Source organism: Furipterus horrens, unplaced genomic scaffold, assembly GCF_987537825.1.
Source record: "Furipterus horrens unplaced genomic scaffold, mFurHor1.1.pri manual_scaffold_11, whole genome shotgun sequence".
In the NCBI taxonomy this organism is placed as follows: Eukaryota; Metazoa; Chordata; class Mammalia; order Chiroptera; family Furipteridae; genus Furipterus; species Furipterus horrens.
This window is the reverse complement of record NW_028327181.1, coordinates 68,550,835-68,611,317: the sequence shown is the minus strand read 5'-3', so window position 1 is coordinate 68,611,317 and position 60,483 is coordinate 68,550,835. Positions and strand designations below refer to the sequence as shown.

The following is a 60,483-nucleotide window of genomic DNA, read 5'->3' as shown; positions in this document are numbered from 1 at the left end:
AGGAATTTATCCTACAGATATTACTCACATGTGTGCATGAAGGGCAAGCCTGTTGCTTGACACATTGTCTATAGGATCAAAAAAAGAAATAGCCTTCCATAGGACACTGGAAAATACATGATGCTACATGCATGCAATATATACTATTAGCTGTTAAAAAGGAAGACTATGTCAAAACCATATATGCTTTTGTGGAATGATTTCCAAGATATAGTAAGTGAAAAAGACAAGAAAGCAAGGTGCAAAACAATATGTCTGGTATTCTACAATTCGTGTAGAAAAGCTTTTTTATGTTAAATATGCACAGAACTTCTCTGAATACATAAGAAAATAATGACAATGATTCTTCTGGGGAGGATGACAGGTCAATAGTTGGAACACTGCCCTTCATTGTACACACTGCACTATTTGAATTTTTTTAAATCATGAGTATGTAGTTTCTTAAAAAAAAAAAAAAAAAAAAAAGCCAATAAACCCTGGCCAGGTGGCTCAGTGGGTTGGAACATCGTCCTGTGCAGCAAAAGGCTGCAGGTTCAATCCCCAGTCAGGGCACATACTGGAGGCAACCTATCTATGCTTCTCTCCTCCCCCTCCCCCAGTCTTCCTCTCGCTCTAAAATCAATAAACATATCCTCGGGTCAGGATTTTTTTTAAGCCAATAAAAATAAAACAAATGGGCTATAAAAAGGGTGTCTATATATCTTTACAGTTACATAGATAAATAACTATATTATACTCATAAGAATATATAACTTAAAAATTGCTCATATAGTATACTCGCAATTAAATAAAAGGAGAAAAATATCTAGGGGGGGAATGAAAAATACGCTCAAATGTTAACCTTGGGACTAAGCGTGATTTACCTTTCAACTTTTTCTGTAGTTTCCAAAATGTCTTTAATAATTATATTTTATTCATGTATAAAAATAAACTTTTATGTTAGAATAAAAATTAAAAATTAATTTAAATTAAAATACGTGCAGAAGGTAAAATCAAGGGAGACAAGAAGTTAATAGACCACTCAAGTTCTTTCCAGCTCCATGATTCTGCATTAATGAAATTTGTTATGGTTTCTTAACTCCTTTTTACTTTTTTCACTTGGCAACTGCTACCAGTAAAGACAAGGCCCAGTTCATAAATCCGCCAAAAGAAGACTGTATTTATAATACCCAATACCAAAGAATATGCAGTTGGATGAGCTTTATCAGGCATTATTGCGTTGCAAATTGATACCACCTTTTTGGAAAGCAACTTGGCAATATAAATCTGAAGCTATAAAAAGTGTTTATGCCCTATGACCCAGTTATTTGCCTCTGGAATCCTAAGGGAAAGACCTGAAATACTGGAGAACTTTCCGCATAAAAGTCTTAATTAAGACTGGTAGGCAGCCATAAGAAATTGCAATTACGAATAGCATGTAGCAACATGGGAAAATGTTTATGGTACAATGTTAAGTAAAGGAAAAGGAATACAGAGATGTGTGTATCCTAAAATGACAACCACTTAATAAAATGCTGTGAAAAAACCCTGGAAGGAAGTACACCACCATGTTCCAGGTGCAGTGTTCAGGTGGTGGGCTCTTAGGGCAGTTTGGGGTGTTTTTTTTTCTCCTTTTCTCTTTTCTAAAATATTTATGATGTATTCTTTTTGAAAATATGTTTTTAAATACTTGAAAATTTGAAGTCTGGGCTGTTTTATAAGACATAATCAGTCTCTATGTCACTCTGCCTTTATTTCCCTTTAGTGAAAGTAAATCCCCTCTATCTCATGTAATAATAGTCACTGATATTTATTGAACGACTCTTGTCTGCCAGGCTCTTTACTTATTTTACTTCGATGAATCCAATGAAGCAGAAATTCCTATTACCGTTGTGAAGATGGGGACAACTGAGGCTCAGACAGGCTAAGTGACGCAACTAAGAGGTGACAGCCTCAGGTCCTTCTAGCTTCAAACCCAGTTCTTCCCACCATATCACAGTAACTTCCCACAACAAGGAAAACCCAGGCACTCTGGGCCGGGGAGGGCGGACAGCACTTCTGGCACTGCCCTGTCAAAAAGGAGCATCTCTCAGGAGGACGAATGCAGTAGGAAGTGGGCTCCCAGACGGGCCTCGCCAGGGGGCCCAGCTCTGGGCGTCCTCACACACCTGAGGCCCTCGGCTAAATGAGCTGGCTGACTCTGTGCACAGAGATGTTCACTCAGCCTGGTCTGCAGCCAGCACAGATGTCACATGCTCCTGCCAGCACTGACAGTGCTGGCGCTAACCTGCCAAAAGGCCTTTATGAAAGCCTCTAAAGCTCTCTTTGCAGACTCCTGGTTCAGGGGGTGTGGGGAAACAACACTGTCCCCCTCTATGGTAGAAAATTCCAATGCCACCTGGCTTGGCAAGAGGAAGTGATGTCTAACCATCCTGATCCCCAGAGACACAGCGCACCCCTGGGACCCAAATCTGGAGCACTGTGCTGAGAGCTCCTAGAGGCTGAGCCAACAATACGAGCAAAGGCTCCAACTCTCGGGAAAGCAGGAAGTCCAGGTGGGCCTGGAGGTGACCAAGCCAGAGACACTCAGGCCAGAGGCCCAGGGAGACCTGGGTATAGCCAAGGGGCCTCTGAGACGTGGACACAGCTGAGTGGGAGACAAACCAACACCAAAGACAGCTTAGGACATGCTGTGTTGAGGACCCTCATATACTGTTGACAGGAGTGTCAATGGACTCAGGCCTTCAGAAAACACAGCAGCATTATCTGGGACACCCAGCAGTTCTACGCATCATAACCTGACCTAGAGAAACCCTCCCACCATGTGGGCCCCACATTGTTCATAACAGCATTGTTCATAAAAACAAAAACTACAAATAGTTTAAACACCCCATGGACATGAGAATGGATTAGAAAATATATAGTCATACAACAGAATACTATCTAGCCATGAAAAACAAATAAGCTATAATTTTCCAATGAATCCCATAAACACAATGTTGAATGAATAAAGCAAGTCACAATATAATAAATACAGTGCGATTTCATTTAATAAAAGTCCACCAACTCTCCAGACTAAACAACATATTGATTAGGAACATGTGCCTATGTGGTAAAGCTGTACAAGCAAAAGAATGAAAAACAGAATATTCAGGATGATGATTATTTGAAGCAGTGAGGCTGGGGTTTGAAGGAAGCACACGGGGAGGTTATAGAGTATTGAAAACACTGTCTTTGTTAAGTTAGGTTCTGGGTCCAAGGGTTTTATTTTTAATATGACTCTTTAAACTGATCTCATACACTCATGTGCATATATCAAATATTTCAAATTTTTTAAAAAACTTAAGAAAAATCTGAGTGAGGAGCTGCTGCTTGCTCAGTGAAGGTAGCCCAGCACCTGCCCAGCCCTGACCAGGCCCCACTAATTGCAAAGGCCTGCAGAAGAGCATCGGGGCACAGGCTCTGGCTGGCCTAGAGAAAGGGAGTGAGGAGGAAAAAGTGCAGTCTGAAGTCACAAGGAGAGTTTAGATCCCATTCTTGCCTTTAACCGACTGCATGACCCTGGGCAAGTAAATTAAAATTCTCTGAGATCAGGTGGTATCTGTAAAATGAGCATAAGTTGAGCCTCTAGACTTTAATCTTCGAGTCTTCAGCACTTGGCATCTTGTTTGGAATAGAATGATAGACATACATCGAAGACCAAATCTTATAAGAAAAACATCGGATATTCCAATAGTGGGCCAACCTACATACCTGACCAGTAAGTAACTCTTCTCCAAACTGCGAGGGTTAAAAAGGAAGGAAGGAAAGAAGGAAGGAAGGAAGGAAGGAAGGAAGGAAGGAAGGAAGGAAGGAAGGAAGGAAGGAAGGAAGGAAAGGAGGGAGGGAAGAAGAAAGGGAGGAAGGAAAGAAGGAAGGAAAGAAGGGAGGGAAGAAGAAAGGGAGGAAGGAAGGAAGGAAGGAAGGAAGGAAGGAAGGAAGGAAGAGAGGGAGGGAAGGAGGGAGGAAGGCAGGAAGGGAGGAAGGCAGGAAGGACACAAAAGGTCAAAGACTGCACAATGCCACTTACATGAGGTACCTAGAATAGTCACATTCATACAGAAAGTAGAACAGCGGTTAGCATAGAGCTGGGAGGAGGAGTAGTGGGGACTTGTTCTTTAATGGGTACAGAGTTTCAGTCTGGGTTGATACAAAAGTTCTGAAGGTGAACAGTGTGAATGCACTGAATGCCACTAAACTGTACACTAAAAATGGTTGAAATGGTAAATTTTATGTATGTTTTTACCGTGATTTTTTAATCAAAATCAATAAATAAATAAACAAGAAAAGTCTAAAAACTGCCACAGCAGTCAAGAGGAGCCTAAAAGGACACGACAATTAAATGTAATATGGTATCCTGGATGGGACCCTCGAACAGAAAAAGGCATTAAGTCTAGGGAGTCTGAATAAACTATAGACTTTAGTTCACCGTAATGTATCAACATTATTTCATTAATTATAACAAGTGTACCACACTCACGTAAGATGTTAATAATGGGGAAAACTAGGCGTGGGGCATATGGGGGCTCTCTGTACTATTGTCGGAATTTTCCTGAAAATCAAAAAAATAAAGCCTATTAATTAAAATAGTCTATAAATAACTTTACGTAAATACATAGAATTATATGTAAAATTACAAAATGTAAAATCATATGTGTATAGACATATATATAAAATGAAGGAGAGGAGGGGGAGGGAGCAGGGTGCTGACCAGGTCCTGAGCCTCTGTCTCCAGGACCTTCTTTTGCAAGGCCCCAAGGTATCAGCAGGATGGCAGATCCCTGCACCGAGGCAGCCTCGCCCACACACTGACCACCTACCTACCTAGAAACAGTGGCCCTTATCCAGTGTGTAATATCAGTCTCTTCCCTGCTCCCTTGCCACACACTCCCCCAGATCTTTTTTTTTTTCTTTTTTTGATTAATTGTTCTTTATCTCACATTTTTTGCCTCTGACATTCTACATTTGTCATCTCTTTCACAAACCAGGCCCAGGGCCTGGCAGATACTGAGAGAATACAGACAGCCCGCCTGAGCTGGGAGCTTTGCCTCTAACAGCCATGAGTTTCATCAAAACAGAAACAGTCTCACCCTGACTCAGTGGCTCAGTAGCTTGGAGCATCATCCTGTACACCAAAAGGCTGTGTGTTGCCCTGGCTGGTGTGGCTCAGTGGATTGAGCACCGGACTGTGAACCAAAGGGTCGCCGGTTTGATTCCTGGTCAGAGCACATGCCTGGGTTGCAGGCTAGGACTGCAGCTGGGGGCTCATGAGGGGCAACCACACACTGATGTTTCTCTACTCTTTATCCCTCCCTTCCCCTCTCTCTAAGAGTAAGTAAAATCTTTAAAAAAAAATTTTTTTTTTTAAGGCTGTGTGTTGGATTCTCAGTCAGGGCACATACCTAGGCTGTGGGTTCGATCCCTGGTCCGGGCATATACAAGAGGCAACCAATCAATGTGTCTCTCTTACATTGATGTTTCTCTCTCTTTCTTTCCCTTCCTCTCTCTCTAAAATCAATATATATATCCTTGGATGAGAATTAAAGAAAACAAAAACCAAAACCCAGAAACAGTCTCTCAGTAACATGGAATCACAGAATCTCTGAGGCCACAGACCCTATGCCCTTACTTTACCAGGTAAGAAGCTGAGGCCTAGAGGGTCCGTGGGACTTGTCTAAAATCCCAGCTAGTTGAAAGCAGGGCTGGGATTGGGACCAAGGATTCCTGAACCCCTGTGTTTTCTCCTATAATGGGCTGCATTCCTAAAGCTGATGTCTAATGGACTTCTGTTTCTGGCAATAAAGACTAGACACTCTGAACTACTTCCTACTGAAATATTTAAAATGCTGAATAAAATGTTTTCAATCATTTAAAGGCAATGAAGTGAGCTAGCAAAAAGGGTTTAAAAGGCCAAAGGAGAAGAAAAAGCAAGAACCAGGAGAGGATGTGGAAACTACCATTCTCCCTGAGGAAATGTGCCAAAGCCAAGCAATTGTGAACTTAGGCTTTCAAGGCCTGGTAGAGCACATGAAAGAGGAGACAAACCCAAGCCTGTTCAAGATGGAGAATCTAAAGAGGAACTTCCTGTGAAACTGGCCACGACTCCAGGACAAGAGTGGGCTAGAAATACTTAGAAATAAACTCAGGATCCCCACAGAAGAGCAAGGGAAATGGCCCATGTTAAACACTGAAAGAAGGTGGAAAGGAAAATAACATTTTTACCCTGAGAATTCTTTGACCAAAAGTCAGCTCTTCTATTTAAATTCATCAGCAGGGGTCAAAAACCCTCAAGCCAATTGAGCAAGACTTTCAAGAGGCAAGAGATTAGTCATCAGCATACCTGGGGCAGGCAGGGGCAACGGCCAACTCAGAGGCCCTACGGCAGCATCATGCCTGGCTTGTTCCAGGAACACAAGAAGACATAAGGGCCTGGAGTGGAGAGAACCAAGGAGAAGGAGACGTGGGAGATAAAGTGACAGAAGTCACAGGAGACAGGCTGGGCAAGGCTTGGTGTGCCATTGTAAAATGCTGGAGTCTTCCTCTGAAATGCAGAGCTATTGGAGGAATGAGGGTCGCTCCACAACGTGAATATTCTATTACCACTAAACTGTACACATACAAATGGTAAATTATATGTTATTTTATAACAATTAAAAAAAACAACGATTATCGCAGTTGCTGTGCTAAGAATGTGTGGCATGGAAGCAGGGATGCCCAGCAGGAAGGTATGCTAGTAAACTAGGTGAAAAATGATGGTGGCTCCAGCAAGGATGGGAGCAGATAAGGGATAAGGTCATATTTTGGGTGTGTTGGAAGGAAGAGCCAAATAGGTTCCTGACACTGAATGTAAGAAATCAAAAAAAAAAAAAAAAGAAAAAGAGAGAGAGAGAGAGAGAGAGAGAGAGAGAGAGAGAGAGAGATGACAAAGGTTTCTGGCCTGAGCACATTGGAAGGCCAAAGCTGCCATCGACTGAAGAGGGAACCGGTTGAGGAGGACACATGGAGTTAAGCTTGGGTCCTGCTGAGTTAGAGATGTCTATTAAACATTCAGGTGGAAATGTCACATGTCGGCGACGCTGTGGAGCAACTGGAACTTTCACACACTCCTGGGGACGTGAAAATTGGAATAGCCTAGGAAAACCCTTTGGCAGTATCTGTAAAGCTAAACATGTGCATCATCTGTGACCCTGACATTCCATTCCTAGGTATGTGTCTAACAGCAATCTGTGAGTGTGCTCACCAGAAGAAAGGAACAAGAACGTGTGGAGCAGCACTCCTCATAACCACCTCACACTGGATACAACCCGTCGACAACAGGCGAGATGAACGGTGGTCCATTCACACAGTGACATGCTGCCCAGTAAATGTAAGTGAGCAAGTTCCCGATGTGCAGTGCTGCAGCCGGATGGATCTCCCATTATAGAATAGGGCCTCCAGACAGACAGAAAAGCAGTATAAGTCATGTGGCCAACTTAAAGCTCAAAAACAGGCACAATGTTCCCTGGCTGGTGTGGCTCAGTGGACTGAGCACCAGCCTCTAAAACAGGGAGTCGCCAGTTTGATTCCCAGTCAGGGCGTGGGCCTGCGCTGCAGGCCAGGTCCCCAGGTGGGGGCGTGCAAGAGGCAACTGATCGAGGTATCTCTCTCACACATTTATGTTTCTCTCCCTCTCCTTCTCCCTCCCTTGCCCTCGCTCTAAAAATAAATAAATAAAATATAAAGAAGGAAAAAAAAAAAAAACAGGTAAAACACGTTCAAGCAAAACTTGAGCGTGATCGTTCACAGCAGCAATACTCACGATGGCCAAAATGTGGAGCCGACCCAAACGTCCATCAACTGCTGAATGGATAAAAAAAAATGTTGTACAGCCATACAATGGAAGGTTACTCAGCCATAAAAAAGAGCGAAGTTCTGATACCTGCTGCAACATGAATGAACCCTGAAAACATTATGCTGAGTAAGATGCCCGACACAAAAGGCGATATATCGTATGATTCCTTTCATCTGAAATACCCAGAATAGGCAAGTCCACAGAAACAAAAAGCAGGTTAATGGTGGCCAGGAACTGAGCAGAGTGGGAAATGGGGTCTGACTGCTAATGGGTTTGAGGTTTCCTTTTGAAGTGATGAGAACATTCTGAAACTAGGTGATGGTTAGGGTTAAAATGGTAACGTTCAATGATAAAATTAAAAATAGAAAACTAATCGATGTTAGGACAGTGATTTCCTTGGAGATAGAAAGGGGTAAGTGCCTGGGAGGAACTCAGAGTTTCTAGGGTGCTAGTAATATTCCTCTTTTTTTTAATCTGGATGGTAGTGTCATGAGTGTGTTCATTTTGTAAAGATTTGTTCAGCTCAAGTATAGACAATTCTTCCAAGTAGTTTGGCTGCACAGTGGAGCTGAGAATGTGGACAGGAGCTAGAGGGGGAAGTGAAATCAACAGAGGGCTGTTTTCAGGTGGGAGAAATGATAGTGGCTTTTGTGCCTATGACAATGATAGGGTAGAGAGGGGGACACAGAGATGCAGGAGAAGCAGGAGAGAATTGCTTATTGGGTCTTGAGTAAGGGAGAGATGAGATCGCATGCCTGGGTGGGGGATCTGCAGTTAGTCCGTTTATAGTAACAAGCAGGACGCTAATCACCTGGGCCAGTGCTGATGGGCAGGGAGGGGGTGGTTAATCTGTGGAAGTTCACTCCTGGTTTATTACCAGGTTTATTGTCCCCAATTTACCAACGAACAATCTGAGATTCAGGGAGAAAGAGGATTGCTCACAGTCACACAGCTGGAACCAGGAGCAGAACCCACGTCTTCCTGACCCCAGGTGCGCAACACCACGCGGCTCCAGTGCCTTGAGTTCGCCTCTGCACTGGGTAAAGGAGTATCTCCATTGTTTGCCCTCAAACCACTGCTCAAACTTTCAGGAGCAGCACCCTAGGCTTCTAAGGATTCTGGGATTTGATGAACAAGTCTGTCCCACCTTATCAATACACCTTTCACATAAAGGACTTCAATTACGTTCCTCCTCAGCCTCCATTTCTCCAGGCTGAAGAATCCTAAATGGGGAGCTTGCCCTCATGGTAAAAGCCCTTCATCACTCCATTGTCTGGCTCTTTCCCAATTCTATTACGTCTTTCTTGGAATGCAAAGGCCATAACAACACAAACCACAGCAGCTTCGATTTGAAGAGCTTTTTGCAGGGACAAGGGCTCCATTTACGTATTCAGACTGATGGTCAGCAAGGCTGTGGCTTGCCCAAGGTCACACAGAGCGACAACAATGGAGTCCAGCAGAGGAGAATTCCAATTGCTGTGATCTCTGCCCCACACCCAACGAACTGCCTGCATGCAGGACTCCAGATGGGCACATGTGTGAGGGTACACTCAGCAGAAGGCGACAGGAAAGGGCACGTCAGATTGGCTTAAACCAATAAGGAGGATTTATTGAATTACATAACTGAAGTCCTGAAGCAGGCAGGCTTCCAGGATGGCAGACAGGAGTTCAGCGATGTCATCACAGTCCCAAGTTCATTCTGTCTTGCCAGCCACAGAAGCAGTATGGGTTGAATGACAGCCTCAAAAAAGATAGTTTTCTCTCCTAAACCCTAAAACCTGCGAATGTGCTTATTTGGACAAAGGGTCTCTGTAGATGCAATTAAGTTAAGGCTCTTGAGAGGAGATCATCCTGAATTACCCGGGTGGGCCCTAAGTCCAATGGCAAGTATCCTTATAAGAGCCAGAAGACAGACACGGAGAGGAGAGCCTTGTGAAGACAAGGCAGTGATTAGGGTGAGCAGCCACAAGCCAAGGACTGCCAGTAGTGCCCAGAAGCTGAAAGAGTCAAGGAACAGACTCTTCCCAGAGCCTCTAGAGGGAGCACAGCCCTGCTGATAACTTGATTTTGAACATCTGGGCTCCAGAACTATGAGAAAATGATTGTGTTATTTTAGACCACCAAGTTTGTGGTAATTTGTTAGGCACAGCCAGGAGACTAATACAGAGGACAAGAAACACAATTATTCGGGTCAGTTTAGGCTTGAACCTCATGTTCTGCCCTTATGTCCAGGGTGGGGTTAGCTTGCCCCAAGGTCCACGAGATGCATGAGGAAGGGTTGGTCATCTAGAGGAGCGGATCACATGTAGGAGAGGCTACCAGAGTGTCCACTGCAGACACCTGTTCTAGAAGGATACCATAGCCTGCCCTGGCTGGTGTAGCTCAGTGGATTGAGTGCAGGCCTGCAAACTGAAGGGTTGCTGCTTTGATTCCTGGTCAGGGCATATGCCTGGGCTGTGGGCCAGGTCCCCTTTGGGGCCGTGTGAGAGGCAGCTGATTGTTTCTCTTGCACACTGATGTTTCTCTCCCTCTCTTTCTCCCTCCCTTCCCCTCTTTCTAAAAAATAAGTAAATAAAATCTTAAAAAACAAAAACAAAAAAGTACCATATCCTGAGCATCTGCTCTGAGAGAAGAGAGCAAATGAAAGACAAAGGGTACCCTAAAGGTGTGACTTTCACATGTTCACAAAGCCCAAGGGCAGCCTCCGAACTCTGAAAACAAAGTTGAGCATCTGGAACATGGAGCAGCTTCCTCTTGAAAAAGGTGTGAATGTGCTTATGAACTGTCAACATCATTCACACTTTGGAAACCATTCCATCCACCTGGTTGCCCAAGCCAGGACAGGCCTCAAAGTCATCCCAGACTCTTCCTTCCCCCTCACCCTTCCTTCACAGGCAATCTGTCCCCACTCCCATCAGCTCTACCTTCTACAGGTCGTTCCAGTCTGTCTGTCTCCCTCCATCTCCAGAGCAATGACCCTAGTTTAGACCTGGACCATCCTCTCCTACTAGGAGACAGTCCTGGGTGGCCTCTCTGGCTTAGCCTCAGCCTCCGCCCACCACCCCACCAGAAACTAGAAGGATCTTTCATTTTTAATTGAACTTATTGGGGTGACATTGGTTAATTAAATTATATAAGGAACTTTTAAAAATGTCACGTTTCTGCTGAAAACTCTTCAAGCCCCTTCATAGCTTTTGAAGCCCCTTGCTTACCTGACCTCATCCCTCACCTTGAACCTTACCAGTTCCCCAAATACACAGGTTCTCTCTCATGGGGTGGGGAGGGCTTTGCACCCCAGCTCCCTCTGCCTGGATGATCCTTCACTACGCCTTGCCTGTCCAAGTCCTCCAGGACTCAGCTTTGAGGCTCTCTCCTTTGGGGGATTTCCTTGACCTCCTAACCCTTCCTCAGGGTTCCCCTGCACCCTGGGCTTGTGGAGTTCTCTTGTGGTGCTTCATTTGTGGGCCGTCCCTTACCCCCTACACTCAAAGCTCCCCAAAAGCAAGAACCAGGTCTTACCCCTCTCCATCCTGAGTACATAGTATATACCAGAAATAAATCGATGAATAAAGATCAAATCTACACTGGATTCCCTTGTTTTTTCTGAAATAAAATTCATCCTAGACTTTTGCTAAATCTAGTGATCACCAGCCCCGGTAGAGCAGGCATATAAATCGTGGGTCACATCTTTATGAACTTTGGCCAATTATCTTATCTCCCTCGGCCTCAATTTCTCTTTCTATAAAATGAGAATTATAAGCCTTACTTCATCAGAAAAACCACCTAACACACCATCTGGCAGGGAGGTGGGACACAGTGCATTTCTCTTTCCTTTGCACACGTGCACACACGTTGGCTGACGTCAACAAGCACCTATTAAGCACTTACTCTGTGTCAGACTCTGGGATAGGAATTGAGTGGTAACAATGACAACCCTGACCCTAGATTTCACAGTATCCTTTTCTGAGAAGATTCATCTATAAAATCGGAAGTAAATCCTACTCATAAATTCACAGGTGAGTTTGCCAGCCAGCAGGAAGTCCTTGAGCCAGCTCTGCTTTTCCTCCAGGGCCCCTCACTCTCCTCTCCAGCTCGCAAGAGAGAGCCCAGTCAACGGGTCTTTACCGCCACCTGGTGGAAAAACAGAATAAGCCCACAGGCAGCGGCCCGAAATTCAGACGCCTGCCTGGAGCTGCCAAACACATGGCTCTAACTTATATCTGCCACATTTGTTCAACAGCCAATGAGAAGTTGTCAGAGGAAATTGCTTTTGAAATCAAATCACCTCACCAGAAAAAAAAAAAAAAAAAAAAAGGAAAACCAACTGCACCTTGTAATGGTCATAAAGTGGAAGCAGGCCTCCTGGGGAAATGAGCTCCAAGGCGAGGACCAGACAACCCCGTGAGGTGGGGAGAAATAGCACCTTCTGAAACCACGGTTGTGTCTTACGTCCCAGGCCACCATCAAGTACAAATCCTGGTGGAATTCTCCAAACCTTGGTGCCCTGAACCCAACTGAACTATACTCCAGCCCATAAACACCTGCAGAATCTCGCTCAGTACCAGAACAGCTCAGTAGAAACTGCCGGAAGCGGGGAGGCCATTCTTTCCAAAGGCCTTGGCTTTGCAGCCAGACTCGCTAAGTCAACAAAGCGGGAGCCAGCCCCGCCGCTTGCCTTCCTGTTACACCCTCCAACGTCTTCTCCCTGGCCTGCCACACTCACACGCAAGTTCTCTCCCTCTCCCCCGCCCACCCCCACCCCCTACCCCCCTGGATGCGCGCTCCAGCTCCAGCATCCTCAGTTATTTGGGTGGGGAATCTGTTCTGGGAGAACTGGGAGGCAGAATCCAGATGGGCTATAGCCAGAGTTTGGGGTTGTTTTTTTGTTTTTTGTTTTTTCCCCTCTTTTCTCCATATTCTAACCACTCGGTGAGAAGTTGGGCCCAAAAAAGCAGACTCGGGAACACCAGGGCTGCAGTGCCAAGACGTTTCCTTAGCCAACGAGTGGGTTTCTGCTTTCCTGGAAGACACGCTGTGATTTCCTCGGGGCAGTGGGGCTTTGCTGTGTCCAGCCAATTGCTTCTGGACATAAAGACAGTGGTCTCTGCAGCCTCTACAGCCAACACACCCAGCCACGCAAGTGTCTGAGAGCAAAGCTTGAGGAAGCACTGCCCACTATAACCTCCTGGGGTCCTCACCAAAAACACAGCACCAAACTAATTTAGGAGTGGGGTGAAAGAGTTTGCTCCCTCACAATTTTCCAAAGGGAAGAAAGTCATGACAGACAGAAATACACTGGAGCCATAAAAAATATACAAAATTACCTTTACCAATTGTGAATGGCAATTCTGCTTGTTCCGCTAATGCACAAAAATTGCAAGTTTTTCATCCAGATAGAAAATAAACAGAAAAAGTGATCAGCACTCTGGTATTAATCAACCCATGATGATACTGAATATATACCACCTCTACCTAGCTGACCATCTGCCCCCAGCCCCCAAATACTTGTTCTCATACAGGCTTGTGAACTTTGCATCTCTTTTATCTTGGGGGTTCAAGAAATAAAAGTGTGGTTCTCTCTGACCGTCCTACTTCCTGACCCCAAGATTCCATCCGGGCCTTCTGGGTCTCTCCTCACTTGCCCATGCAGTGCCAAAGCAAATGGGGGTGGGACAGTAGGTCATCCAATGTCCATCTTCAGAGGTCCTCCCTGTCCCACGGCCCCTCTGGATCCACCAGATTCTCTGTAGACTCAAGGCATGGGCACTTATTTTTATTTTTCAGTTGCAGTTGATATACAATGTTATATTAGTTCAGGAGTACACCCCAGTGAGTAGACATTATATAACTTACTAAGTGATCATCCCGATAATTCGCATACCCATCTGACACCATACATCATTATTATCGACTGTGTTCCCTCTGCTGCACTTGACATCCTCAAGGGCATAGGCATTTTTTGTAAGACGGTCCTGACTGCCTAGAAGCACCAACATCTATCACTCTCTGAGTACGTAACTCCCCAGGGACACACCAGGAAGCCAGGCTCCCAATTGTTCTGCTCTTAGCATCCTCAGATGTCTCTCTTATTCGAATCTTTCTTCTCACACCCTGGGTTTTCTGTTTGGGGCTGTGGGAGGCACTGACCTTGGGAAAATTCTTTCCCGCCAGATTTCTTCAGGACACATAATCTAAGTGGATAAAACGACTATGGGACATTTACACAATGGAATACTACTCAACCATAAAAAAGAACATTTTACCCTTTGTGACAGCATGGATGGACCTGGAGAACATTATGCTAAGTGAAATAAGCCAGTCAGAGGAAGACAAATGTCATTCGATTTTACTCATGTGCAGAATCTAATGAGCAAGCAAAGTAGAGACAAACTCATAGATAGAGAGCATGCTGACAGCTCCAGGTTGGGGTGGGGGGCATACTGGGTGGAGAGATCCAAGCAAAAAAGAAAAAGGACTCATGGACATGGACAATAGGGTGGTGATAGCAAGAGGAGGGGATATAAAGAGGATAAATGATAATGGAAAAAATACAATAAAAAAAATTTTAAAGACACATAATCTGTTGGCTTAAAACCCATTGCTTCCTTACCAAAAAAAAATTTTTTTTGTAAAACAAAAGCTAGAAAGATGTCTTGGCTGTTTCGACCCTGTCACATGCCTCCACTAAGGAAACGAGCAGAGGGCCAACTGCCGGCTTGCATGAGAGAAACAAGAGCAGATCTCATATGTCATCCAGCCACACTTGATAAACACAATTTCACTCTTTTTCAGTCACCCAAGATTTTGACTATGGTCGGTTGTGATTTCTTCCTTGGTAAATGATATGTTTGAAAGAAATGTCAGAATAAGTCTCTCTTTTTTTTTCCCTTAGTAGCTGTACTTCTCCAGCAGCCTCTGTCCACTTTCTTTTTTAAGTATACTTTATTGATTATGCTATTACAGTTGTCACAAATTTATTCCCTTTGCCCCCCTCCACTTGTTACCCTCCTTCCCTCCAGCAATTCCCCACTTAGTTCATGTCCATGGGTCATGCATATAAGTTCTTTGGTGTCTCCAGTTCCTTTACTATTCTTAACATCCCCCTGTCTATTCTGTACCTACTAGTTATGCTTCTTAATCTTTGTACCTTTTCCCCATTTCTCCCTCTTCCATCTCCCCACTGATAAACCTCCATATGATCTCCAAACATATGACTCTGTTCCTGTTCTAGTTGTTTGCTGAGTTTTTGTTTTTGAGATTCAGTTGTTGATAATTGTGAGTTTGTTGTCATTTTAATGTTCATAACTTTGATCTTCTTTTTCTTAAATGTGACCCTTTAACATTTCATTAATAAGGGCTGGGTGATAATGAAGTCCTCTAGCTTTACCTTGTCTGTCTAGCTTTACTTTATCTGCCCTTCCATTCTAAATGATAGCTTTGCTGGATAGAGTAGTCTTGGTTTTAAGTCCTTGCTTTTCATCACTTTGACTATTTCTTGCCAGTCCCTTCTTGCCTGCAAAGTTTCTTTTGAGAAATCAGCTGATAGTCTTATGGGAACCCCTTTGTAGGTAACTCTCTACTTTTCTCTTGCTGCTTTTAAGATTCTCTATTTATCTTGAACCTTTGGCATTTTAATTATGATGTGTCTCAATGTGGTCCTCTTTGGTTCCAACTTCTTTTGGACTCTCTGCTTCCAGGACTTGTATGTCTATTTCCTTCACCAAATTAGGGAAGTTTTCTTTCATTATTTTTTCAAATAAGTTTTCAATTTCTTGTTCTTTCTCTTCTCCTTCTGGCATCCCTATGAATCAGACATTGGCACTTCTAGAGATGTCCCAGTCTTCTCATTCTCTCCTCATTTTTTTTGAGCTCTTGCTTCTTCATTCTGTTCTGGTTGACTTTATTTCTTCCTTATGTTCCCATTCATCGATTTGACCTCATCTTCCTCCCCTTCACCATTGGTTCCCTGTGGATTTTTATTTCACTTAGCGTAGCCTTCATTTCTTCCCTTATGTGCTCGCCATACTCAGTCATTACTCTGAGCATCATTATCACCAGTGTTTTGAACTCTGTATCTGATAGGTTGGATATTTGTTTCACTTAACTCTTTTCCTGGAATTTTGATCTGTCCTTTCAGTTGGACCATATTTCTTTGTCTCCTCAATTTGGCAGCCTCCCTATGTTTGCTTCTGTGTATTAGGTAGAGCTGCTTTGACTCCCTGTTTTGGTGCACCTAATACATTGTAAGGGACAGAGCCTTAGGTATTAGTCTGTGCTGGGCAACCTGTTTCACTGCTTTGGGGTGCTGTACGTGGGGAACAATACCATTTGCTCAGCACTCACTCCTTTCCCAGTCACTTCACCCACTTCCCACATGCAACCGGCACCCCTCTAGTTGTTGCCCTGGTTGTGGTTCCCAGAGTGGGTGAGTTTGCCTACATTCTGGAACCATGTCTCTAGAACTAAGGGACAGGTAGTTTCTTCCCCTGCTCCAACCCCCACTGGTTTTCATGGGCAGAAGCTACAAGGCTTTATTTTCCCAGCACTTGAACACTGGGCTGCGCAGTCTGACCTGGGGCTGGGATCACTCCCCAAGTGTCCCTCCTAGTTTTTATTCACTACATGTGAGTGTGGACCTGTCCATTATATTGGTCGCCGCTGCCACACTGCATTCTCCTCTTCATCCTGGCTCCCCATCCCCACCCCTCCTACCCATCTGGGTGAGTATTTCTTCTTTAAATCCTTGGATGTCAGACTTTCATACAGTTCGATTTTCTGGTAGTTCTGGTTGTTTTTTGTTTTGAAGTTAGTTGTAATCCTTCTTTCAGTTGTGCAAGGAGGCAAAGCATGTCTACCTATGTCTCCATCTTGGCCAGAAGTCTCTGTCTACTTCTGTACCTCTCTCCATTCCCTACTTTTCTCTCCTATCTCTGCCACTTCCCAGCCTGGCTCACACATTCTGAGAAGCTGGCCAGAAGTCACCACTGCCCCCCAGTCGAGAGCAACAATAGTACTAAAGGCAACAGCTCAGGTGGCCACACACAACCCCCAAACATTTTAGCCTGCAACGTCCATGCACCCACCCCTGCACCTGGCCCATGTCATTACATTATGTGAACACTTTCTAATTCCCACACCCCAAAATACCCTTTTTAGCCTTCATCTTACCTGGCCTCTACATAAAAGACAGTCATTCCTTCTTCCTTAGAACTCTCTTCTTAGATTTGGCCTGAATGATGTTCACCTGGTTTCCCTCCCCTTCCACTGCCACAGGCTGCCCTTGGAAGCTGATCCTTCCATCTATCCTTTGATTGCTAATGCGCCCTAATTCCTGTCCTCACCCCCCTTTTCTTTCTACATACCCTCCATGAACAACTCAGCCTCTCTCAGTGTCATAACACCTACCCAAACCTCAAACATTCCCAAGACATTTCCTCTCCCTCCCTCCTCCTTCCTCCCCCTCTTCATCTCCCTTTCTGATTCCACACACATTCCTGTTGACTGTTTAGCCTAGAAAACAAAAGGCCAGAGAGAGAATAAATTGCTAATTCTCTGTATTTGAAAGTGTTAGGGTCACAGAGCAGACCCGGACCAAATGGGTAGATTTTACCTCAGTCCAGGGGAGAATGTTCTAACCAACAGCACTAGCCAGCAACAGATAGACTCCTTCTAAGGTAGTGAGCCCCCACGAGTGGAAGTGGGCAGAGAGGACTCCTGCATATAGCACAAAGCTGAACCAAGCAATATTCACATTCTCTCCCTCTTCTGAGACTGATACTTCTCAGCTCAGCATTCAGAAATTTGGATATATAGAAGGATTTTGGGTTTCTTCTTGTTATGTACATAAAATTACAATTCTTCATTTTAAAACAGTTTAGAAATTGTGATAGTTCTTTTTTCAATTTTTTTTTATAATCATGGTTTGTTGTTTATCAAATAATTTGTATTATAGATTCATTTGTCATACACACACTCTAGTATTTTTTTTTTTTAAGATTTTATTTATTTACTTTTAGAGGGGAAGGGAAGGAGAAAGAGAGGGAGAGAAACATCAGTGTGGGGTTGCCTCTTGTGCGCCCCAACTGGGGACCTGGCCTGCAGCCCAGGCATGTGCCCTGACTGGGAATCAAACTGGCAACCTTTTGATTTGTAGGCCTGCACTCAATCCACTGAGCCAAACCAGCCAGGGCCACACCCTAGTTTTTAAAGCACAATTTACTTGGTCATTGATTGAAGGCTTTCAATTAATGCATGGTTGCAAAGGTCACTGCTTCTAGGCATTTCTCTCTGCTCTATTTCCATACATTGTAAAAAATAATAAGTTGATAGAAAAGGAAACCTAAATAAATCCTAATCTGATGTAACACAGATTTTTTAAAAGTTCTTCAAATATTTTACTCATCAGCAGCCCAGATTCTTCATCACCAGCTTGGGATGTTCAATTGTAAATACAGAGGTGGGCAAAAATAGGTTTACAGTTGTGCATATGGAAACTAATCCAATAATTAATAAATAATAATAAAAGAATACATTATGTTTTGAGTACTCACATCCGTGAACTTACTTTTGCCGCACCCCTATACAGCCAAGGCAAATCGTACACCATTACTGAATTGAATTTGTGCCAGTATTTACTGAACAATTCCATGCTGGGCTCCACGCATGCTATGAAACAGGGGTGCTGAGGACTAAGACATAGTCCTACATGCAAAGAGTTCCGCCCTCAAGACGGAGGCAGACCCTCAAACCCTCACTGCAGCAGAGAGAGAAGGCAGGTGCTCTGATGTTTGTCAGAGAGCAGGAAAGACCAGGCAGAGGAGGCAACTCTGCCATGTCTTTATTTTAAATACCTCATTGCAAAACCTGTATTAAAATAACAAAACTAGAAAAGCGAATTGCCTACACCTCCACAATGTAATCTAATTGTTTCCATGTGTCTATATTCGCAACATTATCCGACTAGTTTTTCAGTCACTTATTTCCACTTATGTCATTAGTTTTCCATTTCACTACCTTTTTTCCTTACTCCCCTCTCACCCCCTTGAAATAACCAGTGTTCACAGCCGGGGAAGTTATCGTTCAACATCTTTCTCTAGGCTTGATTCGCCTATGGGGGGCACTAGAACAATATGTAAATCAGAACAATTGACGAGCAACCCCCTTCTTGTTCTCCTGACACACCCAACATTCAGCCATAAAAGCCCTGCTGTTTTTCTTTTTAACTCTTAAGTTTTCTAGGTCCTTGCTTCAGTAGACCCCACTTCCCTCACACCCGCTTTGCTGAAAATAACTAGGAGAAACTGATTAACGTCTAAAAAGCAGGAGTCCTAGATCCACAGCTGCTCCGTGGGTCACAGCAGAGTCTTGTGAGCATCCTCTGCTGTCCCTTATGCGCGGGGGCTTCTCATACTGTTTTTCTTCCCTCCCTTGGACACGTACGTACTCTCCCCACCTCAAGACTCCTCCTTTTACTGTTTCAGCTCACACAGGTGCCAAAGTCACCCATCAATAACACAGCCTTCCCATTCAGCAATTCTGCTATTCTCCTCAAGCCCCCCAACAGGTCATGGTTCAGTTTCTCAAGTTCACCTTATCATGCCAGACATACTCATTTTCAGCTATGGCTTTGAGAGGAGGAAAGAGCAGTGTGGCGAAAGGGTCTACGACTGTCCCTTCAGCAAGGACAGTGGAAGGAACATTTTGTCTTCCTAGGACAACCTTGGCCATGAGGCCCCTCAAGTCAAAACCACTGCCTTTCCGCATTAAGGGTCTTCCCTGTTCACCTTTGTGGCACCTCTGAAAAAGTAGTTTAAAAGGTTAAATGTTCATTGAATTGCCACGGAGTTGGCTCAGACTTCAGATCTGAAACTTCTTGATTCAGCTTCAATAAGAAGGCAGGGAGGTAAGAAGCAATCCCTCAGCCTGCCAAAAAGAGGAAGCTGACAGTCTGATGCATCACAGACCTGCCAAGGCAGAGCCCCGATCTCACCTCTGGGCCCTCACACACACAGGGCCAACCAACAGAACAGGCTTCACGTCACCCGTGGGGTTAGGTCCCAGCTCTGCCATTTCCTACTTGTGATCTTGAACAGGTCAACATTGTCAGTCTTACTTTCCTCATCTCTCAAATGAGGTAATTTTTCAAAAATTTAAAAAACAGTGACTTCATATAAGTAATTGTAAGTCTTAAAACATTAAATGGAAAATAATTTTAAAATTCTTTCATTCCAATTGAGGGTTATATAATTGCTGGTATAATCGATTTGCCATTTAGTGTTCTAGCCCACAGAAAGTCCTTGTTAAGTAAGTGAATGATCAATTTTCCATCAATAGGAAAAGAAATCAGCCACAAAGTCACCAATGTTTCTTGGATTCCAATCCCTGACCAATGGTGCCAGATCTACAGACGCAAAACTAAAGAAGTATTTTCTTTCACAAAGTAGTTTGAAGTCTCCAGGTCCTCCAATCCTGAAAATGTAAGTCAGGGGCTTTCAATGAAGGACTAAGGCTTTGTTCGGAGGAATCTAATTAAAGGGGATGGTAGGGTAGTAGACAAAGACACAGATGGTTTTTGCTATTTTATTTATAAAGAACACAACTACTCTTGACACAGAAACAAACACACCCAAGGAGGAGTTCGTAAAAACAACAACAAAAGAACTATGGGACAGTGGGACCTTGTTTTAACACCAGTCTGTGTGCCTGACTCAGGGATCACTGGGAATATTTCCACACATATGATATCTCACTTCAAAGAAAGGAAGAGACACCTTGATCTTGAGGGTCCACCTATCCGCCAGGTAAAAGCTACACACTCAGTCTTCAGCATCATCAAACTGTCCAGTTTCAAAGACCATCTTGGAATAATGGGGTATCAGTGGAGGTGGATGGTGCCAGCTGGGGTCATAGAGCATGTCTCCTTGTGGGGCACAGCACACCCAAGGCTTGACCTCTTGAGAAATGCAGCCCTGGATGTCGTCAGCATCTGCAGGCCATTTTAAAAGACAAGATTAAAGGAAGGAGTGAAGGTGAAAACAAATAGCCACACACACACTCTCCTCTTTTCCCAAAGAATTATACACACAAACACACACATACACACACACACTCACACACTCACTCCTCCTTTCCCAAAGAATTGCAAGCATATTGTTTCTGAGGCAACCCACAGCTGTGCTTCTCAGCCAAGGGTTCTTGGCAGTGCAGAGGAAGCAACTGGATAACAAGACACTTCTGTCTGCAGCTGCTCAGTTCACACAAAAGATATTAGGAGAGAGTAACATTGTTCCAATGTTCAAACTAACTGATACATTATGAAGTCAAATGTAAAAATTTGCACGTACTTTTTGTTTCAAAAAGAAGCTGTTACAGAAATTGCAAATCTGTAACAGATATCAGGCTAAGCTTGCAGATGTGGGTCCCTCTTCTAACCCTATCTGCCTTTAGGGGTAACCTGGTAGGAGGGTCTGAAACCCTGCTTAGGACCCCAGAAACTCCACACCTACCATATGGATTCCCTTGATCTGCTTTCAACTCCGAGTCCCAGTCCTCACTGAAAAGTTCAGCAGGCTGTTCCTTGGGCGGACAGCTGGACATCCTTTCTGGCAGCTCCCAGGAATTCAGTTCCCCATCATAATCTTCACCGCCCACAGCAAAGCCTTCCTCTTCAGAATGGGTGCCCTCACCACCCGCAGGACTATCGTTAGGGATGCTCTGTGCTCCCCTCGTTAAGAAATCAACAAAAGGAAGGAGGTCTTAAAACAACTGGAAAAGGAAGACAGGCTTCTTCAAGCCCAGGACACCAGAGCTTTTGTTCCTGTAGCCATCAGAGGTTCCAAATTCAAAATTCCACATAAGTATTCCCATCAGGCTCACACAAGTTTAAGCTTAGCTCAGAGTTCTCCTCAACCATGGGTCTCTTAAACGATAAAGCAGGAAGTCTTCCTAAAAACCTGCCACAGGGCACATCTCTCCTCAATAACCCAGAATGTTATCTTTTTGAGAAAGTATGTAACTCTGAAGCGAATTGTCTGTGGCAATGGGAACCTTTGAGGTATGGGAAAATATGCTATTTATGTTAAGGTGTGCTGTGAAAAAATAGTCATAAAGAAAATACATCGCTGTAGCCTAATTCCAATTTCTTTCCTGACCACTCGTCAGTGGGAAGTGTGGGTTTTATCCCCTCGCAGCTCAAAAATTCTGTGATTTCTCAGTGATACGAGCAAAGCAGAATGCATATGTTCAGGGGCCTGAACAGGATTTTGAACTTATGGTGAAGATTGTCCCCTCCACCTGCCTTTGAAAAGACTGTCTTACCGTCTTATGGTTCAGAAATCCAATTTCCCACCGTTTCGGGTTAGATGCAGGTGTTCAGGGTGTGTCTGGCGCTGGACTGACAGTTCCTGCAGGTGTCCCATCTGTAGCAGCCTTCCTTTTCCCTGTTTAGTTTGCTGATCCCTAACTTGGGGAAAGAAGACTGAGGGTCAGTTTTCCTTTGGCGCGCGCATCAGAGCAGCAGGCTTCTGGGGTCCTCCCACCCAGAGGTCTCGGTAGTATGAGTACAATGTCATAAAGTCACCAGCTTTGCCAAGCATTGTGTAACACGGAGAGTTTCTTATAAGAACCTGAGTTTCACTATAGTTAGGAAGGCAGCACAGGAAGAAAAAAGGTTTCCCGGGCGCCATGCCCACTGTGTATCAGCACTGTCCTAAGTGCTGGGGGTATAAGGAAGAATTGGGCAGGGACTTTATCCCCAAGAAACTTTGATACTGGAAGGAGGAAGACGGATGTTGTTGGGAAGAACATAGGAGACCCACGCCAGCATCTCTGCAGCAGGGTAACGGGAGAGGAGGGAGACTAAGTGGGAAGTGGGGGGTGGGTTAGAAGAGATTCGTCATCCAGGAGGCACCAGCCTGCAGTTCTTCAGTTTCTGGGTTCATCTTAAACGACAAGAAAAGGTGTTAGAAATAAAAATACTCCTGTGATTTGCATAGAGCTGTACTGCTAGAACTAATTCACAGTTATTTTCAAAAGCTTGTTGCAATGCCATCAGTGTGTTCTGGAGGCTGGGCTCCTTTGTTTGGGGCCAAATCTTTGTTAGGGACAAGGCTAATTTGCTTCAGGAAACATCTGCCACAATAAGGTGTAAACTAAATTGCATCTTTTTCCAAAGGCAACTTGCACAGGGAAGATGCCACCCCTCAAGTTGAGTCATTTGATCGTCTATACAATGTATTACTGGTGTTTTTATACGTTGAAACGATACTTTTCTCTGCATTAAACAAGTTTGTGACAAGTTTGAGGTAGACTTATCTTGAACTGAATGAAACTTAAGCTTCAGAGCTCTTCACTTGCATGGGTGCCTTTCAAAGTTTTAGGAGGCGCACTAACAATTTTCATATTTCTAGTTTGGCATGTTTGTATTTGGATTTCCCAGAACAAATGATGCTCAAGCTCCACAAAATCTTGATTCACCCCTGGGGTTCAGGTAATTATAATTCAGTAAGTTTCTTGAATGAAGTCTTTTTTATTTTTAAGTATATTTTATTGATTATGTTGTTACCGTAGTCCCAATTTTTTTCCCTTTTGCTCCCCTCTGCCCGGTACCTCGCTTGCCCCAGTAATCCCACCCCCTTAGTTCATGTCCATGGATCTTGCATATAAGATCTTTGGTTTCACCATTTCCTATATTATTCTAAACTTCGCCCTGTCTATTTTGTACCAACCAATTATACTTCTTAATCCCTGCACCATTTCCCCATTTCTACTACTTCCCCATCCCAGCTGATAACCCTCCAAATTATCCCCGTACCTATGATTCTGTTCCTATTCTGGTTTGCTTAGTTGAATTTTGTTTTTATTGTTTAGATTCAGTTGTTGATAGTTGTGAGTTTGTTGTCATTTTAATGTTCATAGTTTTGATCTTCTTTTTCTTAAATAAGTCCCTTTAACATTTCATATCATAATGGCTTGGTGATGATGAACTCCTTTAGCTTTATCTTTTCTGGGGAGCACTTTATCTGCCCTTCCATTCTAAGTGATAGCTTCGCTGGATAGAGGAATCTAGGTTGTAGGTCCTTACCTTTCATCACATTGAATACTTCTTGCCAGTCCCTTCCTGCCTGCCAAGTTTCTTTTGAGAAATCAACAGATAGTCTTTAGGCACCCCTTTGTAGATAATTACTTTTCTCTTGCTGCTCTTTAGTTTCTCTCTTTATCTTTCACCTTTGGCATTTTGATTATGATGTGTCTCGGTGTGGTCCTCTTTGGGTCTAGCTTGTTTGGGACTGTTTGTGCTTCCTGGACTTGTATGTCTATTTCCTTTGCCAAACTTGGGAAGTTTTCCTTCATTATATTTTCACATAAGCTTTCAATTTCTTGCTCTTGCTCTTCTGGCACCCCTATGGTTCAGATGTTGGCACGTTTAAAATTGTCCCAGAGGTTCCTCAGCCTCTCCTCATTTTTTTCAATTCTTGTTTCCTCATTCTGTACTGGTTGACTGATGTTTCTTCCCTGTGTTCCAAATCATTGATTTGAACCCTGATTTCCTTCCCTTCCGTATTGGTTTTGTGTGGATTTTCCTTCATTTCACTTAGCATAGCCTTCACTTCTTCCCTTATGCGTTTGCCGTACACAAGAATGTCTGTCAAGCCTGTGAGCATCTTTATTACCAGCGTTTTGAACTCTGCATCTGCTAGGTTGGCTATCTCCTCATCTCGTGGGTTGGCTATCTCCTCATCGCTTATTTCTTCCACTGGAGCCTTGATCTGTTCCCCCTTTTGAGCCATACTTCTCTGTCTCCTCATCTTGACAGGCTCCTGTGTTTGTTTGCCTCTGTGTCTTAGATAGAGCTGTTGCTCCTGTTTGTTGCAAGGGGTGGAGCCTGAGGTATTCATCAGTACAGGGAGACCCGTTTCACCACGTTGTGATGCTGTATGTGGGGGAGGGGACAGAGAGGGAACAATGCCGCTTGCTCAGCACCTGCCCCTTTTCCAGGCACTTCTCCCACTTCTGTATGGGACTGGCGCCTCTCTAGCTGTTGCCCTGCCTATTGTGCCCTCAGTGAGTGGGCCTGCAGTCATTCTAGGACAGTGGGGGCCCTTTAAACAAGCAGGCTCTGCTGAGAGACCAGCAGTTTCTTCCTCCACTCCAACCCCCACCGGTTTGCACAGTCAGAAGCAATGAGGTTTGATTTTCCCTGGTGCCGGGACCCTGAGCTGTGCAGTCTGGCCGGGAGCGCTCCCCAGGTGTCCCTCCCTGCTTTTTGAAATGTGTGACTGCGCTTTCTGCCGGCCTGCTGCTGCCACTGCTGTTGCTGCTGCTGCTGCCACCACCACACTGCGTCCTCTCCGCCCCAGCTCCACCCCTCCTACCTGTCTGGATGAGTATTTCTTCTTTATATCTTTGTTTGTTGGACTTCCATGCAGCTTGATTTTCTGCAACATCTGGTTGTCTCTAGTTTTGAGGTAGTTGTAGTCCTTCTTAGTTGTGGAGAGAGATGCAGGGTGTCTGTCTAGGACTCCATCTTGGCCGGAAGTCATTGAATGAAGTCATAATATTACTGTTAAACACTCAATGCACTGAGCCACACCAACCATGGCTGATGGCTTGTTTTAAAAAATTCTTTTAGCCCTGGCTGGTGTGGCTCAGTGCACTGAGCGCCGGCTTGTGAACCAAAGTGTTGCCGGTTCGAATCCCTGTCAGGGCACAAACTTGGGTTGCAGGCCAAGTCCCCAGTAAGGGGCACACAAGAGGCAACCACACAGTGATGTTTCTCTCCCCCTCATTCTCCCTCCCTTCCCTTCTCTTTAAAAGTAAAATAAAATACTTTTTAAAATGCTTTTATCTCACTTCAGTGATTCTAACGATACGAGCTCCATGATTTTAGAAAACAAAGGACTCTATAATGCAGAAAGGCTGTACCTGATCCAGGTAGAGCGCATTCACATTCTGGCTTGTCCGTGGTACATCCATATTGTGCCAAGATCATAGGCACTGAGAGGATCTGAGAGGAAAATCCAAGCCTTATCCCTGTTGAATTATTGACCCCACTCTTGAGAATATCAGTGAGGTAAGTCAGGCCACACGCTGAAGGCAAATTGAGCATTGATCACAGAGACACCCTAATGCTCCCCTTGTCTACTAACCTTGATTGGGTTCCTTTAGATAGCTGTGGGCAACTAAAGGATGCCCTTTTTGGTATGGACTGGAATCTTGGCAGCTTATTCTTGGGTTCTGAAAGGCATAAACAAGACACTAAAAATAGCAGTGAGGAATCTGTCCTTTAGGATCATCCAGGGGGGGGTCGTTTTATTTGTAATAGTACAAAGGTTTTGAGATTGTCAAACCCAGCAGCTTACGATGATACTTCTCTTTTTCCAACTGCATCTTAGTCTTCTCATTTATAAGAAGGTATTTTCTTTCTCTCAAAAGCATAGTAATTCATCCTCTGCCCCATGTTTCTTTAACACTTACATTTATTAGGTGCTTATTATGTTTCAGGCAGTATACTTGGTACTTTTAATTATGATACAAGTAAGATATCGTGACTAAAGTTCTTAGAATAGTGCTTTCCACACAGTAAATGCTCATCACGTGTTACCTCAGGCTGTATCTCATTTTCCCAACAACTCTTGTGATGCAGGTATCATTATTCCCATTGGAACTCAGAGATGTTAAACAACTTACCTAGGCTTACACTGTTAATAAGTGGTAGAGCCACTTATGAGCTTTGCAAGGAATTTGCTATTCCTTCTGGCCATTATGAATAATTCTACTATGACAGTCCCATACCTAGGAATGTGTTTCTGTGGACATGTTTTTAATTCTCTTGGGTGCATACCTGGGAGTGAATTGCTGAGTCATATAGCAATTATACGTTTACCTTTTTTGAGGAAGTGCCAAACTGTTGTACACAGTGTCTTCACCATTTTGTATTCCCACCAACAGTGTGTGAGGATTTCAACTTCTCCACATCCTTGCCAGCGTTTGTTACTGTCTGTCTGTCTGGTTATAGCCATCTGAGTGAATGTAAGGTAGTATCTCACGGTATTTTTGATTTGTATTTGCCTGCTGACTTCAGACATTAAGCATCTTTTCATGTGCTTATTGGCCATTTGTATATCGTTTTTGGAGAAATGTCTCTTTAAATCTTTTGTCCATCTTAAAATTTGGTTATTATCTTTTTAATGAGTTGTAAGAGATCTTTACATATTCTGGATATTCTAAATATGAGCCTTTATCAAAGATACGAGTTGCAAATATTTTCTCCCATTCTTTGAGTGGTGTTTTCAGTTTTTTTAATATGTTTTATTGATTTTACTGTTACAGTTCTCCCAATTACTTTTCCTCTGCTTCCCTCCACCCTGTGAACCCCTCCCTCCAGTTGTACCCCCCACTTAGTCCATGCCCATTAGTTGTGAATATAGTTCTTCTCAACATCTTCCTGTCTACTCCACTCCCTCCTACTATGCGTCTTAATTCCTGCATCATCTCCCTCCCTTTCCCCCTTCCCCCCTTCCCCCTTTCCGCTGACCTCCCCCCATAATGTTCCCCATACCTATCATTCTTTTCCCGCTCTCATTGCCTACTTAGTTTGCCTTTGTTTTGATTCCCTAGCTTCTGTTGTTGGTTGTTGTGATACAATTTTCATTTTAATGTTCATAGTTTTGATCCTCCTTCTCCTAAACAAGTCCCTTTAGCATCTCATATAACAGTGGTTTGGATCTCATGAACTCCTTCAGTTTTACTTTGTCCTGGAAGCACTTTCTCTGCCCTTTCATTCTGAATGAGAGCTTCACTGAATAGAGTAATCTTGGTTGTAGGATTTTGCTTTTCATTTCTTTGAATATTTCTTGCCAGTCCCTTCTCGCCCTCAGAGTTCCTTTTGAGAAATCAGCTGATAGTCTAATTGGGACCCCTTTGTACATAATTCTCTTCTTCTCTCTTGCTGCTTTTAAGACTCTCTCTTTATCTTTAATTTTTGACATTTTGATTATAATGTGTCTTGGTGTGGTTCTTCCAGAGTCCAGTTTTTTTGGAACTCTCTGTGCTTCCTGGACCTGTAAGTCTGTTTCCTTCCCCAAGTTAGGGAAGTTCTGCTTCATTATTTTTTCACATAATTTTTCAATTTCTAGTTCTTCTTCACCTTCTGGCAATCCTATAATTCAGATGTTTGCTCTCTTATAGCTGTCCCAGAGGTTTCTGAGCTCCTCCTCATTTTCCTCACTTTTTGTTTCCTCTTTCTGCATTTGTAGACTGTTTGTTCTGATTTGTTGATTTGATCCCTGGTTTTCCTTCCCTCGCCACTTGTTTCATATGTGTCTTCATTCATTTCAGCAGGACTAGCCTTCATTGCTTCCCCATCTTGATTAAGTCCCGCTGTTATTTCTGTAAGCTGTCTTATAACTATAGCTCTGAACTGAGCCTCAGAAATGTGATCTATCAGTTCGTCCGTTAATTCATGTATTTGCTTTCTAGTCAGCTGCATGATTGAGATCTCTATCATTAACCCTGCCATCTTGGCAGGTTTTTGCTCCCTGGGCGGGGCTGTCACACCTTCTATGCTATAGGGGGTGGAGCCCCGTGCATTTGTCACTACCAGGCAACCTTTCTCACCACACTGTGGTGCTTTGCATGGGGGCAGGGGTGCAAGATGGATTCCTGCCGTTCTCTCTCCACTGAGAGACCGGGAGCCTCCTCCTCCGTCCCCACGCCCTCTGGGCCTCACAGTCCGAGGCAATGGGGTCTGCCTTCCCTGGCGTTGGAATCATGAGCTGATGGGTTTGGTCTGCAGCCAGGGGTGCTCCCAGGTGCTTCTTGCCTCCCCTTAAATAGGGGGTGTCTGTGCTTACTGCAGTCCCTCCGCCCATTGCTGTAGCTGCTGCCACTAGCACGGCTTGACCTCTCCGCCCAGGCTTCGCCTCTCCTACCTCTTCAGTCGAGCACCATTTGTTTATAACTTCATACCTTGGACTTCCATGTAGCTTTATTTTCTGGAACTTCTGGTTATTTCTGGTTTTGTGGTAGTTATAGTCCTTCTTAGTTGTGGAGGGAGATGGAGCATATCAGTCTAGGCCTCCATCTTGGCGGGAAGTCTGTGTTTTCATTTTCTTGATAGTGTCCTTTGAGGCACAAAATTTTTTTCATTTTTATAAAGTCTAATTTATCTATTTTTCCTTTGGTTGTGCTTTTAGTATCATATCTAAGAAACTGTTGGTCTAATCAAGGTCATAGACATTTATCCCTTGTTTTCTCCTAAGGATGTTACAACTTTAGCTCTTACATTAAGGTATTTGATTTATTTTGAGTTAATTTGTACATATGGTGTGTGAAGTGTAGGCAGAGTCCAACTTCATTATTTTGCATGGGGATACACAGTTGTCCCAGCACCATTTGAAAAGACGGTTCTTTCCACATTGAATAGCTTTGGCACCCTTGTGGGAACTCAATAGACAACACATGTGAGGGTTCATTTCCGGACTGTCATTCCTGTTCCATTGATTGCTATGTCTAGCCTTATGCCAGTCCCACACTGTGATTGCTGTGGCTCTGAATTAGGTTTTGAAACCAGGCTGTGTGTGTCCTTCCACATTGTTCCTCTTTATCAAGATCGTTTTAGCTATTCTTGGTCCCTTGAGTTGTCATATGATTTTAAAAATCGCTTGTCAATTTCTGGAAAGAAGTCAGTTGAAATTTTAATAGAGATTGCATTGAAACCATAAATTGATTTGGGGAGGAGGGTCATTTTAACAGTATCATCTTCCAATGCCAAACACATCATGTCTTTCCATTTGTTTACATCTTTTAAAAGTTTCTCTACACAATGTTTTGTAGTTTTTAGTATGTGAGTCATACACTTCTTTGGGTATTTCATTCTTTTTGATGCTGTTATAGCTGGAGTTTCTTTCTTTATTTCATTTTTGGATTATTCATTCCTAGTGTATAGAAATACAGCTAATTTTTGCATATTGGTCTTGTATCCTGCAACCTTGTTGAACTCATTTATTAGCTCTAATAGTTCTTTCCTAGATTCTCAGGAATGTGTCCCATTGTCTTTCAATTTCCTGAGCATATTTTGAAGCCCTTCAGAGTTTTTATGGATATCTCATTTCTCAGCTTTGATTTTTAAGCTTTTTTGTTAGGCTCTCTCTCTTTTTTTTTTTTTTTTAAATTTGCACCAACTGTTATCTGTTGCCTCAGCGGCTGCCCTCTTAAAACATTTACCTGCAATTGTTTTCACAAAATTGCCCCTGAGGAGAGAGCCTTTTGGTGCTACCCAGCTCTCAGTCACGTCAAAGACAAACCTTTTAAGTGAGTCTTCAGGGAACTACCAGACAGTTCTTTGGGAATGAGATTGTATTCCATTCTGTTCCCGGTGGTACTGGGCATGTGGGCTGTTTTTCAATGTTACCCATGGGATGGAGAGCAAAGCTCTAAGAAGAATTAAAGCAACACAGATCATTGATCTTACAGAAACCAATCACTTTTCTTGAATAAGTGTTCCCTGGATTCCTGCAAGCGTGCTGGTTAAATTTTCAGTTTAAAAACAATTGAGTGTTTTTTTTTCCAGTTGTATTTTTTGTTCCTTTTGTAGAAATGAATTTTCAGGTGTCCTTACTTCATAATTTTTACTAATTTGCCTACAACATGGTTTTAAACTTGACTATATGTTAGTTAAATATTTAATCGTGGGGGATGATTAGGAAACAGAAATAAAAACAGAAAATGTAATTTATCATTGAGGGTCTCCCAGATGGGTACATGAAATTTGAAAATCTATTTCTTTATTTAGTGGTCTCACAAGTAAGGTTAAATTACAAGTTATTTTAAACCCCTTTTCTTCATAGAAGTTAAACAGGCTTTGGAGTCAGAACTGCGTTCAATGCCACCTCTGCTTCTTACTAGCTTGATGACCTAGGACAAGCAATACAACCTCTCTGTGCCTCAGTTTTCTCATTTGTAAAATGGGGTAATAATAATATTTATCAGTAAGATTATTGTGAGGGTTACACTAACGATTCTTGAGAAGAGTTAACCTAAAAACAGACTTTCTTTTCTTTCTTATTTTTGTCTGTTTTGCTTGTTTTAAAGAGTCAAGAATAAAATTTATTTCAGCATTTGAAATACAAAATTTTGTCAAAAAACACATTTGTTTATTTTATTGAGATGTAGTTAAAATGTTATTTATTTATTAAACAAGCATTTATTAAATACCTAGAAAATTTTAGGCACTAACAGTCCAAGAAATTGACAAGTAAACAGGTGATTACATGAAATGTAAGGAAGCTTGTGATATAAGAATACACATGGGAGTATGTGATGAGAGTGTGGTTTTCACCAGTTCCTCTTAAGATTTATCCCTTCTTTGGCTCTAAAACCAAGGAGTTGGTCCTATTTTTATTTTTAACTGGGTGGTTTAAACTGGAATTTAAAAAACTTTCTGTAGATGAAGAAAAGCAACTTGAATTATGGAGGATGCCACAATAAGTATTTTCTGTAGAGCAAGAGTTTCCTGTCAGCATAGTCACCTCTAGGGTTTTCCATCTGAAAGTTCTTTGGCATACTTTTTTCTTTGCTATCCGCTTATTTCTTCTTCTTCTTCTTCTTCTTCTTCTTCTTCTTCTTCTTCTTCTTCTTTCTTCTTCTTCTTCTTCTTCTTCTTCCACGTTCTCTTCCCCACTTTATCATTTAGAGACCTGGGTAGCTCCCCAACAAAGAGTGTTTTACAGATTCTCTGGGTGATCTATTAGTAAAGACAGAAAATAATATTTTTTTAACCTTGTAGTTTTGTACCAATAAAATGAATATAAACTTTCGGGGCAATTATTGAAAATGCAGATAATTTTTATTCTATTGCATTTTTTTCAGAATCCTCAGCCATAACCCTTTGAGAAGTCTTGATGATCCCTATCTTTTTAATTTGCCAGCATTAAAATATCTGTAAGTATTGCGGCAATCTCTTGGTTCGTGAGATGATTTCTGCTCCTTTCTACTTTCGTCAAAGAGTTAGCATTTTGCATTTTGACTAAAAAGTCATAATTTAAATTATAACTGGTTTATTGCATAAAAGTTATTGGCACAGTAGCCCTGGCTGGTGTGGCTCAGTGGATTGAGCGCTGGCCTGTGAACCAAAGTGCAGCCAGCACTATTCCCAGTCAGGGCACGTGCCTGGGTTGAGGGCCAGGTCCCCTGTTGGGGAAGCATGAGAGGCAGCCACACATTGATGTTTCTCTCCCTTTCTTCCCCTCTCTCTAAAAATAAATTTAAAAATATTTTTAAAAATAAAAAATAAATAAAATATCTTTCCCTATTGAAAAAAACAAAGTTATTGGCACAGAAAAATGATTACGAGAGAATGCAGGTGGACAAGGGAGCCAGCAGAGAAAGGGAGCGATGTTAAAGAACACACACTGATATGTAACTTGAGAAGCATGTAGAAATACCATTGATCTCAGAAAGGAAAAAGGAATAACTTGTACATTATGTATTTTTTAAAGAGTAATGAAGTGGTGGATGCTACTGAGAATTAGAAGTAGAATAATGGCTAAAAAAATGTAGATTGTACTGTTCACCGACATCATTAATTTGATGATGCAAATAAATTTAAATTTCTTCAAGAAGAGCTCTCTGAAATTATTATCCACAGCAAGTAAACTTTCGAGCTGGCTTGACAGAGAAGCCAAAACTGAAGTAAGCAGATATTAAGTGCCCTTTCAAGTACAGAATTTTGTCTTTGGGTTCATTTGATGCATGTTTGGACTTTCTCCTTCAGAGACCTGGGGAAAACAGATGTGTCAGTCACAACAGTTGAGCGCATCCTCGCGCTAAACACTAATTTGGAAAAACTGTAAGTTGATTTTTCTTATATTTATTTTCACTTAGTTGTTCTTTTAGGAGGTTTGCCTTATTATTTTCTTAAGTCAGATTCTTATTTAATAAAATTCACTATTTTAAAGTATACAGTTCAGTGAGTTTTGAGAAATGTGTATTTATGTGCCACCATGATATTTGAGATACAGAATACTTTCATCATACCTAAAAGGCTCCTCATGATTTTTTGCACTCAGTTCCTCCTCCCACCATTAGTCCCTGGCAAGTACCAATTTGATTTTTGTCACGATAGTCTTGCCTTTTCCAGAGTCTCTTATAAATGAAATCATGTAAAGTGTAGCCTTTTGTGTTGGCTTCTTTCAGTTAGCATAATCCTTTTGGAATTCATTCATGTTATTGCATCTATGAGTAGTTCATTGCTTTTTATTGCCGTGTAATTTTCCAGTTGTGTGAAGATACCAGTCTGTTTAAGCGGTCATCAGTTAATGGATGTTTGCGTTGTTTCTACTTTTTTTTGGCCCTTCCGTTCTAAATGATAGCTTTGCTGGATAGAGTAATCTTGGTTTCGATCCTTGTTTCTCATCACTTTGAATACTTCTTGCCAGTCCCTTCTTGCCTGCAAAGTATCTTCTGAGAAATCAGCTGATAGGCTTAAAGGAACTCCTCTGTAGGTAACTCTCTGCTTTTTTCTTGCAGCTTTTAAGATTCGCTCTCTACCTTTACCATTTAGCATTTTAATGATGGCGTATCTTGGTGTGGTCCTCTTTGGGTCCGACTTATTTGGGACTCTCTGTGCTTCCCGGACTTGTATGTCTATTTCCTTTGCCAGATTAGGGAAGTTTACTTTCATTATTTTTTCAAATAGACTTTCTTGCTCTTCCTCTTCTGCTTCTGGCATCCCTATGATTCGGATGTTGGTACTTTTGGAGGTGTCCCAGAGTTTTCTTATTCTCTCCTCATTTTTTTAACTTCCATATTTCTTCATTCTCTTCTGGATGACTGTTGATTTCTTCCTTATGTTCCAAATCATTGATTTGCACCCTGGCTTCCTTCCCTTCACTGTTGATTCCCTGTGGATTTTTCTTTATTCCACTTAGTGTAGCCTTCCTTTCTTCCCTTATGCTTTTGCAGTACTCAGTGAGTTCTCTGAGCATCCTTATCAGCAGTGTTTTTGAAATCTGCATCAGATAGGTTGGCTATCTCCATTTTGTTTAGTTCTTTTCCTGGAGTTTTGTTCTGTTCTTTCATTTGGGCCATATTCCTTTGTTTCCTCAACCAGGCAGCCTCCCTGTGTTTGTTTCTGTGTATGAGGTAGAGCTGCTTTGACTCCCTGTCTTAGCACATCTGTTAAGTTGTATGGGGTGGAGCTTTGGGTATTTGCCAGGGCGGGGCAACCCGTTTCACCACTCTGTTTCTCTGTTTGTGGAGGAGGGGTCAGAGAGAGGACAATGCCACTGCCTGGCTTCTGGAGGCTTGCTCGGCACTCACCCTGCTTCCAGTCACTTCACCCACTGGCACCCCTCTAGCTGTTGCACTGGTGGTGGTTCCCAGAGTGGGTGGGTTTGAGTGCATTCTAGAACTGTGGGGGCCCTCTAAGCAGGCTCTCTTGAGTGACAAGTGGTTTCTTCCGCCACCCCAACCCACACTGGTTTTTATAGCCAGAAGGTATTATGCTTTATTTTTCTGGTGTTGGCGCCCTGGGCTGTGTGGTCTGGCCTTGGATTGGGATCACTCGATCTTTATGCACCACACATGAATGTAGGACTGCCTGTTCTGCCAGCCATTGGTGCCTCCTCACCAGCACCACACAGTGTCCTTTCCGCCCCGGCTCCATCCCTCATACCCGTCTGGACGAATATGGCTCCTTTAAATCATTGGTTGTCGGACTTCCATGCAGTTCGATTTTCTGACCGTTCTGGGTGTTTTTTGTTTTGAGGATAGTTGTGATATTTCTTATGCTCGTGCAAGGGGCTGCTGAAGCATGTCTGCCTATACCTGCAACTTGACTGAAGTCCTTTCTCTGGTTTCTTAAGATGGAAGCTGCAGAAGCTGAGTATTGCTTTAGCAACATCCCACTTGTTGACATCTCATGTTTTCTGTTTCAGTCAGTTCAAAATAGTTTCTAATCTCCCTTATGAATTTTTTCTTTGACCCATAGGGTTATTCAGAAGCATGTTTTTTAGTTGTCAAAACTGTGGACTTTTTTTTTATAGATCTGTTAATTTCTGATTTACTTTCACTGTTGTTAGAGAACGTATATTGAATAACTAAAATCCTTTTTAAATTATTGAAACTGACTTTATAGCCAGTAAATTCTGGTAATAGGCCAGAATATGGTCTATTTTGGCAAATCTTATGCATCCACTTGAAAAAAGTGTACATCCTGCTGATTTGGGGAGGAGTGTCTTACACACATCATGTAGGTGGATAGTGTTCTTCTAGTCTTCTATATCCTTGTTGATTTTCTATCTACTTGCTCTATCAATCACTGAAAGAAAAATGTTAAAGTGTCCAATTATAAGTGTGGATTTGTTCGTTTCTCCTGGTCATTCTCACTTTCCTTCATCTATGTTTAAGCTCTGTTATCAGGTGTATAAGTTTCTAGGTAATGTCTTCATTATTTGACATATTTATTTTGATGAAATATAGTCTCCTTCATCCCTGGTAATATGCTTTGACATTGACTTTGTCTTATGGAAATATCTCCACTCCAGCTTTCTTTTGGTTAGTGTTAGCATAGTATATTTTCTATCCTTTTACCCTATGTGTATCTTTCTATTGAAGTTGGTTCTTGTAGACACATAAAGATGGCTTTTCCTTTTTTTATCTAGTGTGATAACTGTGTTAGACCATTTCCAATTAATGTAATGATTGATGCAATTACATTGAAATCTACTGTCTTGCTATTTGTTTTTTATTTGTCCCATCTGTTTGCCTGTTGTTGTTTTCTTTTCATTTGTGCTTTTGGATTGAATACATTTGAGTATTTTGTTTTCTTTGTGGGCTAAAAAGCTATAGCTCAGATTTTGTTATTTCAGTGATTGCTTTATGGTTTATAGTATGCATCTTTACCTTCTCACAATCTCTCTTCCAATGATATTTTATGGTTTCATCAATGGTATAAGAACCTTGCAATAGTGTACTTCCATTTGTCCCTCCTGGCCTCTGTGCTGTTGCTTTCAATACACTTTACTTTTACTTACATTATAAACACCACACTATATTTTGTGTTTAAATAATCAATTATCTGTAAAGATACTTAAATAATAAGAAAAATCTTACATATTAACCTAAGTCATTACCAATTCAAGTGTCCTTCAGAATTTGTAATAATCTGTATTTCCATCTGGTAACAGTTTTCTTTTGCTGAAAACGACCTCCTTTAACATTTCTTACAGTGCAGATCTACTAGTGGAGAATTCTTTCAGCTTTTGGATGTCTGAGAGTATCTTGCTTTTGTTTTTGAAAGGTCATGGGTAGAGATGTCTAGCTTGATAGTTGTTGGGTCCCCTTCCCCACTTCACTACCTCAAATATATATATATATATTTTTTGCACTGGGAGTTTTGGCTTACATTATTGCCAACAAAAAAATCTACTGTAATTTTTATCTTTGTTCCTCTTATATAGTGGTTTTATTTTCCCCCTTGGATTGATTTTAATATTTTCTCTTTATTGCTGGTTTTGAGCAATTTGATTATGATGTGCTTCAGTATAGTTTTGGGCATAATTCTTGTGCATGGAGTTCACTGGCCTTCTTGGACATGTGAGTGTTCGGTGTTCACCAATGGGAACGATTTGGGGCTATTTATGCAGACTTTTATGTCTCCCCCCTTTCATGGACTCTAAGAACACATACATTAGGCCACCTGAAGTTGTTGCCCAGCTCCCTGTGGCTCTGTTCATCTTTGTTGTTGGTTGTTTCTCTTGGCGTTTCATTTTGTATAGTTTGTATTGCTACATTGTAAAGTCACCGGTCTTTTCTTCTTCTGCAGTGTCTAATACGCCAGTAATCCTACCCAGTGTCTTTTTCTTGTTCTTTTCAGGTTTTATATTTATGTAGGTATTTATTGCATCTTTCCCCCATTACCATTTATCCCCCCTCCAGTGTCTTTTTCATTTAGACACTGTAGTTTTTAATCTCCAGCTTCTTGGAGCAGGCACTATTCCTAACAGTGGGTGATATCCAGTTATTCTTCTCTCTGATTCTTTCATGTGGTTCTTTTCCTGGGCTCAAACAACTCTTCACACACAGGCACCATCCAGTACCTTGTTGAATACTCAAGAGATCTCTCTGCATATCCCCAGAGTGCTTGTCTGTGTACTTCTTTTCTTTCCTAGTATTCTGCTTTGTGCATTCCAGTCACCTTGGTTTCCCCAACTCTCATATCCATTCCTTAGGGAGTTAACCAGTCTCTGTGGGTTTTTTTCTTCCTTACATCATGACCTGGAAGCTCAGAGCAGTAAGCTAGAACAATGCATCAGAGGGCTTACTTAATTTGTTTCCTATCTCTTGGGAGTCACTGTCCTTCATTACCTGAATTTCAATTTCTTGAGAACTGTTGTTACATATATTTTGTCTGGTTTTTAAATTGTTTTAGGCAGGAGGTCAAATTGATCCCATCTTGGTCTAAAGCCAGTTATATTCTCCCCCCTGCCTCAATAATATTTTTTAAGTCTGTTTTGTTTTGATCCAGAATCTAATCAAAGATCAGGCATCGCATGTCTTGTCTTCGTTTCCTTTAATCTAAAATATTTATCTACCCTTTTTATTTTCTGTCTCTTATGACACTGGCATTTTGGATGTGTCTAAGATTGTTGTCTTATGAATTGTCCCATAGTCTGGATTTGTCTGTTTGCTCATGATTAGATTCAAAGTAAAATATTTTGGAAGGAATACTACATAAGTGATATATCCTTTCTACCTCATCATTTTAAGTGGCTTATAATGCTAAATTTGATCTTTTGGTGAATATGGTATTTTCCAGATCCCTCCATTGTAAAGTTATTTTTTCCTTGGTAATTAATAAATAATCTGTTGAATGTTGCTTTAAGATCAGTGAACATTCTCCTCTCAACTTTTTACCCAATTGTGCCTCAGTAATAATTTGTGTCTGATCGATTACTACATTGGTGGTTACAAAGTGACACTATTTTTCTAATTTTATTATTCCTACTACATTTATTAGCTGGAATTATTCTATAAATAATAGTTTACCTATTTTCTTTTTGAGTATTATTGTGAACTCATGGGCTCTTCTTTAAATTAATTATGTTATACCTTATTATCATTATTCTTTTGAATGTTCATATTGCCTAGATTTGCCCAATGCAATCTGCTACTATTTAACCACGTAATGTTTTTCTTTATGCCCAGAGTAACTTCTAATACATTTACCACTCACAATTAGGGATTTATAAGTTAGGGACTTATCCAGAGCCTTCTTAGAAGATTTCCCCCTCCTAGTGTACTCTCCACCCAAAGTGAGACTTCTGGGTTGGGAGAAGGAGATACATCTGAATTATAACTACAGATCAGTGTCACCGATTCTAGTGCCTATCACATTTAGTCTAGGCATACCATACCCGCTGCCATTCTTACTCTTCTGTCCTCCCCTCTATTTATTGACAATATTCAAGAGAGCAAATGGCTGCCCTGGCTGGTGTGGCTCAGTGAGTTGGAGAGTCTTCCTGTAAACCAAAGGGTCGCGGGTTCCATTTCCAGCCAGCCTAGGGTTTCGCTGAGGGTCCCGGTTAGTTTCTCTCTCACACAGATGTTTCTCTCTCTCTCTCTCTCCCTCCCTTCCCTTCTCTCTAAAATCAATAAGCACATTCCCCAGTGAGGATTACCAAAAGAATAACCGATGGCCAGCTGATGCCCCCCAAACTGTTCAGGTGGGAGGCCCCCACAACGCTTCTTTGCACAGCCCTCTGGTAGCCTCTGCCCACCTCTTCTTCCTGCTCAAATAGCTTTTCTGCCAATAATTTAATTTTCTGCCTTTCCCTTTATAGGATCCTCCCTCATAATTTGGCCTGCTGCCTCTGCAAATTCAGAGAGAACATTGAGAGGGTCAGCCAGAGAGTGAAATTACACTGCCCCGCTGACTGTCTGACACACACAACTTGTGGTGAGTCTGAATTGCCCAGTGGTAAATTCTTTCATTTTCATTTTATTTGTTTTAATTTTTGATTGATGATGATAAGTTGTTTTCCTTTGAAAATACCTTTCGAAGGTTCGTTGTTGTTGCTGTTTTTGTTTTTTTCTTTCTTTTTTAAAATTGTTGTTCTATTACAGTTGTCCCAGTGATGGTAAGTTTTTAAACAAATAAGGTCACCGTGTTATTTTTATTCATTCATCCAGAGTTTAACTCCCTATATTTCTGAGAATCGCTTCCTTGCTAAAAGTTGGATGAAGGAAAAAGAGAAAGGAAGGGGGCAGGGGATTAACAGCAATGAGCACACAGTGCGTGCGGTGCTCAGTTGGCGCTTTCCGTCCAAATGAGAACCTGTTGGTCAGTGGCACAGCCTGTAAACTGGCTCTGGATGCGTTAGGCCTCATTTGTCCTTTGCCTCGTTGGACAGGTAGAGCTATGTTTTTATTTTGTTTGTTTTGCAATTTTATAAAAAGAGTACGAGTGACTGTATTTTATGAAAATTCTATTTGGGATCTGAATTTCTGGTTTTATTATCAGAAGCGACTACCAAATCCTTCTAATGGGTGGGAGGCCTCTTGTATTCTTAGACTGTCCAACTCTGAACTTGCTCTGAAGCGCACGGTTTTCTATCCACCAAACACTTGGGTGCTTTTAAGTATTTTTCTACAAATTAGGCTTATTCACACCATCTGATAACTTCCAAAATGTGCTTTCATGCCCAGATAGTGTGAATGTGGGTCTCTGGCAGTGATCTGGGGCACATCATAAATAATAACACTGTGCTACTTATATTAAGAGAGTGTGGCTCATTTTTCAAAAACAAATTTTTGGCTTATTATATTACTCTCTTCTACCCCAAAGGTGGGCAGAGCAGGCATTTTAATCTCCTTTAACAGGAGAGTAAAAACAAGGTTAGAGAGTGTTAAGTGCTGTCACCTAGTACTCAGATCTCTGGCTTTCCTTTTGGGGCTCCACAAGCTCCCCACTTTGGGACCCTCAACTCCTTCTCTTACCCTCAGCTTCCACAGCAATACTTTCATTATTCTGGAATGGAAACCCAGTTGTACAATGATACACTTGACCTTCATGCAGTCAGAAGCTTTGGATGGTTCCCCAAGTAAAGCTGAAAATGTAAGAAAAGACATGAAAGGAAAGGAGAGTAGGCATCTGACAACAGTTGCCTTTTCCTTCTGTATATTAGGACCCCAAAGTATTATTCCATAGATGTATTGAACATTCCACAGTGGCACACAACCTGCCAAGTCTCTTAACCCACATTCCAGATGCGTGCCTAAATTTAAGCACAGAGCAAGAGTGGACATAGAGTTATTTTTCTGTATAGAGCCTTTTGTTCTGGGGGCAGGGATGTGTAGAAGCAATGACCAAAGTAATGCTTTGGTGGATAAGTGGAGAAGGGCATGTCCAGATGAAGACCTGTTAGCCGTGGGTTTTAATCACGCTCACCTGTGATGGAGGCAAGAACAGGAGCACACGAAGAGGCAGAGTGGGGAAGCCTCGTGCTCCCTCTGCATCTGAGCAGGACAGGGTGGGGACCATGAACGTGAGGAATCGCAGTAGATCTGCAGCGAGTGTAACTGAGTGGGGTCTTCCAGCCTTGGTTTTTCTTCAGTACCTGGCAACTGGCCCTTGGGGATCAAGGGAATCATCCTAAATATGGTTACTCTATTTCATGCTGTGGAATGTTCTGAGTCAATAACGCCCTTTAAAAACATACCTTTTCTCCTTTTGTTGTGTTGCCAATCGGGTTTAAGTTGGGGTTTATTTTTCTCCTCTCTGAACAACATTCCGATATTTGCTGATTCCCAACTTATTTGACTGGCATGTAGGGCTTTGGACTGACAAAAAGCTGTCCCATGAGTCCTTCATGATCAAAAATGGTCTCTTCTTTTTTGACAGATGAACCACATTTAAAAAATCCAAAAGGCTCCTTCATGAGAGGGTTACAAGGCAATAAGAATGCGGGCAGTGAGCTGACAATTCAGCCAGAGGAGGTCTCCTTGGGCCAAAAGGAGAAGAAATTGTTAGCCATTCTGGGTAAGCAGCTAGACTTTAATGATAACAGTGATGTCATTAGTGCACTACAGTACAGACTGCCTTATTTCTCGGAGATTAAAAAGCAGGTATAGAATCAATGTTATTACCATTCATTAAACTCCCTTTTTCAAATGTACAAGATGGAGGTATGCCCTTGAGTCATTTGAAAAACAACAGAGGGACCCTTCTTAAACCTAAATTTTACAATTCAAGTTACAAAAATAAATGGAGGAAACTATTTTTTGGAACAGATTTAGTAAAAGATTTGCTCAAGGAACCAGAAAAAGAAGAGGTCTCCAAGCCAGAGGACATGAACAAATGGGCAAATGGAAAGACAGGAGCCCAGGGTGAAGAGGAAGAGGAGGAGCCACGTAAGGTAAGGACAGCTCCTGAGGCACGAGGCCTGGACAGTGAGTTAGTGAGGACGTGCCATGAAAGCACTGAGGTAGGAAGACCAGAGGCACCCACACTGTCTCTTGTCTTAGCCATGTGACTTTGGCCAAGACCCATGACAGTGATCTTCTACTTTGCTCATTTAGACAGTGGTGCCACTGTTCCTAGGGTAGACACCAAGAGGACCTAACACACAAGATAAATAAATTGCACAAGAAAATGCTAATACTATGATTGCATAACACATTAGATACGATATGCTCTTTAAGAACCTACATGAGAGGGAACCCCCCAAAACCCAGAATTGTCTTCTGGAGGGCGGGCCCCTTGTAGTACAGGTTTCCTCCACTAGGGGAGTATTCTAGGAACCCATCTGTAAGAGTGTACCAGCTGGTTTTGTTGTGAGAGGGTGTGTTAGGCATCAGTGAATTTTTTTTGGAAGACTCTTTCAACATATTTGATGGGTGATTTACAAGTGCGCCTGCGCACACCTTGCTGAGTGTTCAGCCGTTCTGGACACAAACGGCATGACCCCCACACCCCACCCTCCCTATTCACCCAGTCTTGCCCTGAGTGACTTTTTGTGTTTCCCTGGATGAAAAATTCCTCAAGGGGATTTGTTTTGCCAATGTGGAATCAGTGAAACAAAAAAACAGCAGAAGCACTAAATGGCATCAAAATTGACAAGTTCAAAAACCGTTTTGAGCAGTGGAAAAAAATGTCTCAATAGGTGTATTGCATCAAATAGAGAGTACTGTAAAGGGGACTGAAGTTTAAGCATGTAAGGATAAACACACAATAATTTTTAAATAAATTCTGGGGGTTTTGGGGTCTCTCCTCGTAAGCCATTCACCTGAAAGAGTGGGATTTTAGAGTAGTAGTTAAGAATAGTTAGCTATTCTTTAGCACAGGCTTAAGAATAGTTAATTTTTATCTTTTCCATCTCTTTGGTTTGTTTTTTAAAATTATTGCTTGTTTTTCTCTTTTAAGGTCATCAGAATTGTGCCAAGATATGGCTATAAACAGATACTCCTATTAGCCTCTCCTGTTATCGTAGTGGCGACAGGTTTAACTGCAATCTTCTGTCTCATTACGGTAAGACAACGAACGGTTCGTTCAGCTTCCCAGAATACATTCTGTCTTTAGCATAGAGTCAGAACCCACAAACTGAAAATCAAAGCCACTTTCCCACCTACTTCTCCTTGATATTTTTCTTTAGTCATGAATGCTGAGATATGCTTTATTATTTTATTACACATTATATTCCAGAGATTTTTAAAGGAAGCCCACTCCCAGAGATTGTGTGGAACTGAAATCAAGATAACAAGCCACTGTACTATTTTGAGAACTTATACTAGGCCAGAGTAGACATGACAGCAAAATTTCTTCAACTCAGAATGGATGATGTTGATTTGATGTATTACCAATTACTCTCTTTCTACCATTGATTTCTTGTTGGCTGAACTGAGGAGAGATTTAGACTCTCCACCCTCATAAAGTTATGTCACCCTGGTCAAAAGGACATGGCTAAAAGATAAAAGTGTGATCTTGTCAATTGATTAGATTTACTTAGCGGTTTTCTTCTCCAGTGTGTAAAAAGCATGGTGTAAATAGGTTCAGTTAAAACATAGCAAACTAAATCCTGCATCAGGCCTCTCTAAAGCATGTCGTATTTATACTCACCTCTTCCTGGAGCTTGCCTGTGTGCCTTTTCTTCAATTACACAATGGCTTGTTTTCCCAACAGGTAGGAGCTAATATTAAAAGTGATATAATTAGCTGACAATCTTGAGTACCCTACTAATCCAACCTAATACCTTGTTTACATTTTCAATGGTCATGGCAGCCCCCCACCATAACCTAGCCACACCATGCCCATTTCTACTTTTGTTCGTGCCTTTGCCCATCTAAAATTCCCTTATTTTGCTCTGCCTCTGCTGCAAGTCCTGTGAATCTCTCAAAAGCCAGCTCAAATTCCTATTTCAGCCCTGCTAGTCCTCCTTCTTCTGTGAGATTTATCACCCTTTCAGGGCGTGGGCAGTAGTGAGGCATTCCCCTGCCATGAGAACTTAAAAATATGGTAAGTAAGTTTTTAAAAGGCAGCTCCCCAAGGTCAACACATCATGGAGCAGAGCAGAGATGTGTAGCTGGCATTTGCACCCTACTGACAGCTAAGCAAACTGTCGCCAAGAGTGTTTTGGCTTTTATTTCTTACAGGAATCAATCCCGTTTCTTCAAGAACGATTTCCTCCAGGATTAAGCTAACTACACTTCCTTCCACTGCTTAAACCAAGGCTCTGGCTTATCCACCGTCATTTCCTAGTGTTTGTTTTCTTTCCCCCAGAACAATGAGGATGACAGTGAGTTCTGGCTAAAGGGACTCAACACCTGAAAAGCTCTTTGCCAATTGAGCTAGTTGGCAGGCTACAAAGAAGTGCAAATGAAATTTAAAGAATAAAGAATATCAAAAGTGTCTGGTGAAAGCAAGTGATTAAATAATTAAAACTGTTCAACTTTATAATGATTCAGACACAATAATATAATTGGCCTTCTGTGACCTGTTTGCCAATGAGGGCAGAGTCATGGCTCCTGGAATAGAAGAGGGACTTCGTCAATATCCTTACAACTCATTCAGTTTCTGTTTTGTGTTCCAGGAGTTTGTTTTTCAGTAGACCGGAGCATCAAGCAGGGTACTTGGCCATAGGCCGCAGGTGGCTTTCTCAGAGAGGGAGGGCTTTTTCCTTTGGCTTTTCTTCTGTTTGAGTCAGATTTTCACTGACACGCATGATAAAACACTGCGAATTGTTAACCTAGATGTCTTTCTGACTAAAACCCTGTATCAGGTATTTTAACCCAAGAAATATCTTTGTGCAATAATTCTTATTGTATTTTTCTTTCTTTCTTTCTTTTTTGTTATTGTATTTTTCGATTGCCGAGAATGGGAGACATCTTAGTGCTAATGCCACTGAGCATCAGCATCTGGATGTGGCCCATTCCGAGCAAAACTCGTGCCTGTGAGCCTCCTGAACCTGACCTCTCTGGGTCATCACTAGTAAATGTGGATCTAATAAGCGTCGAAATTTTGAATCTTAAAATGCTCCCAACCTCATGTCCCTTTTCCCTGGCCCATTTTGAGTATCTAACCCTGAGATCTTGTGTAATCCCTGCAAAAGTTCAGTGCTCAGCCAGGAACCCTCAGTGCAAACTTTTAAATTTGAACAGCTCCCATTTAAACGACCACCACCCCCCAAAAGCAATCGAGGCCCAATTAAAAATAAATAAATAAGTGACCCTGAATATGCATTTAATTTCTATGGAGTTTAATCTCGCATTTGTGTTTATTTATGTGGTTTCATTATTTCCTCTCCCCAGTTAGATGATAAGCTTTTTGAGGATGGTTTGCCTGACTGTTCTGTCTCCTTAAAGACCACAACACTGAGAAATATTTGAAATTTTGAAATTCAACGAAAACCACTGAAACTATGAAGATATTTTATATAAAAGGACTTCCATAAATCAACAGGGAGAAAACAAACAAACAAGGGGAGAAGAGGGCAAGGGCTGTGCGGAGCAGGATGTGTGTTGATTTTCTGTCACCCTATCTGCCGATCATCTCACGGCTTATGGGGTATGGGTTTTGTTAGCGAGGCCTTTGTTACCTCATGGCATGAAAGTGGTCTCTGACATTGTCTTTTAGTCCTTTTTATAATATTTCTTTTATTCATAATTTAAAAAAGAAATCTGTCTAGTATTGGTTTTGTTTTTAGTGTGGTTGACTGTTTTCCCCCTACGTGAAGATTTAATTGTTTTAAAATCTTTTATTGAATGACTCATTCTTTCTTTCCTGGTCTAAAAAGCTCTCTTTGGACTCTAGTCTGTTGATCTAGTTATCTTTTTTTGTACCAGTGACAGTATCACTATGTAATTCCAATTTCTTTATAACATATTTTGATGTCTGGTAGGGTAAGCTGCTGCTTTTTTATCTTCGTTTTCATACATTTTGTAGCTATTGCTGCATATTTTCTCTGCCAAATACCAGCTGGCCAGGTTTTGTTTAAAAACTCTCTTGGAATTTGAATAGATTGCATTACATCGGTAGGTTCATTTGAAGGGAACTGACATCTTCACAACAACTAGGAACACGGTATCTTCACGTCGTGTATTCTTCCTAATGTCCTTCAGAAGAATTTTAATGTTTTGATCACGTAGGTCTTACGCATTTTTTGTTAAGTCTGTTTCTAGGTACTTGATGCATTTTTATTGATGTTGCAAGTGGGATCTTTCTTTCATTTTTTAATTAGTCTTTTGTGGTACGTGGGAAAACTCTTGAGGTTTGCGTATTAATCATTTGATTTTGGATTTACTTACTGAATTGCCATTTTACTTGACATTAAAATTCTAGTCGATGCTCTTGCACTTTTAGGTTTGGCATCATCTCCTATGCACATGCGTTTTGTCTCTTTCCAATACTTCACTTTTCTTATTAAATTGATTAGGACCTCCTCAACAATGATGAATAGTAACAGTAATAACAGGCATCCTACTCTTGTTCTTGAACTTAAAACAAAGCTGCTGCGTTGTTTCCGGTAGATACTTTTAGTTTCTTTTTCTACTTCTAAGAGCTTTTATTAGGGACTAACTGCTGAATGTTATCCAAAGCAGCCAATGAAACGCATTGCCAGCTCCCTGCAAGATCCTAGGGACTTAGGGACTATGGAAGAAGAGTCAAAGGATATTCAACAAATTCCTGTCCTCAAGAAAGTTATCACCTTACTTAGAAGGGAACAAATAAAGATTTAGAGAGAGTGGTCATTGTGATGAATAATTGTGATGTCGCTTTCTTCCTAAAACAGTTCTGTGCCAAAAGAACACCTGCGGACAATGATGGAGGAAAGCCAAGGTAAATATTAGTCTGACAGTTTTCAAAGTAGGAGTTTACAACTAGAGGAGCTTCTTCCTGGAGGTGGCCTGAGGTGACCTCTGAAAATGGTGCGCTACTCATTTGACCCAGAAAACCCCACAAAATCATGCAAATCAAGAGTTTTAAATGTTCATGTTCACTTTGAGAACACTTGGGAAACTGCCAGGCCAAAAGGGTATGCATATCTGAAAAGCCACCAAGCAGCTAAAGGATGTCACTTTGCAGAAGCAATATGTGCCATTCTGTCCTTACAATGGTGGAGTTGGTAGGAGTGCCCAGGCCAAAGACTGGGGCTGGGTGCAGGTTGGTGCCCCCAAAAGAGTGCTGCGTTTTTGCTGCACATGCTTAAAACTGCAGAGAGCAGTGCTGAACTTAAGGGTTGGGGTGCAGACTCTCTGGGCATTGAGCACATCCAGGTGAGCAAAGCTCCCAAGATGCAGCGCAGAGTTTACGGCGCTCATGGTGGATTAACCCCACGTGGGCTCTCAGGCCTGCCGCACTGAGATGCTCCTCCCTGAAAAAGAGCAGATTGGTCCTGAACCAGAAGAGGAAGATGCATAGAAAAGAAAAGAAAAAAAAAGTCCCATAAGGAACTGAAGAAAGAAAAACTTGGAAGTAAATTTATCATAAAATAAATGCTTAGAAAAGTTAAAAAAAAGAAAAAGAAAAGAAAGAACTAGAGGAGAACTTAGAACTCTACCTCAGTCTCATTTTACAGTGAGGAAACCGCTAAGTTTGGAAAGAACACTTGTTAATTCCGATGCTTTGCCTGGACTTTGCAAAATGAGCTCCGTAGCCAAAGCTGACAGCGTGACTGGCACAGATGCATCTGCTGCCACTGGTCCTTTAAGGAAACAGGGAGCAAAGGGGGAGGTCTTGGTTATACTTGTTTCTGCTGGTGGTAGAAGCTCTGAGGGAGGGATAGGGAAAGCCACATGGCCTTAGGGTAAAGGCTCTGGTCTCCTTCAAGGCTGACGAAAGGTAGACTATGTGAGTCCTTCCTGTAAGGTGGCAGAAAAATTTCCCTTCCCGTCCTCCTGGTTTTCAGGCCCCTACTCTCTCTATTCCCTTTATCCCAACCTCATAGAGTTTTAACTGGGCAAGACCTTACGCAGTAGTTTGTCTTTTTTTTTTTTTTAACAACAAGGAAACAGAGAGGAGGAAGGGAAATATCTTGCTCCATGGCCACACTGCTAGTGAGTTTCAGAAAGAAGATGGTGCCTTTCCAGCTGGGGCCTCTCCATTGATTACCCCGTGCTTGGGCTGTGAGCTACACTTTATGTCAGAACTCAGTACGCACGTACCACACAGACATAAGTCGTTTCTAAAACAGACTCATTATGCACTCTGATTTTTTTCTATTCTGTTTTAGTCAAAAAGAATATTTTGTATTCTAGTGCTGGTTGTGACTTGTAAACTGATTTCACAACTCACTCGGCAGTGACAGCCTGCAGTACAAAAGTCAGCAAGCTAGCTAAGTTAGCTAACTGCTATTTGGACTCAGGCATTTAGTTGTGTGATTTAACCTATAGGATAAAGCAGCTAGAAAGTTGAAAGCACCTTCTTACCCTCAGCCCCACCCCCAGCAAAGGGTGTATGTGGGACTAAGTCTAAATGGGACAGATGTGAAATGCTTCTGGAGAGAGCAAACTGCTTCTGCCCAGTGTGACTGTGCATCCCCACCCCACCCCCCACCCCAATGCACCTCAGGGTGCTTGGCCAAGGGCCAGGAAAGTACTTCGGGCTGAAAATCCCGCCTGTACTCCATGCCAGACCACACACAGAGGTCACCCCAGAGACATGGCAGGGACATTTTAAACAGACACAGAGAACCCCTGGAAGCCCAGTGTGCAAAGAATCATTTCCAAGGTCCCAGGTCTATAGTGACTTTGCCTCTGAGTATGGACCCAGGTACCCATTTAATCCTAATAAGGCGAGGGACAAATCACTAATTGTTGGTATGCGTTTTCCTCCAAGGGGCTTTTTCTCCCGACTCCTGAATAAGGACCGATCTGTGGAAAGCCAGATGGAGGTAAATTTCAGGAGGATCAAGCACTGTGGCGGGACAAAGTGGGGGACAGGCAGGAATCAAGTTTCCCTCTCTGTTTTCTAGAAGGGCGGTTTCTGGAGCTGCCTGCGGGGTGCATATGGCCCTTTCGAAAAAGAAGAGGCACAGCATTTGCAAAACATGGGTTCCTCTGATGAGGAGGAGACTTTTGACATGTAAATAACTGGGAGTTATTTAGAATTTCTGTCTAAAAGGGGGAAATAATCAATAGTTTCATTGTTCCTTTCAAGAGTAAAAGATTTGACCTTCTTTTTCTCTCCCCAGAACAAAGGAGGGAGCCTCCTATGAGTACTTGGACTCAGTAGTAGTAGAAAGTGACACCTGATCCTCCTGCTGAGTGAACCAGGTTACTAATAAATTGTTTTTCTCTACTGAAATGTGTACGTTTGTAACCACCTCTAGCCATGAGGGAAAGAATTAAAATGTAAATAGATAAATATATATGCACACAAATAGCACGAGCCATAAGCAAGAAAAGCAAGGCCGAAGCAGGACTCCTGGGGTAGCCAGCACTTCCTCAAGAAGCAGTGTGGTCAAACAAGGGTGAAGAGGGACTCCTCTCCCCCGTGTCCCCCCAATATAGTCTGTCCCCGAGAACTGGAAGATACATCATCCTCCAGGGGTGTGGGTTATTAAGTCAAATAACAATTTATCCTGGTGCTCTGGCCCCTGGCTCACCAAGCGCCAGTTATGTACAACATACTTGACCCCCATTGTGGCCCCCCATCATCAGGTCTTTGGGCTGTCAGAATATTTGGATCCCTGACCCTGCCTTTACAGTGGGGCCTGTCTTCTCCCCTGAGATCTTAAACTTGCACAAATGTGTGCCCTGTCTTGGTGTAACGGGTTCTCCATCCTTACAAGCTAGTAGAAAGTTCACAGTTAAGGGAAGAAAGTCATTTCAGATTAAGACTCTAATTAGATAAAAGTCATTAAGAAAATAAGTAATTTAGTAATGTCAGCTAAATTAATAAAAGCTTATATTCATCTTTCAGTCAAAGGTTGAGTATACAATAGCAAGCTAACATAAAAAATTGAGGAATCCCTAAGGCTCAGCCCCTTACAATGTAACAGGAGCAACAGCTCTACCTAAGACACAGGCAAACACGCACAGGAGACTTCCAGCCAAGATGGAGGCCTAGAGTGACACGCTCCATCTCTCTCCACAACTAAGAAGGACTACAACTACTGCAAAACCAGAAATAACCAGAAGTTCCAGAAAATAAATGGAAGTCCAACGTAGGAAGTTATAAAGAAGTGGTGCTTGTCCAGAAGGGTAGGAGGTGTGAAGCTGGGGTGGAGAGGTCAAACTGTGCTGGTGGCGGCAGCAACGGCAATGGTGGTGGGACGGTGGTAAGCATAGACACCCGTATTTAAGGGGAGGCGAGAAGCGCCTGGAGAGCACCCCTGGCTGTAGACCAGACCCGTCAGCTTGTGATTCCAACACCGGGGAAGGCAGACCCCCATTGCCTTGGACTGTGAGGCCCAGAGTGGGTGGGGACAGAGGAGGAGGCTCCCAGTCTCTCAGCGGAGAGTGAACGGCAGGAATCCATCTTGGACCCCTGCCCCCACAAAAATGCCACAACATGGTGAGAAGGGTCACCCGGTTGTGATGACTGCATGGGGTCCGCCCCCTATAGCATAGGAGGTGTGACAGCCCTGCCCAGAAAGCAAAGGTAAACATAAAACTGCAAGGATGGCACAGATCATGATAGAGATCCCAGTGATGCAGCTGACCAGACAGCAAATATCTACTCTAACAAAACAGCAGATAGGAACAAAACAAGTGGTGAGGGATCAAATCAACAAATTGGAACACAGGGAAGGAAAAAAGAGTCAACCAGTGCAGAAAGAGGAAACGAAACATGAGGAGAATGAGGAGAGGCTCAGAAACCCATGGGACAGCTATAAGCGGGCCAACATCGAAATCATAAGGTTGCCAGAATGTGAATAAGAAGAACTAGAAATTGAAAAATTATGTGAAAAAATAATGAAGCAGAACTTCCCTAACCTGGGGAAGGAAATAGACTTACAGGTCCAGGAAGCACAGAGAGTTAAAAAAAAAAAAAATGGACCCTGGAAGAACCACACCAAGACACATTATAATCAAAATGTCAAAAATTAAGGATAAAGAGAGAATTCTAAAAGCAGCAAGAGAGAAGAAGAGAATTACATACAAAGGGGTCCCAATAAGACTATCAGCTGATTTCTCAAAAGAAACTGCAGGCGAGAAGAGACTGGCAAGAAATATTCAAAGAAATGAAAAGCAAAAACCTACAACCAAGATTATCCAGTGAAGCTCTCATTCTTTTCCTTTCCTGATTACAGATGAGCCCATTTCCAAGTAGGCTGAACTCTTTCTTAAAGGACCTTACCGATGAATGCAAGAAGTGCCTATTATATGACAATATTCAGAACCTTACTTATCAAATTCTATAATGTTGCAGCCTTAGTATTTGGCACAGGGCCTTAGCACCCACCGACGGTATCACAGACCACGGTTCAACCCACAGCAGTGATACCGTGTAAGAGCGGTTCTCAAACGGGGTGCCCAGAGGACAGCATGAGCAACACCTGGGGGCTCACTAGAATGGCCAGTTCTAAGCACCCCTCCCTCCTTTAGAAGGTGGAACACAGCAATCTGTGTTTTAACAAACCTCCAGGTAATTCTCATGCCCAACAAAGTTTAAAACCCAGTTGCATTTAGCAAGGTACTCTGCAAATCCCCTCCTGCTGTTTCGGTTCAGCTAATTCCACTCTTCAGCTGGGGGCTGTCACTTTTAACAGACCCTGTATCTCCGCATAGATACAAGACTGTATTTCTCAGGATACTGGTAGTTTCAAGGAGGAAAACAAACAAGCAAACAAACCTAACTCTGAGAAGCTTGAATAAATGTCCCTTGTGGCTCCAAGAATGAAGGTCCTGGGGTGGCTCTGGGTCCAGGCCAGGCTGGATGCGGCAGCCCTGTGATATCCCACAGCTGCTATTTTCTTCTCTTTCTGATTGCCTTTCCATGTGAGAGTCCAGGTACCCCCCAGTGTTACATGAATCCTTGTTCATTTTCTTCAGGGAAGAGAGAGGCTCTGTCCCCATTGCAAAACATCACTGGGTTCTTTTGGATTTGACTAACGTAGTTCAGAATCCTTATTCCTAACCAATTGCTGTGGCTATCAGAATGTGTTTCACCAATTTGCTTAAGTGAATCAAGGCACACTCCTGGATTGTGAGTTGGGTAAACATCACGTAAAGTTAGAGGATTACGGGGAAAAGTGGCTTCTGAAAGGAACTATGGATTTCTGGCACCAGGAATGATATAAAATAGATGTTGGTCAGGAAAAACATGTTTTTATGATAATAATGTGTTTGTCTTTTTCCTGTGGGTTTTTTCCTTGATATATGAAGGACACTAACACTTTGCATGTGCACATTTCTTCTCCTTTGTGCTCTAAATTTGAAACTTTTAGTCTTCAACCTTCCTCAAATACTTTATTTTTAAGAAGATGCTGACTTGGACTTCTGGCCAGATGGAGGCCTAGACAGACACGCTGCATCTCCCTCCACAACTAAGAAGGAATACAACTACCTCAAAACTAGAGACAACCAGAAGTTCTTGAAAATAGAGCTGCATGGAAGTCCAACAAACAAAGATAGAAAGAAGAAATACTTATCCAAACAGAAAGGAGGAGCAGAGCCGAGGCAGAGAGGACTGTCGTGTGGTGGCAGCAGCGGTGGCGGCGGCAGCAGTGTCAGGCCGGTAAAAGTGCAGTCACACATTTCAAAAACTAGGGAGGGACACCTGGGGAGCACTCCCAGCACCAGACCAGACCATGCAGCTCATGATTCCAGCGCTGGAGAAAATCAAGCCTCATTGCTTCTGACTGTGCAAACCAGTGGGGGTTGGGGCGGAGGAAGAGTCCAGTCTCTCAGCAGAGTTCGATTATTTAAAGGGCCCCCACAGTCCTAGAACGTCCACGGACCCACCCACTCTGGGAACGACAGCCAGGGCAAAGCTAGAGAGGCACCAGTCCCATATGGAGGTGGGGGAAGTGCCTGGAAAAGGGGCGGGTGTGGTATTGTTTCCTCTCAGACCTCTCCCCAACATACAGCACCACAAGTTGGTGAAATCGTTCACCCCGTAATGACAAATACCTAAGGCTCCACCTCTTACAATGTAACAAGTTCAACAGCTCTACCTGGGACACAGAGGCAAACAAACATGGGAGCCTGTCAAGATGAGGAGACAAAGAAGTATGGCCCAAAAGAGGGGACAGATCAAGATTCCAGTGGGAGAACTAAGTGACGAGGAGATAGCCAACCTAACAGATGTAGAGTTGAAAACACTGGTGATAAAGATGTTCACAGGCTTGACAGATACGCTTAAGTATGGCAAATGCATAAGGGAAGAAGTAGAGGCTATGCTGAATGAAACAAAGGAAAATCCACACCAAACCAATGGTGAAGGGAAGGAAACCAGGGTTCAAATCAATGATTTGGAGCATAAGGAAGAAAAAAACAGTCAACCAGAGGAAACAAGAATTGAAAGAAACAAGGAGAGGCTTAGGAACCTCTGGAACAACTCTAAACATGCCAACATTCAAACCATAAGGGAGCCAGAAGAAGAGGAAGGGCAAGAAATCAAAAGCTTATGTGAGAAAATAATGAAGGAAAACTTCCAAAATTTGTTGAAGGAAATAGTCATACGAGTCCAGGAAGCACAGAAAGTCCCAAACAAGCTAGACCCAAAAAGGACCAACCAAGACACATAATAATTAAAATGCCAAAGGTGAAAGATAAAGAGAGAATCTGAAAAGCAGCGAGAGAAAAGCAGAGAGTTACCTACAAAGGAGTGCCTATAAGACTATCAACTGATTTCTCAAAAGAAGGTTTGCAGGCAAGAACGGGCTGGCAAGAAGTATTCAATGTGATGAAAAGCAAGGACTTACAACCAAGATTACTCTATCCAGCAAAGCTATCATTTAGAATGGAAGGGCAGATAAAGTGCTTCCCAGACAAGGCAAAGCTAAAGGAGTTCATCACCACCAAGGCATTATCATGTGAAATGTCAAAGGGACTTACTTAAGAAAAAGAAGGTCAAAACTATGAACATTAAAATGACAACAAACTCACAACTATCAACAACTGAATCTAAAAAATAAAAACAAAATCCAACTAAGAAAACAAGAATAGGAACAGAATCATAGGTGTGGGGATCATTTGGATGGGTATCAGCTGGGAGGGGGAAGGGGGAGAAATGGGGAAATGGTGCAGGGATTAAGAAGCATAATTTTAGGTACAAAATTGACAGGGGGAAATTAAGAATAATATAGGAAAGGGTGAAGCCAAAGAACTTATATGCATGACCCATGGACATGAACTAAGGGGGGTGGGATTGATGGAGGGTAGGTGGGTACTGGGCAGAGGGGAACAAAGGGGAAAAAATTGGGACTACTGTAACAACATAATCAATAAAATATCCTTTAAAAAAAAAAAGAGGATGCTGACTTGTGTACTTCCTTGTTGCCCTATAAAGGACTATTGTCCAAATCTTAAGCTCTTCGTGGTACCAAAGTTACCACCAGAAAATGAAGCTACATGTTGGCTCTGGACATGCAGATTAGGGTGGAACTGGCCCTGCCACAAACACCATCTACTCATCTCATATAAGCAGAAGCCTGGGGACAGGGACGGGGATGGAGAAAGTGAAAGAACTCTCAGAATAATGAGTCATCATTACTGCAATTGCCCACATTGAGGAAGAGGGGGCAGTCCTTTAACATTAGGTGGTCAAGGGGGTCGATGACTGGGGGAACCTTCTGTTTGATACTTCTATTCTCCTTCTTTCCTTGGACCAGCATCCACAAAAAAATATTGTATGGAATTGGCGACATTCCCGGACACTGGGTGGGTCCTGATTAAAATAAGCCAATTTGTATCTTTGTTTTTGTTTTTTAACTTATTATAACATAAGTGTTTCCCACATCAGTGCATTGTTTATAAAAGCTCCCAAATAGACAACCAAATGAAGATGCCATAATTTTCTTCACCATTTCCCTATTGTAGATGATTTAAATTGGGTCCAGTTTTAAATTGCTATCGATGTGCTGGATGCCATAGATTCTTATGAATAAATCTTTTTTCCATATTTGAAGTTACTTAAATAGGAAATAGATTCCTAACCATGGATTACCTTGGCCAAAGGCTAAGATCGCCTAAGGTTCCTTATGCACATTAGCACCATATCTAACACATCTTCATGCCCTTTTCCTTGTGTATATTGGTGCCCTTGATGGATCTCTCTCGAATGAACCGGTGTCTGAGAGGCTGCCTGTGCTCATGACTCCTGAAGCCCAGGCTTTGCTAACACAGCTCTGTCCCTGGATGTGGTTTTGGTTAGAACAGCCGTAGAATAACAGAGAAGTTTCTGCTCTGCTAAGGGAAACAATGACTAGAGAGTTCTAGTGAGAAGAAACAGCTCAGTGTTGCCCCCAGGGTGACATCACCATCTCACCTCCTCTCGCTGTGGAAACCACTTCCCCAGAAACAGCCCCAGTCCAGTGAGTACTTGGAACTATTCTTGCAAATACCCTGAGCCCTGTGGTGACCCAAGACCCCTGTTGCATGTACAAGTCAACAGGCACCACTGTACTTAAAACTTCCTTTCTCACTCAGCTTGGACCCCAGAAGGAGGCTGGCATGGGCGAGTCTTGGTCCCTCACTGTCCTCCTCACCATGGCCCTCTGTCCCCAGGCCTCCTCTGACAAGTGTCCTCCTGCTGCCATTTGCCGATGTTCCCCCTACTCTCTGGCTCCGCTCAGACCATGTACCAAAGTTCTATGAACAGAGGCACCCAAATGAGATCAAGAACTTCTTGAAGGGTTTTCAAAATTCCCTGGGCTATCTGTTTAGGGGGCTTTTCTTTCAAAGGACTTTTAGTTTTCTGTTCTATATACCTGCCAGGAAGGGTGGGGGCTTGTCTTATTTTGGAAATGGTAAAGTGGAGTCGTTTTCAACAAGAGGTAGAATCCAGCTTCACTTGCTTTCCAGTGATCAGCTGAGTAATAAACTCACCTCAGCGCCACTTTATGGGTGGTTTACAAAGACAGTCTCTTGCTGGAAAAATCTCCCTGGACCAGACTAGGTTTTCCAACTAGAACTGGCACAAGAGGCAGACCGTTCAATTGTATGCCTTCCCTGCAGAGAGAGCTCAAGATCGAAGCTAAGATTAGAGCAAAGATAATACTCAGAGGTGTCCAAGGCTGTGAGCTAAAAAGAGCCTGAATTTACCTCTTCTGCGGACACACCAGATCGACAGCGGCGTATGAAACAATGTCCTCTGGGGGGGAAATCCTGAAAACTCGCTCAGCTGCTGCTTCACATCTGCAAACGAGAAACAAGCCGCATGGGGGTGGTTAGGAGGGGCTGAGACGCGGCTCCCTAATCCACAATCGCGTGGGAACTCACAGGCCCAGGGCTTCTCCATTGGGACTGACGGGCGGGTGCCCCACATCAGTCACCAACGTTTTTAGATTTGCACTCGAGAGACAAGCTCCCCAAACATCTGGCTGTGAAAAGCAACGGGGCTGCAGCCGAGAGACCCAAAGGCCCAGCGCAGAAGCAGCCTTCTGAAAAGCGCCCAGATTTTCCACGCAAGAGACTCTCCTGCTGATCTTAGAGCCTTGGCCCGAGGGGCCGGGCCTGCTGGGAAACCCTCCAGGACAGGGGCTGGTGGCAGCCGTTCTCACACTCTCCCCTGCCTTACTACTTTTTTTTTTTTTGTTTTGTTTTTTAAGCTCTCGATTTTCTTTTTTCTCATCAGGTGCCGTCCTTACGCTCCAACAGGCGGGCACCATCATCTCTGCGCTCTCCCTCTGCAGCGCTCCACAGCGCCAGCAACACGCGGGCGGTGCCCTGGTTTTTGCAGCTGCCGCTCAGGGGCTGCCCCCTGTACATCTGGCTCTAGTTGGCCGTGGGAGGTGGGGACATGAGCTCCTGGATCCCACAGGACTGTGACAATCAGAGAGACTGTAAGACTGAGCTACCACTCCCAGGGCACTGTACAAACAGCGGCCTGAAATGCACCCAGTCTCTCAGTGAAAGGGGGCTACTTCTCCCTGGTTTTGGAAACAAAAAACAAAAAAAACATTCTGTGCAGCTAATAAATAATATAACTAAGATGCAAACGTGTGCCATCATTTCTCAGAGCAGCCCAGGACCCCCTGGGTGGTTGTTTAAAATGCTCACAGTAGAATTTCTTGGGTTTAGATCTGGGAATCTAAATTTCTACTAAACCCCCATGTTATTTCACATGCAGACAGAAGACCAAAAACCGTTGAATTAATCAGTAAGGATTTACCACTCTTTCCTTAATAAGGTGCATATGGTAATATTTTTTGATAAGCCCTTCATTTTCTTTTAACTACATTTTAGTATCAAAAAGTGGAATTTTGGTAGTCAGGACTTTGGAAAGGCAATGACACAGTTTCTAGCAAATTTTAAAGTGAACTTACTCTTCAATTTAGCTATCTTATTTTTAAGAATGTGTTCCAAGAAACTCTGTATGAGACACAAAGGTATAGGCACACGGATGTTCCTTGTAGCCCTGCTTGTAAAAGTAGCGACAGAGAAACAAATTCATCAGAAGAAGAATAGTTGAAAACATCATAAATATGAAACCACTGAAGAGGATGAAGTACATTTAGATATCAATGTGAAACTATATGTATATAGAATATACATTCCACATGTGTACCGATAATCATACCAATATTTATATGAGCACATATTCGTTAACCTGAGCACCTTAAGAAAAGGCACCCTCTTGGAGCACCCAGCCCTGTGCCAGGTGCAGGACTTTACAGGTGAAGGGCAGACTGGACTTCGGCAACTTTTGTCCACATGGCCAGGGACCTCTCTGGACATCAGCCCTGAGACCATCCCACCAGCTAGCTGTTAGGGTCCCTCCAAGCAGGGATCTCCTATTGGTCGGATGAGCCCATTTTGAGAGGCAAAGGGGATACTGTTAGTAATTATGCTGCCACAACTGATATAAGCTGGGTTTTCCCCAGGTAAGGAGGTTGTATATGATTCTCCAACCTATGTGCAGTGTCGTTGGGAGGAAGGGTCAAGCTCAGCTACCTTCCACAGGGTCACTTGACCAATGGGAAAATAACCTCGTGCGATGGGAGTGCAGCAAATCAAGTTCATGCCAGAAAGACAGACAGACAGACAGAAACAAACAAACAGAAGAGAGTGGCCAGCCTAGTGGGTTCCACCTTTGTGGAGGAGAGGTCATCACTTCTCCTCTGGAAGGGGTCTCAAGAAGGTAACTTGTAAATAGTGGAAGTGTCTGCAAGCAAAGTGACTCTCTTTACAGTTGGATGTTCTAGAATGAAGGACAAACTGAAGGCATAGTTTATGGTGGCACTCAAGGCCCACTGGATCAAGCTTTGCCTGAAGCTAATGTTACTTCTTGAAGTTTTAGTTATGTGAGTGAATGAGTTCCCTTTATTGGTTAAGCCAGATTGAGTCAGCTTTTCTGATACTAGAAACCAAACCATCCCTAACTGATACAGACCGCAGTGCTGCAAGTAGCAGACCCCGAAACCTGGGATTGGCTGGGCCAGGAGTTAAAGGCAGTGAGGACACCTCTACCTAGCACAGCAGCTGCTTACCCCCATGACCTGTTTCAGATTCTTACCAAGGTTGCATCAAGAAGAAAAAGTCAGGATGTTGTAGTCCGGTTACTTCTTGCATAAATCAGTAAAGCCTATTGAGAAAGAGATTAGCTCACTTTGAAGTTGGCTCCTCGGAGAGCTGAGAAGGAAAACATGTCATTTGCTTATAAGAGGCCATTTTGGCTCGCTGCCTGCAAATCCAGCTCATTGAGAATCAGTGATCTGGAAGAGAATTCTCCTCTCCAAGCTAATGTTAGTATAAGCAGAAATGGAAAGATGGGAGACTAGGAAGGACAAAAATAGTGGGGTACATAAGCAGCCTGATCCTTCCCCTTTTCAGACTCCTCTTTTTAAAACTCTAGCTTGTAACAAAATGAACAATCATGTTCTTTGTGAAGGCGGACCTGGGATGCAGTCAGAGGCAGGGAGCTAATTGTGGTGACCTCCATGCTATAGCATTGCTTCACCAGCAGAGTGCAGTGTGGAGCTGGAAGTCAGGGCGATGGCGGAGCGGTGTGGCGGTGAAAGGATTGACCAGGGCTCCCGGGGCTGAGCTGCGCGAGGCTTTCCACAAAGGCGTTCCTAAAGTGACACTGGACGACAGCGTGGGGATTGCTGGGGGGAGGGGAGTATAAGGGGACGAAATGGTCATGGGGAGAAAAAATACCACAAAGATTACATTTTTTAAAAAAGTGACACTGGCTGACACATTTTTGGATTCTAATTAGCCATCCAGTGGGATTGACCAAAAACGACCACCAGCCTTGAAAAATTGAAAGGGAGTTACTTGTATCGCTGCTGAACCCCCGAGGCTGGCCCAAAACAGCCTTCAACGGCACCCCGACTGTGGTTCTCAGACCTGTGTGCATGAACATCACCTCAGGAGTTTTTAAATTCCTGAGCCCAGGCCCCACCAAAGTCCCACTGAATTTGTAACTTCGGAGTGAAGTCGTGGTACTGGGAATTTTTCAAAGCTCGCCGGTCGCCGGAGTGATTCTAATGTGAATTCCAGCTCCAACAGGAAATAAGACTTTATACCCATACAATGCTAAGAGAGAGAAAAGCTGTGGCAGAATTTGAGCACCTGAAGAGCAGGGATCTTGCCTTTTATGTCTGTCTCTGTATCCCCAGGGCCTAGAAAGTGACTGCTTTACAGTAAACGCTCAATAAATAACTCCGTTGGTCAGAGTATACGCCAAAGTTGCGGGTTTGATCTCTGGTTAGAGCACATACAAGAATCAACCAATGAATGCACAGGTAAGTGGAACAACAAATCCAACATCTCTCTGTCTCTCTCTCTCTCTGTCTCTCTCTGTCTCTCTCTCTCTCTCTCTCTCTCTCTCTCTCTCTCTCTCTCTTCTTGTCTCTTTCTCAAAAATCGTTTTTAAGAAAGGTATGGAAAAAGGTAGATATTCAGAATTTAACATAATTCTTGCTGGGTCCTACATTTTGTTTGTTTACTTGTTTTCTAATTTTATTAGGCAAAAAGAGAAGATATTTGGTGAGCTATTTGCTTGACTTGTGAAATCTTTCTGGGGGGAATGGGGACATCTATAATAGTGTCGACAATAAAAATAAAGTAAAAAAATCCTTTGTGGTTTTCATTTAACATGGAGGATTTCTTGTAACATATTCCCATAAAAATCTTTAAAATAATGCTGTATATTTGAAGTGAAATGAGGAGGTTGTTAATTGGTCAATGTTGATTGTTTGTTTACATGAATCATGATCCTATTAACTAAATATTCTCTTCCTAAATACCAGCAATGTTAGACTTAAATTATCTAAATAATTAACTCAATTTTTAAAATATGCTTTATTGATTATGCTGTTACAGTTGTCCCAATTTGTTTTCCTTTTATTCCCCTCTGCCCAGTGCACCCCCACTTAGTCCATGCCCATTGGTTGTGTATATAGTTCTTCTCAACATCTTCCTGTCTACTCCACTCCCTCCTACTATGCGTCTTAATTCCTGCATCATCTCCCTCCCTTTCCCCCTTCCCCCCTTCCCCCTTTCCGCTGACCTCCCCCCATAATGTTCCCCATACCTATCATTCTTTTCCCGCTCTCATTGCCTACTTAGTTTGCCTTTGTTTTGATTCCCTAGCTTCTGTTGTTGGTTGTTGTGATACAATTTTCATTTTAATGTTCATAGTTTTGATCCTCCTTCTCCTAAACAAGTCCCTTTAGCATCTCATATAACAGTGGTTTGGATCTCATGAACTCCTTCAGTTTTACTTTGTCCTGGAAGCACTTTCTCTGCCCTTTCATTCTGAATGAGAGCTTCACTGAATAGAGTAATCTTGGTTGTAGGATTTTGCTTTTCATTTCTTTGAATATTTCTTGCCAGTCCCTTCTCGCCCTCAGAGTTCCTTTTGAGAAATCAGCTGATAGTCTAATTGGGACCCCTTTGTACATAATTCTCTTCTTCTCTCTTGCTGCTTTTAAGACTCTCTCTTTATCTTTAATTTTTGACATTTTGATTATAATGTGTCTTGGTGTGGTTCTTCCAGAGTCCAGTTTTTTTGGAACTCTCTG

At 42.6% G+C, this 60,483-nt stretch overlaps 2 protein-coding genes across 2 annotated transcripts; one reads left to right on the top strand and one right to left on the bottom strand.

Moving 5' to 3' along the window:
- Positions 1–20,414: 20,414 nt before the first annotated feature.
- On the bottom strand, positions 20,415–22,266 carry LOC149998154 (coordinator of PRMT5 and differentiation stimulator-like). Its single transcript, XM_090257553.1, has 3 exons — positions 22,197–22,266; positions 21,355–21,603; positions 20,415–20,834 (listed from the first exon to the last, which is right to left on the bottom strand). Exons 1-3 carry the CDS (start codon positions 22,264–22,266, stop codon positions 20,665–20,667), a joined length of 489 nt encoding a protein of 162 aa, XP_090113679.1. The 3' UTR covers positions 20,415–20,664.
- A 265-nt stretch (positions 22,267–22,531) lies between these two features.
- LOC149998153 (leucine-rich repeat-containing protein 37B-like) lies at positions 22,532–41,382 on the top strand. Its single transcript, XM_090257552.1, has 6 exons — positions 22,532–22,569; positions 31,718–31,789; positions 32,622–32,696; positions 38,692–38,807; positions 40,752–40,889; positions 41,141–41,382. Exons 1-6 carry the CDS (start codon positions 22,532–22,534, stop codon positions 41,380–41,382), a joined length of 681 nt encoding a protein of 226 aa, XP_090113678.1.
- Positions 41,383–60,483: the final 19,101 nt, after the last annotated feature.

Excerpts from the sequence above, each read along its gene's own strand:
- LOC149998154 (XM_090257553.1), bottom strand. The coding sequence starts at position 22,266 with ATGGGACACCTGCAGGAACTGTCAGTCCAGCGCCAGACACACCCTGAA. Across the intron at positions 21,604-22,196 it reads CCTGCATCTAACCCGAAACG|ACCTCCTTCCTTTTGTTGAT; the intron begins GTGGGAAATTGG and ends AGTTGTTTTAAG. Across the intron at positions 20,835-21,354 it reads AGATCAAGGGAATCCATATG|ATGCTGACGACATCCAGGGC; the intron begins GTAGGTGTGGAG and ends AATGGCCTGCAG.
- LOC149998153 (XM_090257552.1), top strand. The coding sequence starts at position 22,532 with ATGCCCACTGTGTATCAGCACTGTCCTAAGTGCTGGGG. Across the intron at positions 31,790-32,621 it reads TTGCCAGCATTAAAATATCT|AGACCTGGGGAAAACAGATG; the intron begins GTAAGTATTGCG and ends TTTCTCCTTCAG. Across the intron at positions 38,808-40,751 it reads TCTGACACACACAACTTGTG|ATGAACCACATTTAAAAAAT; the intron begins GTGAGTCTGAAT and ends CTTTTTTGACAG.